This window comes from Agelaius tricolor, unplaced genomic scaffold (assembly GCF_023055355.1).
Source record: "Agelaius tricolor isolate 1412-34295 unplaced genomic scaffold, bAgeTri1.0.p SCAF_6, whole genome shotgun sequence".
NCBI classification, from domain to species: domain Eukaryota; kingdom Metazoa; phylum Chordata; class Aves; order Passeriformes; family Icteridae; genus Agelaius; species Agelaius tricolor.
In genome coordinates this window covers 45080186-45133578 of record NW_027269266.1, presented here as the reverse complement: position 1 = coordinate 45133578, position 53393 = coordinate 45080186, and the positions used below count along the sequence as shown (strand labels likewise).

General features: G+C 37.4%; 1 protein-coding gene across 1 annotated transcript; it reads left to right on the top strand.

The window, feature by feature from the left end:
* Window positions 1-7069: 7069 nt before the first annotated feature.
* DPY19L1 (dpy-19 like C-mannosyltransferase 1) lies at window positions 7070-51835 on the top strand. The gene is made up of 23 exons (XM_071429640.1): window positions 7070-7641; window positions 8541-8609; window positions 13682-13706; window positions 14223-14310; window positions 14948-15085; window positions 19958-20078; window positions 21623-21716; window positions 23926-23983; window positions 27489-27580; window positions 29019-29118; window positions 30158-30235; window positions 31761-31847; window positions 33286-33345; window positions 35765-35845; window positions 36631-36732; window positions 37433-37504; window positions 38951-39000; window positions 39628-39652; window positions 41262-41381; window positions 46655-46829; window positions 47591-47690; window positions 49094-49219; window positions 50247-51835. Exons 1-23 carry the CDS (start codon window positions 7356-7358, stop codon window positions 50401-50403), a joined length of 2304 nt encoding a protein of 767 aa, XP_071285741.1. The 5' UTR covers window positions 7070-7355; the 3' UTR covers window positions 50404-51835.
* The last annotated feature ends 1558 nt before the right edge of the window (window positions 51836-53393 follow it).

The window sequence follows — 53393 nt, the reverse complement described above, 5'->3', positions numbered from 1 at the left end:
GGCTTATGGGGTGAGGGAGGGAGTGCCACCAAGGGTCTGTGGTTACTTGTGAGCAATGGTCACAGGACAGTCTGTGGTGCTCCAGGCTGCCCTCACAGGGAAGTGAAACTACCTATGTTGCCACACAGCACTCATGGAGAGAGTGAAAGCAAACACAAATTGAAGAGGAGATTGTAAAGAACACCTCTGTATGAAACAGGTAATTTGTATCTGCAGAGCTGGAATGATCACCTGGAGCAATACAAATCTGCGGCAGAGACATTTACAATTTGTACTTGAAACACAGGCCTGATTCTTCTTACTTTGCATGCATCTCCAAGTGCTTCCTTATGTAGACTTACTCAACATTTACAAGTCAGGTGTGATTCAAGATCTGCATTGATCAGTTGTTTAATTTAAATTACCAGCAACTCTGACAAAGCAGCATTAGTCAGCAAGAAATGACAATGGCCCGGCCAATCTGTTTTCTTTTCAATCAATGAAACAGCCCCAGACTTGGCCTGCTAGCCTAGATGAAAGAGTATATTGAGACATAAATGAATGTGTTATTTCACCTGCTGTTGTTTGTAATTGTGATGATGCAGCAGCAGAGAGGATGCATTGGACAGTAGAGGGCACTGTGACCTCAAAAATAAGCTTCGGACTGGGCTGTAATTGAGCCTTTTTGTGAACACAGCTGATCAGGCACAGACAAATGCCCTATTCCAACAGAAAAAAAGCTCTGTTTGTTTCTTAGTAGATCAAGAGACTAGAGAAATAATGTCAAAAACAAGGAGGGTTTGGACTTAGACATACTGTAAGGGCATGATCACTACAAATTTCCACAGGAACAAATTGAAAAAAGGGGATGAATTCCATCAAGATGCTTAACACTGTGGCACATCTTAATGTTATGTGAACACAGACTTTAAAGCCTGAGTTGGGTGCTACTCTTAACGAAGTTTAAGAATGTATAATGAAGTATTTAGGATCATGCTCTGAGACAGATTGTCAAAAAGTTGAAAAGGTGAGGAAGGAGATGAGAAGATGCAACTACTATTTTTAGTCACCAACAGGGACTCCAAGCACCATTTAAAAAAATTTTCTGTGTAAAATTTGTATCACATTTTTAGTCTTGTATGGGTATAGATTAAAGGGTTTGTAGCCTCAGGATCTTTTTTCCCCCTCCTCTTTATAAGGTATCTAGCAAAAAGACCACATTTACCAAGAAAGGATGCCCTGCAGTGCTCAAAGTAACTATGTTAGTCACCTCAGTTTCTCATAAAGAGTTCACCCTTTCTCAGTCATATACAGGAAGCAAACAGCATTCCCAAGCCACGACTTTGTTTGTCATTTAAGGGGTTTAGGATTATCTTGCCTTCAGTCTTGTCTGCCATGTTGCTCAGTTTGCCAGAGGTACTTTCTATCACTGTCTTAATGTGCCTCTTCTCGACCTCCAGTAACCAGGGCAGCAAAGTACATTCTGGATTCCTGACCGAAATGAAAATCAGATCAAGCAAAGAGTGAAACAGAAATCAACTTGCTAACATCTGAACAGGCGAGCTTAGACCCTGCTGCTGTTCCTGATACAGCTGTTTGTATTTCACAGTGGTCCACAAGCTTCTCTTGCCAAAACAGATTTGCCAGTAAATCTCCAACAATGCAGAGATACTGACTTCAATATGGCAACATATTTCAAGAGCCCCACCATCTCTCACATCTGGCTGCTCTGCCAGCTGTTCACTGAAAAGCTCTTCTGTGAGCACTTCCAGATCATTGCTTTCCTCCTGTTGCTAAGTCCACCGCTGACCTTCCTGTATTTCCACCCTAAGTGGTGTCTATATTCTCAATCTCACACAGCGAGCATCTGCCATGAGATACAGTAGTAGCTCAACCCATGTTCATATGGTCCTGTTCTGCTGTTACCACTTAGCTTCTGCTTGTCGCTGCAAGCTGTTTCCTCCGTGTTCTCTGATGCATCTTTTGGCAGCTGCTACTTAGAGACACAGCAGATAAACACCGACTCCATAAAAAATTAAGTAAAACCACCGTGGCTAGTAAATCAGGTTAGGGGAAGCCGGATCCATCACTTCTGCTTGTAAATATTGAGTTTTGTGGTCCTCGGATAACTTACTCTGTAATTTGCTCCTCCAAATAGAAGCATAATGAGATGCAGTTGCTGTGGCTGTGAATCATGGCATCTATTCCAAATTAGCATGACTACTCACAGTGGCCAAATGCCACGCAATGAGAATGTGGCATGTACAGCAAGAGATCTTCATTTTGAAATCTGTAAGGAGATTATGTCATGCAGAGGAGTTAAAAGTCCTCAGAACTGTGAAGAATTACAGAAACATTCCAGGCCTCAGCTGGGAGGAGATGATCACACTCCATGACTTAGGAAGGGGCATTGCCAAATCTTCCCAGCTGCTCAATAGGGCAAATGAACGCCTCTGCCGCGTTCTGCATTGCTCTGTCTGCAGCAAGGAAAGAAGGGTAACTGGAAATATGTTAGAACTACCTAAAAGGTTCTCAGAATTTCTTTCCTGAGATTATAGTGTTTAGTAGCCCTTCTTTTTTTCTTCAGAGCTGCAGGGAAGCACTTAAGGTAGCATGAATATATGGTACTGGAAACTGAAAGCAAAGAAATAAGGAAAACTCTAGGTGGAGACTAATTAGGTTTTCTGAGTCACTAATGTTCTTCAGTGTTATTCTGACAGCAGGAAGTTTGAGGCTTATAATCAACATTACAAAAACAAAGGAAGTAATTTCCATGTCAAAGATAGAAGGGCTTTTAGGACCTCTAATTCAAAATACGTGATTTTTTGTTTCCTTTGTTGTTGTTGCCAGGGTTGGCAAGCTAGGTAAATTGTTCTTATTCATTTCTAGTAGAAACAAGGTTTTGGTTGTATGAGCAGTTAGCCACACAGACACAGATAATCCACTTCTACATAGTGTTTTATATATAAAAAAAGTTAAAGTTAATGCAACTGCAACTTGAAAAGTGAGAGAAGACATGTATGAGCAGACATGTGCAAGCAGAGATCAGATTACTAACCTACCAGGAGCATACTTTCCCCTCCTCAGAATACAGGTGATGTATGTTTAAAGGGGTTAGCTCAAGGGGGAATATTTGTATCCTGCAGAAAGTGAACTGGTCCCACAAAGCTGTTAAATAGGACAAGGTACACACTATAATAGTTTGCCACTGCATTCTGCTGGTTTTGTTTTTCCCTAGCAAATTCCTCCGTGTACAAACTCCGATGGCAATCCTGCATCTTTACTTCTACCTTACGAGACTCCTTTGTCTTCTGCACTTATATTCAGCCTGGTCTTCACAAGAAGAGGTCCCAAATATTAATGTTTTCCTTAAGATCTTCCTGTAAGTAAGAATTTTTCTGCTCCGTGACTGAAGCTCAAGTAGTATAAATAATGAGTTAAGTCAGATATGGCCATATGGCATGGAGCTCAAAACACTCTAACATCCTGGTTAGTTACCTGAGGCTCTGAGCTCCACATTGCTGTAGCTCTCTTGCTGTCAGCACTAAAAATGGCTCATTTAATGCTAGGTTGAGTACATCTAACCATGCAGCAGTCACACAGTGGTTTTCTGAAGAGACATACTTTCTAGAACATGCCTTCATTGCATGCTAACCTTGGATTAAATGAACCAAGGAAAGGGAGCCTGAAGTTCCCTAACTTGCTACAATGCAGTCCTGCTATTATTAAGTCTGCTGCTGAACGTGTGAAAGTGTGGGGGATCAACAGAAACTTCACAGAAGCAAAGCCCTGTGGTAGGTGGGAACGACAGCCTTGTCACAAAATCTACAGAATTCACTCTGAGGCAGCTCCACTGGAACAAAGCAGAGCAGTACACGAAACATCATTACAGACTGAAAAAGGGAGTCTCTACAAGCACCCTTATTCAGATCACCTTGAAGGTGACTGGAGAGAGAAAGGGTTGGTATTGGTAACAAGCTAGAAAGCAAAGGTCTCACTAGAGGCAAGAGAAAAAGAGAGAATTGGTGTAATGAAACAACACAGAAGATGAGGATGAGTAGGAAGAGGAATGCCAGCTCTGGACTGTTTGGTAATGAGGTGTGCCCATCCAGCGTCCCGAGTTACAAATGCTGTTAGAGAACTAGGAACTGCCAAGGCCAATGTGCTTCACTAGCAGGGGTTTATTCCTGAGGACTGTGCATTATTTCTGCTGACAGTGTGTCACAATCACTATCCAGCTGAGATTGCTGATATCTGTCACAGTGATTTGGAAATATGAAGGGACAGTCCAGTGATCATAGAAAATGTCTGAGCAAAGAGATAGAGAAGACCTAGCAGAAACAGAAATATCATGTTCCAGAATATGCCTTGTCCTGGGACAGCAGAAAACTGTGGAACAAACTCTTAGGGATTTTGCTTTCCCTGGACAGAAGAAGTCAGGACAATCTGATTAATATGATGTCTCTCCTATGTACTTGTATAGGTCTGTCAGCACCCTTGAGAGTTGAGAAAAATCTAATTTATTTTCAGAGATATATTTCTTTCCTTCCCTTCCTTTTTTGTTATAAACAGAAAGATTTATTGGAATCACTCCTTTCACTGTAGTGTGCAGGATTAGTAATGAGCTACACTGTCTGAAACGTGATGCTGGATATTAAACATAGCACTTCTCAAAAAAATATGCAATTCCTGTGATGATATAAACCCAAGCTTTATTTCTTACTGCTTGTATCTTATAGATTGAAATAAATGTCATTTTATTTTTAGAGGTGTACTTCTCTACTGCAGCTCTTCTGAAGTAGTGTTGGAGGTTTTCTATAGCAATTCATGCTTGCTGAATATGGGCACCTTTACATTTAAGAATGTGGTGTTCTGTTTTTACACACTTATAGTAACTTTTAAAACCTTTAGAATTGTTTAGTAGTATAGGTAGCCAGGTTCTGTGGGTGGCACCTGTTGAAATAAATTGCCTGAAGAGTTTTATTAAGAGAAAACAGCCTGAAGGTAATTGATCTGCTGCAGGCTGGAGCAGGCCCAGTTAATCTCAACGGCTGAGCCATCCCACAGCAATTTTATGAACCTTAATAATATCAACCTTCAAGTTTCTAAGTGTTCCATGACTCTATTGATTTTGGCAAAAATTGAAATATATGTTACAGGAGTTAAAAATCAGCAGAACATATCATATTGCTCTTTTTCTATGCTGGTTATGTACAAAACTCTATCTGGAGCCTGTACCCTTCAATCACTCAGACAGCAACAACAGAGTCCTCTGGTTACTGAATTTATAACAAGGCTACTCAATTAAAATCAAATACAAAGAAGAGCAGATTGTGGGACTTTTTCTCCTGAAAAGCAGGTGGGGAAAATAGTATGTAGTCCTCAAACACTTGAAAGGTGTTCCTTTTATGCCTTCATTTATATTTAGTATGTAATAAGGACAGATAAATGTTTCTTGCAATATGAAACTGCCACACATAATTCATGTTGGAAGAAGAGCCTGGGTACTCAGGAGACCGGCTGTCTTATATGAAAAATAGTATTTCTTCCTTGCTTGCTCTTTTGAGATCAGTGTAATACATGTCCTTTGCAGTTATCTCCCCAAAACAGCTAGTGGCAGAAGGGTGATTCTTCCCCAGCAAGAAACAAAATATGGGCCAGGAGGACTTGGACACACAGGATTTCTGCCAGTCCCACAGGCTGCTTTGTTTAGTACCAGGTTTATCTTCACAACCTTATTGGGGTGTCAACGGCCTTACTACTACCACAAAGACAACAAAAGCCATCCTGTTCTTACACTTCCATTCCCTCAGTAGCTGAATCTGAACCAAAATTACTTTCCTGGGCTAACAATGTAACAGTTACCTATCTGTTAAATATTTTTTTTTTAAATACCTAGTATGGTACTTGCCACATTAGACTCAAACCCTGTGTTTCACAGGATAGGATTCGTAAAAATAATTAGGAAAAGGAGATGGACATAGGTTGTAAACGTTTTAGGAGAAACCTACATTTGTCAGAGGAAAAAAGTGCAAAGGCTAGAGAAAGTAAACAGAGTGGAATGGAAAACTCAGACACTGAAAACTGCTCTGAGCAAGAACATAAAATGAAGAGTGCAGAGGGATAAAGAAAGCCTGAAGACAGCAGTGAGGAGCACCAGGGAGGCAAGGAATAGGTACAGTCAAGAAAGATAAAAATAAGAAGAGGTCAGGGAGGAAAGAGTAAAATGGATCTGTTTGGAGAGGCTGCACTTACTGAAGAGGTTATACCCTGCTATATTTAATCAACACTACCAAAAAGTGGTATTTAAATTATTAATATATCCCTATTGGATGAGCCACTGCTTGAGCACTGTTCTGTTTTGAGTAGGAGAGCACAAGGAGGAGAAACAGCGGCTTTGCTGTAGCTGGGTCTTGTTCCAGAGTTGTGCTGTATATTCACAGCTCTTCAGAGGAGTAATTAGAGTAGGAGCTTCAGGGATTGCGACTGGGAGCTCCTGAAGATAAGTGCTCTGGAAAAGTCACGAAACACCTCATGTCCCAAGGGGCCATGTAACAGAGTTTATGTGCAACGGGGCCTTTTAACCCCTGAACCCCAAGCAAGGGTTTGGCTCGATCTGCAGGGCGCTCATGGGTGAAAAGGCCGCTTTGCAAAGGCAAATCCACAACAGAACTCTAGAAGAAGGAGGAGGGGTGTTCTCTGTGGTGCGGAAGCTCTATAGGACGTAGCAACGACACACACAAGTTACCTTCTGCGTGTTAAAATTTTGGGCATTTGGGCGGGGGGAGGAGTGCCGCGCACTTCTGGAGCGGACTCAGTTTAAGCAGACGGTATCACAAAGCGGAACGGCCCGGAACGGGAAAGGCAAGTGACAAAAACACCGAGAGGTGTCGAAGGACGAGGCCGCAGCAGCGCGGGGGGCAGGCCCACCCGCACGGGACCGACGGCAGAACCGCGGCCAGCCCTCGGGAAGGAGAGGGAAGGAGTGAGCGGGAAGAGCCCCGCTCCCGCCTCCTCTTTCCCCTCCTCCTCCTCCTCCTCCCCCTGCTCGCCGGGCTCCGGGGCGGCGCGTCCGTGAGCAGCGGGGCGGAGCGGGGCCCGCGGAGCCGCTCCCCGCCCCGCCGGCAGCGCCGCCCCCGCCCCCACGTGTCCAGCCGGGCGGAGCGGGCGGCGGTGGCGGTGGCGGCGGCGGCGGCGGAGCGAAGACCGGCCGCCCCCTCGCCCCGTTACTACGAGCCCGCCGGCTGCGGCTCCGCCCCGTGGCCTCCGGGCCCTGCCAGGGGGTGGGGGAAGCTCCTCGCTGAGCACCGCCCCCCTCGGCTCGGCTTCCCTCCCCTCCGGCGCGGCGCCCTGGCCCCGGCGGGGACTATGCGGAGATGGTCGTCCCGAGCCGAGGCAGGAACAAAGAGTCGCCGCCGCTCAAGCCCGGGCAGCAGCAGCAGTCGCCGGGCGCCAGCCCCAGCCGCGGCCGCCGGCCGCACTCGCCCGGCAGGCAGGGCTCCGGCGGGGCCCGCGCCATGCGGAAGGGAGGCGGCGGCCGGCGGGGAGCCAGGGGCGACCCCCGGGGACCCTACCGGGAGGGGCCCGCGGCGGACGGGGAGCGGGACGTGCTGGGCCGCGGCCCCCTGAGTCTCCTGCGCCTCTGCGGAGAGCGGCTCCGAGGTAAGGTTGCTGCCCCGAACCCTGCCCCCTTTCCGCTCCCTCTGCCCCCGCAGGGATGGGAGCCGGCCCTTCCGCCCGGGGGAAGTGCGGCGGGGCTGAGCGCCGCTTCCCGTCCCTCTTTCCGGCAAGTGGCGGTTCCCTTGCCCCGTGGCACGGGGCGGCTTTTGCCGGGGAAGGGAGCGCCGGGACGTTTTTCCCCGGGAAGCAGCGGTCGGGGTCCGGCGGGCGGGAAGGTGCCTCCCGCGGCGGGGAAGGAGGAAGGAGGGGGCGGGCGGTGCCTGGCACTGCCCGGGGCAGCGGCGGCGAGGTCGCGCTCCCGCTCTGCCCGGGCCCCTGCTCGCCCTGTCACTGCGCGGGGACGGTAAAGAGAGAGAAAAAGGACGAAACCCACACAGGGGTCGGCGAGAAACGGGGACGAGGGAAGGGGAAAGGGCTTTTTACCACTTCAGCATCCTTTGGGGGAGAAGTGGGGAAGCGTGCTGTTTGTGTAAGTAACTCTTGCTAAAAGAGTCTGTCTGGTGGTGTTGACTATCGCAGCTTGCGGTGCTGGCATGACCAGCTTATTTCTGCTGGAAAGCACGGAGGGTTCAGTATTCTTTAAAAGTCTGACTTTCTGCTTGAGCGAATTTGTCAGTAACATAGCTGTGTAGAAATTCCCTTTTGGCAAGTTATTGTGTAAAAGTTATTTCAGAAATTAAAAACCTGATGATTTATATAGTCACCTTAGTAGTATATCTGTGATGTTTAAAGCTTTTATGTGTAGTTATGAACTTGGTGTATGAAGTTGCAGCATTTTTGGGGTCAAGATTTTTACATAAAACTAATGTTGCAGAGCTCAGGTTTCCTTTTATAGACTCCGTGCTTAAGTGATGCTTAAGGTGCTTGTATTCTTTTGGCAGTATTTGTTGTCGACAGAAAGGCCTTCATAACAAAAGCTGATAGCAACATCTGGCTCACGTTCTTTCTGGGTAAGTAGAAGGAATACATCGAGGGGGGAAATACTGATCTCTTTACCTTTCTTTCTCTGTAATTGTAAATTGTGTCAAAATGTATTTGGAAATACAAATTTGAAAAGGAAGAAAACATAGCTGATGTTGAAAAGGGACAGGAAATAACTTCCTACCTGGTAACTTTTGGAAAGCTGTTACTGTAGCAGTTGATGGAGGAAAAAAGGGTTTTTAGGAAAAAAATTTCCAGGTATTTACATATTTCTTCTATCTAGTCATTAATTTATAGGGAAAAAAAAAAGGCAGCAACTCTTATTAAGTAATGTAAGAACAACAGCTTGTTGAGTGGAAGAACATACAGTTGTAGAGGGATGTAAATTTGGATGTTGTTATCTTTGACAATATTGTTGAGTAAATAATGGCATGATTAATGACCAAAGTCTTGAAAAAAACACCTGAAGTATTTGCAAAGAGATGCATTCCTAAATTTAACAAATGTTAGGTAATAGCATATTTGTCAGCTGCACCATTAGATACACCTTAAAAGGTATTCTAATAAAGACTTCCAGGGTATTCCAAAGATGCTGGTACTGTTAATCACATCACCAGGAGTCCTGGCTGCCGGAGGGAGTTTCTTCAGTTTGATGAATTACATTGCAAAGCAGTAGCAGGGAAAAAGCCCTTAGCTTACAAACTAGTTAATGAATAAAGTGTTCCTGAATTGCTTTACTTGCATCTGTTTATTCAGCAGTTCCTGGACTCATAGTTACTTAAATGACTTAGAAATGTTTAAATGATGGTCGGAATTGAGAAATGCTTTCCTCTGATTGAAATTTGAGAGCAGATTAGGGAGAGAGCTTTATAATTTCTGGAATTTGAATTTGTCCATGAAACCCAGATAACACATTAAATATTTCAGGGAGTTTTTTTTTCAGTTGGAGTAATAGCAAAGTCTGTACTAGCATACAGTATTTGCAGTAGCAAAGAATGTACATTTACTAAGTATGAAATAGTGAGTTTTGATTAAGTTTAGTGGAATTTGAATTTTTGTTGTCGCTTTGCTTAAGATTTAAGGCCCATATTTTAAAAATAGAGGCTCCCACAGCTGGAGCTAGTTTAATTATAGAGTGTGAATTTTTTTCTCTTACAAATTATCTCCCAGTTTATGTGCAGCAGTAAAGTTGTCAGACTTTCAAGGATGCTCTTATACAACACTTCACCCTATTATGTTGTTTGGGTTTTTTTCATCATGACCATTGACTTGAGGCCTTATTCCTAAAGACATCCTTATTATATTGCACAGAATCTCAGAATGTAACAACTTGACTAAGCTGCAGAAGTAGTCAATGCTTGCAGGTTCCTCATTGCTTCCAGTTCTGCTGTATTCCTACTTGGTCATTTTGTGGATATTTACAAAATATGAATCAGTTTATTGTACCCTTCACACCCTGTTGGATTATAGTGTCTCAGCATTTGTTGTTCTCTTGGTAAATAAAGCCAAAGAGTGGCTGTATTCTTCAGTATTTAATTTCCAGAATTAGAATCCTTTTTATATGCCATTCAAATTGCTTTTCTTAGAATAACACGCAGACAAAACCAGGAAATCTATCAGATTTTACATAATAACCCTAGTCTGCAAAAATCTTATCATATGCTTTGGTTTTAGGGCTTCTTAGGCTGGGTGAGAAAATGGCATCTGCAAGTTCAAGTACATGGTAGCTGTGTAAGTGTCTGTAGCATTAGGACTGTAGTGTTCCCTTCCTGTCCCCTCCTTCATTCCCTCTCCAGTAAGGACATTAATGAGATCAAAGGGTGGTAATTTGACAGAGCTGAGCTGCATGTTTTCCATCAGAAACTGGCTTAATGCAGTCTGTTGAAAAATGCTGATTTGGACTTAGAGTGGAAGTCTATGAATTAAGCCCATTGTCTCTTGAAATATGAGTAATTAACATTAATTGCTGTGTGATTATGAGAGGTCTTCGCTTTGTACTTATAATAGAACGATACTGTGAAAATGTATATGAAATTCTCCAAAATAACTGTGAATGTATTTACATTTACTGCATTGACTTTCAATAAAGCATTTACTGAAGGGAAGAATCAGATTTAAAGACATTGTTTCTTCTATGAAATAAGTGGTATGTCTGGATGTGAAATGTAATTTCCATAATAATAGTTAATTTATTTGCATCAATAAAATACTGCATATTTGCCTTATTTGGAACATGTGAATTTGAGTTAATGAACAATACTGGTGGCTAAGATGCATTGGACTTTACTGTATATTCTTAACATGTGATCTGTCTTAATTTTTTTTGTTGTTTTTTATAGCTGGTGTGTGTGTATATGCAAATGTATTTCAGTATCTAATCTTACTGGGAATCTTGTGAATGTTGCTGAGAAATAAAATAATGCCTTGTGCACATGTGTAACTATTAGTCAATAAGCAGTAACTAAGAAAGGTATGGGCTGCTCTCTTTCTTTCCATACAATTGCTGCAGAACATGGGGGTTTTTTTGTATGGAATATGGTTTGCTGCATTGCTGATAGAGCTAATGTGCTTACCTGGAAATCCGTGTCATATCAATGCCTGCTCTTCTGAAAGACATTTGCAGCTTTCCGTGAAAACTAATTTAAATGTCCTTAGTATAAAAATACCCCTGCATCTCCTGAACCTTTCCTAAAACATTAAGTTCTGCTTACGCCAAGCAATTTTGGTGATTTTTTTTTTTTTTAGAAAGTATATAAAAAAGGTGAAGTTCTAAGTGAAAGATTGAGGTCTTCATTTTCTAACTGGAACCCAATTGTCTGGGTCCAGTCTTGTCTTTGAAAAACCTACTTCAAGTGATAGAAGTGGAGCTGTAAAACTCTGAGGGAAGTTTCAGTGTAGTATAGTGCCACCTCACCTGCTGTGCGAAGTGTTTAACATGAGGTCAGTGTTGTTAAATTGTACCAGCACCTCGTTTAGAAATTTTTTTAGGTAATTTTTTGTGTCTTTTTTTGTTTTGTGGTGGTAATTTTTTGTCTTACCCAGTTTCATCTTGGATCTCTTCACTTACAAAACTTAAATTTTAAAATCATAATGCAACACACTACAGTTAGGAACCTTGTTGTGACCAGGATAACAAGTACTGGCAGTACACTTCCAGCCTCTGTGTTGGAGGATTATGTGAAATATATATATATATATATATATATATGGAATATATGTTGGGTTTATATAGCAGGGCATGAAGTGTACATTAAGTACACTCCACATAAATTTAGTGGATTTGCAAAGGGTTTTTCTTTCTCTTATCCCTGCTGCTTTTCAAAAACAGACAAGTCGAGTCTTGTAACATGCAGCCTGAACAGATGTACATTCTCTAACTCTCAGAGTATATTCTGCATCAGCATGCAGGCATTGCTGTGTGCTTTACCAATGTCCAAGCCCCTTGATTCCTTCCACGTCTTCAGAGAGGCAGCAGCAGTGTCTGGGTGCCAGAAGGAGGGAACGTGTGTGCTAGTCAGCACCCTGGAGAGGGACACTCTGCTCAGCACCTTTCTGGCCACAGCTGGGTCTAGGCAGGGAGGGTGATTGTCCTCTCCATTTTCTCTCTGCTCCATACAGCCTATGTGAATAAGAGGACTCTTCATTAACAATAAAGGTTTTTGTGGGTTAAAGACAACTAGACTGCCAGATCTTTCTCTGGCAGAAAGCCTAGAGGGCAACTGAGACACCTTCAGTCCAGGAGGAGCACTGTGGTCCCTCAAAATGCCTTCCCATTATCCCTCACTCAGGCAGGTTTGCTGCCGTGGTAGGCTGCATTTGTTGCCAGCATTGTCCAAGCTAAATGGAGTGGTTCCTTCTCTCTCTGGGTCTTGTCATGCTCAAGGGGTCAGAGACCTAGGCTGTTAACTCACTGCTTTATCAGCATTTGTCTCTTCCCTTTGTCCCTCAGACTACCCCCCTTGTTCTGTATCTACATGGTAGCAGTGCAGATAGTCTTCAAATGGACAAATGGAACCTAATTGTGCGCAGTCTATCATTTTTTAGCAATTACAGTTTCAATTAGATTTGTGTTGGTTGTCATGGTCCATTTGGATTTCTCATCTTTACAGCACATGTGCTCTATAAATTAAAATTTATTTTATGAGTCCATTAGGGAAGAAAACAAACAAACATGACGAACAAGGGCCAGTCCACTTTGTACAGGCTAGTCTAACATAGGAATTCACTGAATCATCATTTAAGGCATGAGGTTTTGAACTTAAAAGTTCTCTAGTTCATAGCTCAACTTGAAGCTTCTAACTTGTGCACCTCTAAGCAAAATAATTACCTAGATGATGGCGAGATTGTTCATCCTTCCTTTTTCATCATGATGCTGTATCACCTGGGAAGCACAAAAGCCTCAGGAGTCCAGCTGCTGCTGGATCTGCTTCAGAAACTTTTTTGCTAAGCTTGTTTTCACCTTAAAGTTTCAAAGTTTGGTCTGTAGCATTTCCATGACTTAGCAGATTCTGAAGAAGCTGCCAGACAATCAGTACACCAGGAAGTGCAGGGAGATGGCTGCAGGAGACAGCAGGCTGCAGGTGATAATGGCTGCAGAGTGACCTTAAGCCCTTTCAGGCCACCAGGTTCTGCCTGTTGGTTGCCCTTGCTCTGACCTAGCAGTCAGTGCTGCTCGTAGTGTGCTCCAGGCCTTAGCATGAGTTAGTGAAAATCTGAGCAGGAATTGAGTGAACAGTCACAGTAGGTGTGATAAAAATTATAAAAATATTTATGCTTATTAAAAAAAATGTGTTTAATTCAGTTTTGTTGTCAATAACTGAAATGTGTGCATTAAATGCTGGTGGGTCAGCTTGAATGATGCACGATGTAGGTGGAAACGTTGCCTAGTGCTGAATACCACAGAAAATTTTCAAAGACCTGGCTGTGGAGGTGTAATTCAGATGTTCCTATTCTTCTGTTTGCTGGGGTCTTGAGTACCTTCTGTGCATATCTGAAGTAGTACTGCAATTACTGCAGTGAACACTGTTTTTCCTGTTCAGTTATTTTCCTGTTCAGTTATTTAAATATTTGAGTAACTTTGCACCTTATGTTTCCTTTACAGCTGTTTTCGCAGGAGTCCTACATTGGTAAGGTTAAATTTATTACTTCAGAGTAATATGGTATTTTAAAATAATAAAAATGTAATTTTTAGCTATTTTTAGAGAAGACAGGATAATTTATATTTATAACTTTCCTCTCAAGACTAAATTATCTTTGAACTGAATAATTCTGTTCTTGTGAAGATAACGTGAAAGGTTTCTTTAGCCTGTTCAGAGAAGAGTGAAGCCTGCTTTTCAGGTGAAAAATTGCTGCTTAATCCTTTAATGTCTGCACTTTAATTAAAATACATTACATATATATAATATATAGTGTTATAGTGTTGTTACTAATGCCATAATAGAATTTAATAAATACTCTTTGTTCATTCTTCTTCAGTTTTAAATTATCTGAATAGATGAGGATATTGGTATAATATATGAATAAATTACAATAGCAGTTTGTAAGTAAACTTTGAGTATTCATTGAATGTTCTTTGCTATCTATGACTTAGTACATATTCTAAACCTCTTTATTCCATTTTAATTGTTATTATTTTTTGGCAGGTGTCACATAACAACTCTTTTTGAAAATGACCGTCATTTTTCTCACCTGTCAACATTAGAAAGAGAAATGGCTTTTCGCACAGAAATGGTGAGATTATGTTTCAGTGTTTGGAAAACTTCTGTCTGTAATCTGATCATGGGCTTTCCAAAATGTCTTGATACATTCTGCAATGAGTATGCATATTGATCTCTTACAACTACTGTGCATTACACTTTTAGGTGCAAAGTATTTGTGTGCCTTGCAGCTGATCCCTATGAATTTATCACTTCACAGTTCAATTAAAATATAATGTAAAAGTACGGTTCTAGAGGACCCAAAATACAAAACTGCAAGTATCTTATACCTTGCTTTCAGTTATAATCTTCTTATGCAGCTTTTTTTTTGTCTAAATATTTTTTCAATTAATATATGTTGGCATATATATATACACAGGCACACCTTTTATCTGCTTTTATTTTGAGAATTATGAAACACTATTTAATGCATAGTTACCAGCCCAAATGAGAGATTGACAGGTATGCTATGAAAAAAAGTGGAAGGAAACCCACATCACTTGTTTCAGTGTGAGTAATAGAAGAGATTTGAAAAACTGGATGGTCATCTTCAATAAGCCTGTCCTGTTTGTTATGTTACAAAATTTGTTTAAAAATGAAGCTTGTATGTAGTGGTTCCCGAAGCAGAAGTGACATCTTTAATTGTAAATAATTAATCTGTTCTCTTGTAGGGTCTTTATTATTCCTACTTCAAGACCATTATTGAGGCACCCTCATTTTGGAGTGGAGTATGTGCCATTATGAATGACAAACTAACTGAATATCCTTTAGTGATTAACACCTTAAAAAGGTTCAATCTTTACCCAGAGGTGAGTTATGTTTTTAATATAATCCCTTCTGCAGATCTTTGGTTGTTTTAGCTTTGACTATAAATTTGTAAAAGTTACTTTGGAAAATGTATTTGTAAAGATACAGTGACTAATGAAGTGTTGCTTAAATATTGTATTTCAGTTCCAGATTTCAAATGAGAAAGTTACTTCATCCATTATAATCAATCAAACTTCAAGTATTTTCAATTAACTATGAAAGCTTTCTAGATCTTAGTATTTTGTGCCCAAAAGTTGCACTTCCTGCCTTTTTTTTGTTCTTTTCCCTGAAAGCGAGTAGGTTGCTGACATTATATACTTCAGGAAATCAGATGTATGCAGTATCAGTAGTATGTGACAATAATGACTGAAGTGATGCAGGTTGCAAGAGATTATTTTATTTTCCGTTTTTTGTAGGACACATGAAACTGACAGAACCAAGCACATCACAGTTCACAGTGGCTGTGAAATCCTTGGGTGATAATAGTTAAATGTTGCAGAGGAAATTGCTCTGTGGAGGACTGACTGCTGTTGATTTGTGCATACTTAATGTTAGACTTATTACCTGGTTAGATCACATTCCTACTCTGCTTTTTTGTCAGTAAAAAGAACATGTGTTCAGAATGTATTCAAAAGAACGTGTGTACAGAAATGTTGAGGTTTCTGTCTCTTAGGGTCTTGCCAGTGTGTCTCAAATATTTTGCAAAGGGAAGATTCCTTTGGTTAATGTACATTTCTGTAATTTCATGTGTCAGCAGCAGTTTATTTTTATGAGAGCCAACTAATAATGGCTGTGATTGTTGGGTACTAGCTTTTGTACTCATTCTTCTGCTCTGTTGGAGCAGAGCTGCTGTCAGGAACTGTATGTGTAAGAGTTCTTGGTGTGCATGTATTTGTACAAGTTGCACGTAGTGGTTTCATTTCCTTCTTAAGTCCTTGCTCTGGAAGAACTAAATGCTATGTAGATGAGCACGTTTTTGTTGCCCTCTCACTTATTTAGGGTGTGTTAGGAATTTTTTTCTAATTCCAGATGGATTGCAGTTCAGTTCTAGAAATGCCCTATTGTGAACATCATTTGAATACTAAAGAGTTATTTCCTTTAGCTGAAAAAGATTTATTGACTTCAGCTATAGTCTGACTTTCAAAAATCAAGGATTACTGGTCAAATCGACTTGTTTTTAAAGACTCATCAGTATCATCCTGAAAGATGACTAAATAAATTAGATGGTGGAATCAAATATAGTGGCTGACATTTTATGAATAAGAACGCTGGGTTGATTACAGTGCAAGATGTGTAGGTTTGTCTGTTCATTCAGATTTCTAGGATTATACTGGCTCGTAGAAATTGGTGATAAGGTATGAATTCATTCATCTTTTCTGTGCCTGTGTGGGGATGAAAAGCAGACAAATAGTCTCCTCTACTCCTTTCAGTCATTTACTGCTTAATGTCTAGACTTCCTGTAAATAGTGCTTTGGGTTTTTTTTTAAGTGCATTTCTTGAGTACTCCTGTTTCCACATAACTGTATTTATAAAACTGTCAATAGGTGCAACTTGGCATTTGAAATACGTTGTCTGAATTTATAGAATTTTCTCATGATTATAATGGGGCTGGGTGGTGAGAAGATGCTTGTGGATTCATTTGTTTGCAGTAAAATTTTTCCTTCAGATGCTCAGTATCCAGTCATGCTTCCTGAAAGTGTTTCATTTCCTGTTTGATATTTTGGGATCTTTCCAGCTCTTTAAGCCCATTAGTAGCACTAAGGCTGAATTCTAATAAAATGTTTGTTTGTTTAATGGATATTAAAATTAAATTCATCAAAACCAATCTGGAAATCCCATTGCTAAATAGGACGTTAAATTAATTAAGAAAAGTAAAACAATTCACTTACATGTACAGCCAGTACTAGCCTTAAAAACTTGAAAAAAAAAAGGAAAAAAAGTAAAATGAGTGTGTAGTAATCAATACATCATTTATGTAAATTATACATATAAGCAATAAAAAAAAAGCTATCAAAAGCTACAAGGTTGTCCTTGTAGCTGTACAACATTAAAATTCAAATAAAGTTGATTTTCCAAATATTTGCTCCATAGTCAGGTTGTTCTAGTAATTGTAGTGTTTTCATTTCTGATGAAAAATGGTAGAGAGATAACATGTTAGTTTCTGTGGTGGAGAGATAATGTGTTAAGTTTGCTCTCTGTATGTTCATTGCTATGGAACAATTGATATTTTTGTGTGTGGTGGTGATAATGAAGGTGTGAGTTGAAATGAGGAGTGTGTTACAAAGATCCATGTAGTTTGCTTTAAAGTGCACACTCAAAGGCAACTAGTGAAAGGGCTTAACTTTTCTGCATGTTCTTTTGCAGCAAAGGAGTGGCCTTGTCCACAGAGCACTCCTGGGTCTGAAAGCCAGGCTTTTGTTATCCAGGTTCAGCATTTACTGCCTCATCTGATACAGAACAGTAGAAATTCCAGAAACATCACTGTGCTCCAACTGACCTAGCAATTTTGTGCTGCTTACTGATTTGTTTCCATTTCTATGCCCATGTTAACTGTTTCATGTAAAGCAGCTTTTGGCAAAAAATAGATTCTTTTGCTTGAAGTACTTAGCCTGATACCTTTTTAGGGAGTATTCACATGTAAAATCTGCAGCAGACGCAGGCACTTGTGGCATAAACAGGTTAAATTGATAAATTAAAAACAGGTTAAGTAGATAAATTAGTAATTTGATTTTTTTTCTTTTTTTGCAACATTTGGCAAGAATGGTTTATATGCTTAGCTAATGTCAGCTTCAGAACTGGTGATACAAATATGCCATACAGATGTCCCTAACAAAGGGACATTCAGGTGATAAGAAGAAGGACACTGATTTGGTTCTCCAGGCCTATTAATGTCTGTCTGGATATGGGCAGTGTCTGGTTCATGTAAGCACATGTGCATTGCCAGAAGCACCAGGGCATGGATGTTCAGAAAGCTTCCAGGAATTCAGGATACTGTACTTTCTAAAGCACAATGTTGAGGCACGGAGTCTTGGTCTAGGCAGATGTAGTTATATTTAAAATATACAGGATTTACATTGTGAGGGTGTGAAGGTCACAGATGAAGTGAGCCATGAAGATTGGAGCCTTGATATTAAAAATTAATGAATTTTAGAGTCCCAGAACCGTTGAGATTGGAAGGGTTATCTGAAGGTCCTCTAGTCTCAGCACTGCTCAAACCAGGGTGAAGTGTAGAGCAGGTTGCTCAGGGTCATCTCCAGTTTCAATTTGAATATATCCACCTCTGTGGAGATTGTTCCAGTGTTTGATCACTCCCAAATTAAAAAAGTTTTGTGCTCATTGTCTCATCTCTTGTCAATGAAAAAGAGCCTGTCTCAGTCATCTTTATTCTATGTCCTCGTTGTCTTGGGCAGCCCACAGCTGAGCTCAACACTGCAGATAGAGTGTTAGCAATGCTGAGTGGAGGGGAAGAGTTGCCTTTCTTGTCCTGGTGACATACAGCTGATGATACATTTGTCTTTTTTGCATCAAGGGCTTGTTGCTGGCTTAAGTATAAATTGTCCACCAGGACTCACAGGCCCTTTTCTGCAAAACTGCTTTCTAGGTGGTCAGCTTCCATTTGAACTGGTTCACGGTGGTGTTCATTCCCAGTGCAGGACTTTGCATTTCCCTGTTGGGAAGATTCCTGTTGGCCCATTTCCCCTGCCTTTTGGTGTCCCTCTGAATGGCAGCACAAGGATCAGTCGCTCCTTCCAGTGTTTATCCTGTGGATGTTCCCTTGTGCCATCATCTAGTCTTAAGATGTAGAACAGATTGGCACCAGATTAAAAAAGTATCTGCAGTTGTCTCCTTATCTATCAAGACAGTCATCTCAGAAGGTTATAAAGCTGGACAGGTGTGATTTCACCTTTGTAAATCTGTGCTGATTGCTTCAAATCACTTTTTTGTCCTGTGTATATTTGGAAGTGGTTTCCAGGAGGATTTACTCCATCCCATTCTCACATGCATTGTCTGTTTTTCCTTCTTGCCCTTCTTGAAGACAGAAGTGACATAAAGAGTTTTATTAATTGTATGGGGAACGAGAAGAGAGAATCATCTTTCTTATATATGTTCTCTGTGACACAGGGCAGAGGCAGCTAATACTGCAGTGGTGAAACATATTGTCAGTCTGGGAACCCTTGGGTTATAACTTTCAAAGCAGCTCAACTGGAATGGCCACATTACTCATTTATGAACTCTATAAAGTCAGTTATATCCTGACAGAATAGCTTGGTAATGTTATTAACTAATGACTTTGCTGTGAGATGAGTTCTCATTTTTGCTGTGTGTAAACTGCTGATGTTTTCTGTGTCAGGTGTTGGGATTTAGTTGAGTTGTTGTTATAAGAACATTACAGCATTTGCATGGAAAATGGAAATGCTCTCTTACATTGCATCTGGAAGCCTTTGAATGCATGCTTAAAATTAAGCTGTCAAAATTTAACAGACTAAAAATCCTAAAGATTTATTCCGCTAATATTCTTGTGAGGTGGAAAAAAATTGCCTTGAATGGGTTCAGTTTCATCCACTGTCCTCTGTCAACAACATTGGTGATTTTAATATCTGATAAACAAAAATACTCAAATGAGGAGCCTTCCAGACAATGCAATACATAGTTTTTTTTTTTTCTGAATATTGCAGCTTGATGCATTAAATTATTTTCGTTATAAAGCATCTGAGTATCAATAGGCATAATTTTAGTCTGTTAATGAAGTCTGTTAGATGCCTCTAGGAAAAAGTGCTGAGATAAATCCTGAGTTTGAAAATGACCCTGGATGAGAGCCAGCTGTCATGATTGGTCACTCTGGGCAGAAACTTCTAATCCTGTTTTCACCCTAGGTGGTCCTTGCCAGCTGGTACCGCACATATACCACCATTATGGATTTCCTTGGTGTACCAACAAAGACATGTTGGACTGTAAACAGAGGAAAAGGGCTTAGTCCTGTTGAAAGCTGTGAAGGTAAATTCTGGTTTATCATGGTTTCTCCTTGGAAGCATGCACTTGTGGCTTTATGTATTTCAGAAATAATAAATATTCCTGTGTTACCAAGGGTGAAAAATGTGGGTTTTGCTTATTAGATAATTCTTCTGGCCTAGATTGAATTCCTATCCTGGAGTTCAAAACTTCACAGTTATGGTCTGAGCCTTCATAATGTTGGGTTGCTACAAAGAATAAGATGTCCTAAATGTAATTGGAAGCCTACTGTAGATGTATTAATTTTTGTAACTTCTGAAGGATCCCAAATACATTCCAACTTCCTGCATTTCAAAATTTCCTCCTTCAATTTTTGAGATTTTTTTAGAGTACTCTTACCTAGTGATGCTGCTGAGAAGAATCCTCTTCCTTACATGCATTGCTATTTAGCATAAGAATTTCAACCTTAAACGTTGATTTGACACTGTGCTCCAAAGGACATTGCCACTTTTTTTTTCCCACGTTTGAAATATTGGCTTGTCAAGTAGGTATTAAACACTAAAAGTAGCTTACCGAGAAGTGCTTTTGAGGTGTTCTATAGTCAGTTCAAGCTGAATAATAGATGGTAGTTTGTGAAGTTGTTTCATTTTATCATTTAGAATGCCTTTGTGTGATGACAGGGTAGTATTTTTCCTTTGCACAAAGGCTGTAAGAACTTCAGAGCTTGAATGGGTCACTTTCTCTAGTTTTGTAAGAAGCAATAAACGGTGTACAACCTTTCATTCCTGTTTTTCATGAAAACAAAACCAACAGAAGCACCAGCTATTGAGACTACTGTGTTTTGTGAGCATATCATCATCTTACTTTAGAAAACTGTCTTGCTGTGTTTTCAGCAGTGGGGAATAATCAGTTCTGCATATGAAACTGAAGTTTTGCTGCCATTCACTTTAATGAATAAGGCTTTTTAATGCTGTATTGCTGAAATGATTAGAGCCAGGAGGGTTTAAAGAAATAGTGGGAAAGAGAATAATGGCAGAAGAGTGAGCACAGAAGTGTCTGTTAATGAATAAATTCAAAGACTTGCATTACTGGAAAATATCTTGGCTTATAATGAAACAAAGCAAAGAGTGTTGTGTGTGATATGTTTAAAGATGGGTTTACTCCTGCAAGAGATGGGAAGTGTGAGTCTAGGATTAACAAACCTGTTCTAAAAAGCTCTTTGATATAAAAATGTAGTCTAGAGAATATTCTTAGCAGTATTTCTACCTTCTAAACCTCACAGATTTTTCTCTGCAGTTAGTGCATCCCTCTTGGCTTATTCTGTCACTGACTGCCCCAATGTTGTATCTACCCCTACTCTTCCTGGTTTTTTTTTCAGAGCTGTGGTCTCCTGATTGAATCTTCACAATAGTCTTAATGACATCTACATTTTTTTAAATTGTCTCTTTCTGTAGATACACTGAGATACTATACTGATAGTTTTTATATGATACAGATATATTAAGATAGTATACTGATTGTATGGTGCCTTATAACCAATATGGCCTTCCTTCTATATTTGACAACATATATTAACTGTTTTTTGTTAGGGTTGGGAGACCCTGCTTCCTTTTATGTTGCTGTGATTTTTCTGTTGAATGGATTCATGATGTCACTGTTCTTCATATATGGTACATACCTCAGGTAAGGCAGCTGAGACTGGGCTATTTAGTTGGTATTAGCTGTTAGTTTTTAGACAAAATTTGAGAAAGTGAATGTAAAAATATTTTTATGGGATATTAATGATTTGTTTGTACAGCAGTAGTGCTTTTTTTTACATACACATTGTCAATAAAAATTACTGAAATAGAGAAGCTTTTTTCTTAAAACGATGATGCTGCTGGAGAAAAAAATTGTCAAAAATTTTATTGAGGCTGTATCTCATTGATACCACGGGGTTGTGGATAAAACTAGAAGTTTATATGTGTTTTAAACAGCTTTTGACATATTTCTGCTCTTAAAATTATCATTGTGACTCATTTTTACAACAAGTTGAATGATGGAGTACTTTTAACCAAGACTGGGGTTTTCCCAGTGCTCTGCTTCAAGTTGTATTTGCATGTATTTCCATTTTAATGTAACTGAGAAGGCAAAATATTTTTTGACCTAATGCATTCTTTTGGACAAATTGTATGCACTTCCTTTTTTCTATAAATTTGTGTTTCCAGTATCTGTCCTTACATTTCAGCAGCTGTAATACACTTCCATACAAAAATGGATTCCACATTCAGCAGAAAAGCAGAAGTGGAAATATGTTTTCTGTTTACATCTGTTTTCATGTGTTGGTTTTGCCAAAAAGTGAAAGGCAGCTATATTTTCCTAAGAGATGTGATTGATTCCCCCCCCTGCCCCCCCCAATTCATTTCTGGCTTCATTGTCATGGGTTTTACTTCTTTCCCAAGCATGTGCTGATAAAATAAGGAATAGCTCAGGGCAGATGCTGTCAGTAAAAAGAGGAAGTTGCCTAGTGCATGTTTTGAGGAAGTAGGTAAACTTTGAATATTTGTCTCGTTAACTTGTAAGGGAGTTATACAGAAATTCACATTTTATATATGAATGCCATTGAAAAATCAGTGAGCTCTTTCTTTAGAAAGCATAGACCTTGAGTTTTGTTTCTGGTTTGGCGTGTTTTTTGGCAAATTTTTATTCTGTTTCTAGGGCTAACATTTTTAATGTTAAGCATGTTCTTATTGTCATTTTGCATTTTAGTGTTGAAGCTTTTCAAATTTATGGGATATAAAGTTGAGTTTTAAGTGCACAATACCTGGAGATTGGTTTAGCACTTGGTATCTTTAATCCTCAGATTTTGTACCCAGAACCTACTGATTCTGTTTGACTTGTGTATTAGTGATGGGTGAAGGATCTGAAAGGGTTTTTTGGTTGGTTTTTTTTTGTTGTTGTTTTTTTTTTGGTTTTTTTTGTTTTTTGGGGGGGGGGGTTTTGTTTTTTTTTTTTTTTTTGTGTGTGTGGTTGATTTTTGGTTGTTGTTGTTTGGTTTGGGTTTTTTTTTCCAAGAATCTTAACAGCTGGCTGCTGCTTTGGTTTAGTAGCAAAAATGGTATAATCTGTCATTCAGAATAGTAGTGAACTTGTGTGCACAAAAAAATGTTCTTTGCTTTATATCACATAACTTGAGCAATTACAAATCTGTTCAAACAAATAGGAACATTTTCTATTGCTCTTTGGAAATGGGAAAAATCTAATTAATATCTTTGGGTTTACTTTTGCTATTTATTCAATAGGTGAATTTGATTGGTATGGAAATGTAAAAAATACATTTAAGTCAAGTGGCTTAAAAAGCTTCCTCATGTTAACATTGCAGTATTTCACCTAAAAATTAAATTGTATCTCGCATTGACCCATATAATGAATTAATTTTTAAGTATGCTTTTTGAATGTGCTTGATTTGATTACCCTAAATTAATCTTTAGATCCACACCAAAATTTCCTGTTGGGTGATTGAGCATGCAAATTCTGAAATTTACTGCTCAACATATTAGGCAAGAAGTACTGCGTTTATATTGTCTGGTTTTTAAAAGCACCAGATGTAATGATCTGCACCAAAATTTGTGAGCAGTGGAATAACTGTTTTCCAAGTTATTAACATTAAAATTGGTGTTCTGCGAAAAAGAGTTGATGTATGAAGGACTGATTTGCTCTGAAATAAACCCTGTCTGACTAACTAGTATTTTAATATTGTATGTACTTTATTGATTGCCTTCCCTTGATGTTTGAAAGCTTTCCTCCCTTCCCCCCCTAATAAAATTGGCTGTACACAAGTGCAGCTTCACATTTTTTAAGCAACATTGGCCATGATAAGATTCTGTTGTACCTATTTTTTTTCTTTTCACAGTGGGAGTCGCCTAGGAGGCCTTGTTACTGTGTTGTGCTTCTTTTTCAATCATGGAGAGGTAGGTTTCCCTCTCCCACCATTCCTTTTTTTTTCAGTTATTACTGAAGTTTAAGCTAATCCTCATTTCATTAAATGTAGTCATGTTGCTTATTTATTTGAGATTGAATTTAAATAACTTAAATTCAATTAAAATAAATTAATAAGACAATTGAAAGCAAAATAGACTAGGACTGAAAAATACATAGCACAGTCCACTGTCCCTTTAGTGCTTAAAATAAAAAATCAGAACGGAAATATATTGTAAATTGGTCCTGAGATTGAAACTCAGTAGCACAACGACTTCAAGTTTCAAAACATCAGAATACTCTATTTTCGTGCCCATACCACACATAATCAGGCTACATTTACTATATGAGTAAGCTTCAGAAGCTTCTTTAAATTGCTCTATATTTTACTGGAAATACAAAGAAAAGTGCAAAGTATTATTTATATACTATACCCAGGGTACACACAATTTAGAAATAGTGTATGTATGTAAAGGATTCCAGTGCTAAACTTTAGTAAGCTGCATTGCAGGAAAGAAAAAATAAAGGAACTGTCACTTGCATCTCCTGTGTAAGTTAATGCTGTTCATGTCATTGTTTCATATTTTGGAAGAAAAATCATAGCTTTCATTCTTATTCCCTTGGGATGTTTGTTTTTTTTTTTTTCTTAATGCTCATTTTATAATGGAAATTTGTAAATAACTTCTAAATGGAAACTACTTAGAAAGTAGTTTAGGGTTGAATTTATGTTTTGTTTTCTTACTTTACTGAGCTGAACTTGGTAGAGAACACTGAGTTGTAAGAATATGTATTGTACATAACAGAATTAGAGATGCTTCCACTCACAGTAAGCCTTGACAGTTTTTTAATGAAACAAAAATGTGTGTGATAAAGTGGCTATTTTATTTTCAAGTTTCATTGGAAATGTCTTTTCTTTAAATATCCCCCATGTGTGCATGGGGGATATTCAAGAATTTAAGCATATTAAAGCATTGTCACCCATGGATGTTGAACTGCCTGGTTGAGAACACGTAAACATTAGAGTTCCTAAACTTATTTTTTGTGCTCTGTGAGTATAAATATGGCATTTTATGTGGATTTCTATTCTAAATGGGATCCTGAAGTGAAATGATGTTTCATCCTTTGCTAGTGAATACTAAAAGAATAGGCAGTGTTTTCCAAGTCTGTGAAGGTGGTAAGTGTAACTTCAGAAAGAAATGTGTTGAAAACTTCAAGGTAGTGGTAGCAAAAAACCATTTATTTCACTGTGGTACAGTGCAGTTGTTTCCATAGGTGACTGTAGGAAAGCCTCTTTCTTTGTGAATGACTTGACTTGGGGAAAAGGCACAGTAAATGTATTTTGGAGAAATGTGTGAAAGCAGATCTGCATAATTCTACACAGATGTAGTCTGGGCTTAGATGGGGCTTAAGGAAGACAACCATGATTCAAGCTCAACTGCATGGATTGCTGGAGGACCATAGGAAATACTTGCAGAGGTGCAGTGTTGGATCTCAGCTGGCACTTTTGTGTTTGAACTGTAGCTGAATGGAACAACTCAGACTTACTTGATATTGTTGTGTATATAGTTAGAGGTGCACGGGGGCTCTCTCCTCGTGGGGTGCTCTGTTGAATGCCATGCTGTGGGAGTGCCTGTGTGTGTGGAAGAAAAGCCCAGCTCTTTGACAGGCTTGTGATTGTGTGCAAATCATTTTGTGTGGGTCAACAGTGCGTGCAGTCCGACTAGACCAGCTGCCAAAAATTTCCTTTCCTATTTGGGAAGGATAGGACTGAGCTACACAAGTAAGCCTGATCTGCAACCCTTGGTATCTCAGCTCTAATGCTGAGATGTAAAAGCAGTATGTAAAAATGCTCTCTGGCTTTGAGCTAGTGGCCCTAAGGCTGTATGTTTTCGTTTGTGCCGTGCTTGTGCTACTGTGTTTTAATGATTTCAAACTTAGACTAATCTGATATATTTCTACCTGCAGCAGAGTGAATTTACAGCCTTGATAAATCATCCACAGATGATTGAGTTTAGCATTACTTTACAAATATAGAAAAGTAGTGTAGCTCAGGTTAGTCAGTCCACTTCTAAGGTAATGCTTCCTTTTTATGGTTGTATATGTTCATCATTTTTTTCCTGTCTTATCTTCTCCAGTATCATAAGATTTGGTAAACCAAATGTTGCTATAGTCTTGAAAAATATGCAAAATGACTACACTGCTTTGGAATAATCATGATTATATTTAATGCTTATTAAAAAAAAATTAACTCATCACATCTGTGCAGTCAGCTGAGGACAGCATATTAATACATATATTTATGAAAGTTTTTAATGATAATTGTTGCAGCTTTTACAAAGATTGCTTCTAGATGTCAGGAACTGTGATTAATGTGATGCGTTTCTGTTCTTTGCTTTTATTTTACACTGTTAATTTAGCATACTTGGGAAATGGCAAGACAATAAGCAAGGAATTATATCATGTTGATTTTAGTGACTTGCTTGGTAAAACAGTATTTTATAAAATGGTTTAAAGATTCTAGGAAGCAAAGGAGAAGGAACATTCTGGCAACAGTATCCTACATTATTTTCATAGATTCATTATAGTCTATGTTAAGATTAATTACATTTTTTCTCTTGTAGCTGTAAAGAACTTCTAATTTTTAATGCAAATCTCTTGATAGCAAATTTAAACCTGTTTTTTGTATGTCAAAGTACTCTTGTAAAGTTGTATTTGTTGTTTTTTTTAAGGTCAGTGTAAGCACTTTATAAAGAGCTGAATATAAACATTGGAGACAGTTGTAGCTGAGCCGTTTCCATGAGGCCCATTATTTATTTGTCATTAACCCCATTAATTAAGAAATTAATGAAACAACTAGTTTAGTTGACTTCAGTGTATTATGCTTTGCTTTATAAGGGTTAAAGAATGGAATAAATAAGTTATGTATAAGTAGTATAGGGTCTGTATGAATTTAATTTCATGATTTTAGTGTACTGGCATGTTTTGTAAGGCAGCTTCAGATTTTATACTTAATGTGCTGTTACTGATAAAAATTTGAAATGTTTATAACCTAAAGAACTCTAGCATAATGAGGAATATATGGCTTTATCCTTCAGATCATCTCCCAACATACTGTCTCTGTCTAAATGTGGCAAGTCACTGCATGAATTTGAGAATTATTTACCTAGAAGAGTTGATTATTTCAGCAAAACCAGGGACAAGTAGCTGCTGTCTTGCTTTTTTTCTTGGATATTCTCTAGCTGCCACATTTCATTTTGGAAAAGCAGTGCTCTATTTTAATTAAACAGTGTATATTAGGCCCCAAGGGTGGAAGCCACTTCCTTTTCCTTCCTCTTTTCTGCTTCCTGGCTTGTCTTTTTAACATTCTGACTAAAACCTCATGTAGCTTGGTTTTTGCTTTATTGGAGTATCTGTAGTCATTCATTTTGAAACACAAATGCATGGTTTTATAGAAATATATCAGTGAATGTCACCATCTAACCCAATTCTTATTTTCAGTGCACTCGTGTCATGTGGACTCCACCTCTTCGTGAAAGTTTCTCATACCCATTCCTTGTGATGCAGATGTTGCTTTTGACCTATATTCTCAGGTACCTCTCAGTTTATACTGGGTCTTTACAATGCTTTAAAGAAACTGATTGTCACAGGACATTTATTTAAGTGCCTTTATTTAAATATTTATTTAAATGCCTCCCTGTGCTGTAACAATGGTATCATTAACAGAGAAACTTTCCTGTGGCTGTTACATTACAGACGCTGCACCAGTAGAACTGCAGTCGTATTACTCACTTATTAGAAGGAAAAACTTTGCAACTTGAAGACATGATTAACATAAAAATCAGAATTACTGTGTTGGCAAATACGTGTCTAAAGTAAAAATCAGAGTTTTTTGGTTGATGTCCCTTCCTTCCCATGAGAAACAAGCTGATACTTCATCAATTGGTTTTGTCCCTCTTGGAGAGTGGTATGTTGGCTGCACATAGAGTAAGCCTATGCTTTGCAACAAAGGATGCTATAGGCACCCATAAGCTAGTATGTTCTTGCAGTTTTCTATGACTAATTAACTAGTCTCATTAACTAGTTCAATGATTTGGAGCAGTCTAATTACGTTAATGCAGGGATGCTCTTGAGTTCATTAGCCGTGCTTTTCCGTGATTATTTCTGGCTTGCAACATGATTATTACTGTCGTGCCTCTGTTTTAGAAAATAAGCATGACCATTCATACTTAAGGGCTTCTCCACCAAGTCCATTGCATCAGATTTCCAATGTATTTATGATTTAGTTGAACTTAGTACTTATAACCACCAATTTTCCTTTATTAGGTCATACTGATTTGTAGTTATTGATGTTTAAAGCAAAAGTATTTCATGCTTGTCACTAATTTGTGGATTTTATATGAGGAAAAGATATGTGCTCTCTAGAATTTAGTGAAATTTGAAACATGACATGTCTCAGAATTGAACTTGAATCAACACAGGATTAAATATTTTAAATAGCATTTATTTCCAGACATGAAGAATAGACTGGGGTTTCAGTTACAGATGAGTTTCATGTACTTGTCATTGTCTCCTTCCCTGAAACATCACTCAGGATTCCTAGCAGAAAGTAAATATGGAAGAAATGTGAGAGAGAGGAGTTAAATCACTTTCAAATGCAGACCACTCTGAAACAGTTGTGATTTCAGCTGAAATGGAAATGGTTGTGACCTGACTATAGAGTCGTCACAAGAAGGTGAAGCACTTGCAAATGACATGCTTTGGCCTGCTCTACTGCATACTGCCAGGAGAAGACTTGTTTGGTAACCAGTGAGTCATCAAACAGTTAAGGAATCAGAGCTGTTGTCATGGAAACTCAAGAAAAAAAGATATTAAATTTACTTGGGCAGTGTTGTTTGTAGTTGATCAATATTGCTAGCTATCTTCCAAGGTAGCTGTGTTTTTATTGCATTTTCTATTGTACTTTTCAATTATATGCAAACACCTGTGTAATTGTACTTACTGATGCCTATTCTGTCTCTTTTTCCCAAGGATTCCGAGTATTAATACAGGAAGCTTGATTGCACTGTGTGTTTCTAATATCTTTTTCATGCTTCCCTGGCAGTTTGCTCAGTTTGTTCTTCTAACTCAGGTAAGCCCATATTCACCTCTAAATAGCCTCTTTGTCTAACCTGGACAAATTGACTGCTTTGTATAGACAGCCATTGAATTCACAACTAGACTTTCTTTTTTAGCCAGATTTCATTCTCGCTGTCAGGAAAGATTCTTACCCTTTACCACATCAATCTTGCTAGTCTTTAGTTTAAAAGTTGACTGTTTACACCTCTTATCATTCTGTCTCCAGATCTAAAAATATTTACTTTTCCCACATAAACAGCCTCTAGCCTGAGATCAGTACCTTAGAACAAGAAAAAAAACTTTGTCTTTTGAAGCACAAAAATAAAAAAAAAAAAGGCATTGATCAGGCTGTTAAAAAGTTTTAAAACCAGTGTTTGCATGGCATGTAATAGCTGGCATGATTGTGCATGAGAGAAACTTGTCACTGTAACCTGTTCAAGAAACTGAGCCTGAAATTTGAAAATTCAGGTTCACTTCATAATTTCATTAATTTCCCATATGACTTTTAAGAGGCTGTCTAATCCATAAGTCAACAGGCCTTATTTTCCTCAGCAGCAAATTGTGGATGTTTCCATACTTTGCTGAAAACTTAGAATTAATGAGTAATTCTTTTGTGGTTTTGACTGGTATATTTTGGGTTTTTTGGTTTTGGTTCATTTGGGGTTTTTTGTTTGTTGGGGTTTTTTTCCATTTTTGTTTGATTTGGTTTATTTGGTTTGGCTTTTTGTTTGTTTGGTTTGGGTTTTTTTGTGTTTGGGTTTTTTTTTAATGTTGCTCTAAATTTAAAGTTGAAAGGTAATGTGTTAGTGCTGTATTTTGGTGATTTGGATTTTTATAAAGTTGAATACTTATTTCGTAAATATTCAACTGTATTTGATAATTCTTATTTAGAGCACCAGAACAGGATTTTTGAAAGAGATAATTATAAAAGACCTAAGTACTTAGCAAAAGCTAGCAATAAAAGTTAATGATTGTTAGAATAATCTTTTCTTTTGCATGAAGGAGTACACCAGAGGAAATTGTTTTAACTTCCCTTTCACTTTTGATTTTAGATAGCTTCATTATTTGCGGTGTGTATTATGGGTTATATTGACTCCAGCAAATTACAGAAGATACTGTCTGCTCATATGGTAATGCTTTTTAAAATAAACCTTAAGTCCCCTCAAACAGGTCAAAGCATGAAAAGAGACCATTTGTCTCAAGTGTTTTAATTGCACAAAGGTTGAAAACATGCAGTGATAGGGGAGGGAGGGGTCTGGATTGGAACTAAAATTGGGTTTTGAAAACTGCTGTAGTCTTGACCATGCAGAGATCTTGTGGTTTAACTGTCTGGGGAGACACTTAAAAAGGAGGACAAGAAAATAAATTTTTAAGTTGAAAACCATTTTTTTTTTCAAAACTGTGCGAGAAAGTCAAGAATGAAGGGAAATGATAAGTAAAAGATGTGTAAGTTTCTGCATAATACCTGATTTTAATTTTTAAAGTTGAGATAATGATCAAGTTTTGCTTTTTGAAGTGAGATTACAGTTTGAAATACAAAGGAAGATGTAGACAAGTTTTTTTAAGAAATGTGATGGTGCTTAAAAATATTTTATGCTAAAATTGTGCTTTGCTAACTCAGTGGATGAAAAGAGACTATTTCCCCAGAAAAGAAACTAAATTATATTTCATATGTTTTAAAACATTTTTTTGAAATACTGTAAATGATAAACTAAAGGCAATGTTAAGTTCTATGTGATTTATTTCTCATGTAAATCCAGGACAAAATAAGCAGATTTCTTTGGTAGATTTTTGACAGAAGCAGGATGACATACTTAAGCTTTCTGGCTTATGTCAATAACTATATCATCATTTAGGTGCTGAAGTGCCATAAATAGCCTATTTTCAGATAGATAAACAGTCATGTTACAGAGACAGCTTATTGAGTCTGGGTAAACTGCCAGTCTGTTTTGTGGTGTTTTCAATTTTTGCCTCCCTCCTACCCTCCTCCTTCTGTGGAAAATGAAAGTCTGAAGAGGGGAGTAGAAAAGTCTGCAAATTACTGTGTTATTTTTCCTTATTCCTGTGTATAAAAGGAGACAAAGTTTGCTTATTGATTTTTGGCCTCCAAGTTGGAAAATGTAATTCAGATTGCTTTCTGTTAAAAAAGAGAGCACAGTAGATCAGGATGGTGGATAAAAGTTGTATTTCAGCCTTGAATTAGGTGCATATGTTCAGACAGAGTTCTGCTTCCTTGACTTTGATGGTGATTGTGTTTTAAATAAATGTTTGTCAGTTAGGAAGAAAGAAGACATCAAACATTCTATTAATTTTTACGTTTGTCCAGAATTCTAAAATGTAACAAACAGGATGAAGAGAACTAATACAGTAATTTAGAAAAAAATTAATATGTTAGAAATAGCTTCAGAAATTTATCTGTTGTATTACATAAATTTATCCTATGACCAGGATTTGTTCTTGCATACTTTTAATGAATAAATTAAAACAATTATCTACACTTGGCTACCTAATCAGTGTTTTCAGAACAAATCTGCAAGTGTATCAGGATTGCACTTTACTGTAAAGTAGGTGTTTTTAAATTTAAAGCTGTTAGCACATTAGGTAATCCTTACCTTTTCTATTTTAAATTGAATAATTTTTATTTTCTTCTTTCAGGTATCTCTTCTGGTGTGTTTTATTCTGATGTTTGGTAATTCAATGTTACTGACATCGTATTATGCTGCATCTTTAGTAGTTATCTCGGTAAGTTGCTTAAGAAGGATCATATGCTGTGCTGAGACTGCAGTGCTGTACTGTTATATATGTATTTATGTGAAATGTGCAGCTGCTGCACTACCAGACAGATGAAGAACCTCTCATGTGAAAAACAGAATTAGACCATAAAGATATCTGGTGAAGGGGTAAATACTAATTCAAGAAATTATGGATTTACACCAAAACCTCTTCATAAGAGAAATTCAGTTAAGACTCAGCTCTTCTACTTTTATAGTTCTCTTCTTTTTATTAAAATATAAAATATACCCTGTATGTAATTTTGACCAGAGTAACTGTAAAACAAGAACCATGAGCAAGAAGGAGCTTCATTTAAATGCGTCTTATTGATAGTAAATCCTCTAGTGCAGAACAAATGACTAAGCCATATATAACAGTGGTTTAACAATGTTTGAAACTGCTGCATCATACCACTGTGTTAGCAAAATTACTCACTGAAGATTCATCATCTCACTATTCATTATCTTAATTTTTCTTTAAATAGGAAAAAAAACCCACAAGCTCTTTCAGTTTTGTATAGTTCCTCATAAAGGATTTATGTAAGAAATAGGAGAGAAAGTGTTATTTAGCTTGCTGCAAATCGTCTTAATTTCTGATTCTTTTTGTCTGTTCATATTTTGTCAGCAAGAGTGTGACAGTTTCTCACTAGACTGTTTCTATGCTAGTAGTAGACTGCATTGGCTGCATATTTGCTGTGGTACAGTTTGCTTGTTATGAATCTGTTCTAGTTTCTTGTAGCAGCTTTTGTAATTATATATTAAGAACGGGTTGAGGTGAGTTGAGTTCCTTGCCTGTTTTCTACTTTGATAAAAGTATTTGTTGATTTTGTGTTATTTGGATACTTGTATTGGCCTCAATCTCACATATGGACTGGATTTCTAGAAGCTTTTAATTACATTGTTCATCAAATTAGCCTAAAATGGGTCTTCCTTGTGTCATAAAATGAACATGTTGTGCAACAGAAAGGAGTGACTCCTACCACCTTCCATGCTCTGTTGCCTGACTTGAAAATTGTTTGTATTAATGCTGCCAGTAATTTATTTTATTCTTGCTTCAGTCTCTTGTCATTCACAGAAGCAGACAGAACTCAGTTTCCCATTGGTTTTGATTTAAAGAAGCTTAGAACTGAATAATACAGAATCTCCTTACTTGTTTAGGAGAAAAGTAGTCTTCCATAATTGTACTCGAACTGCAGTAAGAGTTATTTTGTTGGCAAGTTTTGCCAGTGGAGGGTGAAATCATACTATATATATTCATATGTCAGGTTGTATTAATTATGGAAGATTTTTTAATAACTAAGCATATGGTGTGATAGGCTTACCAAAAGGAAAAGCCTCTCATTCAGGGTAGGGGAATAGCTTGTTGTTATTACGTTACCTGAAAATGTGCATTAATTTTTTTCTATTAGGGAATTCTTGAATGGAGTCCAAAAGTCTTGAAAAGGCGCAAAAGAGAAGTCTATGTATGGGTAAGGAATTTCGAATATTTTGAAATTTCAGGGAAAAACTATGACTTTTTTTTGTTTGTTTTTGTCAAATACAGAAACAACTTCTGGTTTTGTTTCTAATAATTAAAAATCAAGGGATGTAGCTGCAGTACTGTCTTTAATAAATTGTCAGTGTTTCCAGCAATTAGTGTTAAATTCCTGAAGAAATAAAGAGAGCATAAACACACATTTATATCAGAAAGCTGAAATAACCTTTAAATGGCAACACATTTAATTTCACATTGACAACTTTACGTGTTTACAAAACCTAAGATCTGTATGGAAATCCTTTTAAAGTAAAGGTCAATTTAGAAAAGGCAAGTTAAAGGGTAACAGTGCTTGCAGAAATGGAGATTAAGGTACTGCACTTGATATTCACTAAAATGTGGTTATCTATAGAATTTTTTAAGGATATTTTTATGACAACAGCAAACATCTTAAAATTGCATAGGGAAGCAAGTCAGAGTAAAACACTGTAGAGTGTGTAGTTGAGGTTGGAGAGTAGAAGTCATGTCCAAACAGGGAGAACACTCCCAAAACTATTATGAATAAAATGTAACACTGGAGAAAACATGAGAATTGACTTGCTGCATAAGACATAATGTTAACATGTAAAAACACCTGAAATGGGAGCCTACCAAGACTATGCCTGACTTAAGACAGGCATTCTTATTAGGTGAAGGGTAAGCTGTTAGCAAAACTGGATGAAATTCATACAGTTATTATAAAGGAATTAGAATAGGAAGGAATTAAATATTTATAGGAAACTGCAGTGCATGGCTACATACCTAGCTGTAGTACCAGGGGAAATCAGAGTGCAGGCAAATTTCATGTCAGTTTTCTGTAATAGAGATCCAAGGCACTTGTGGAACGGCAAACTAAAAAATCTGGGTTTGTAAAAGAATAAAAACTTGTACGATGAGGAAGGTGTTAAGCTGTATGTACTTGCAGAGAGACATCCAATGCAGCCTTTGTCAAAGGAAGTCGTGCCTTGCAAAAGTGTTTGACTCCTCTGAAGGATGTAGATAAGGGTGTGTGGGTGAATGTACTGTACATAAATTTCAGGAACTTTTTGGAGAAGCTGTCTAACTGGAACTATAAAAGAAACTAAACTCCATGAGATAAGGTATGAACATTAGAAGGTCAGAAACAAAAGGGTGGGATTAAATGGCAAGTTTTCAAAAGACCATCACCACCCTAAAAATGTATATGAAATAATTGATCCTGAATAAGGTGCTACCATTCAGCAGGGAAATCTCACTATTCTTACAAAAAGTTCTCTGAACTTACCAATTCATTACTGAGCAGGCACCAAAAAGGAGAATACTTGATGGAAATCACAGAGAAGGACCTGTAGAGAAAGCAGAGTTTCTTTTTTTTATTTTGTAAATTCATATGTAGCATTGTAAATATTGCCTATAGTCTCAGTCAATGTGTCTTACATTAAAAAAAAAAAATAAAAACTATAATGCCTTCCCCCAAATTCTATTGACTTTGAGTATGAAGATAATTATTAATGTAGATTTACCAAATAGCTGATATTTTAAAATATGCTAGAATTCTACATCTTGTAAAATAAAGGTAAATACGACAAAGCCAGTGAAGAAAAGTAAAATATAATTATAACTTTTTTAGTGCCCCTTATGGTAGCAGCAATAAGCTTATAAGGAATAAGAAAGTTGCTGTGGAAGAAAAATACCCAGAGGCATTCAATAAAGGATTAGGATACCTCCTAGATATTTAGGTTTCTCAGCAGCCATGAAATGAGATGATTGAATGCAGCCCATTGTCACATAAAACCCTGGTTACATTAGGGCAAAGATCAGTTTTTTGTTGCATTGTCTCTGAAAGCATCTGGTGTGAGAAATACAAGATACTGGGGGCAGGTTGTCCTGTTCACTTGATCCAGTTTTATAAAGAATTTGCTAGATTAAGCTACACTGCCAAGAATTTAACCTTCTTGGTACAGGAATAAACTTGATACATAACTAAAAGTAGTAACTGGACATGCTTTGTTTATATTCCCTTCAACTTCTAACCTTAGATAATCTTGAGATGGTGCTATAAATCAGCAAATTCCTCCAAAGATTTGAATTACCAGGCTAGCACAACCTGATAATATGGAGCAGCTCTTGTCCAGGAAAAATTCTTACACACTGATATGTGCAAAACAGATGGAATAGACAGCGAGGCTGCCCCTGTTTCAAGATAACTTTTCTACCCCCTCTGCTGCACTGTTGTATGCAGTAGTACAGCTGTAGTTTAAAGCAGTGGCACAAAATTATTTCAGCTATAACATAGAAGAGTTTATAAGTAGTAGCTAAATTTAAGAAGCCTTCAAAAAAAGAAAAAATTTGTAAAAGTTAAAGACATCAATTTAACTCTAAATATATTTTTCAAGGTCATTGAAGGATGTGCCTGGTTATTTGGGACAGTCACCTTGAAATACCTGACTTCTCTTGTGTTTGGAATAGCTGATGATGTAAGTTCTATTATCAGAATATCTGGTTGGTATCTTTCAAAAATCTTGTCACTCCTAATATTTGATTTTGACATCTTACTGATATACTTTCCTGAATTTCCAGAATTTGTTTTACAGAGGTGAGAGAGAGATTGTATATTTGCTTTTTCTTTCATTATGTATTATCACTTTGAGATGTTATTACCAAAATTTGCAAAAACACAAATATCTTTACTTTTGTCTTAGTGAATGCTCTATGTGTTTGTTTTGAAATGTGGATTTATAGGGCTTTGTTTGTCTTGGGTATCTTCTACCTACACCTTTGTTTACTCAGTTTGTCAATTCACTTTTCTCTGAAACTAATTTTCAGGATAGTTTTGAAATTATTATTGTAACAGGTACAGCCTTTGTTATATTTCACCCCCTTTATTCTATTGTTAAAAACTTGTCTGCAGATGTGTATCAAGGGGTAAAAGATAACGAAGATCACATCTTAAATATGACTATGCAAAACTATAGCCTTGTTGAATACAATCACAGTGATAACACCCTTTTTTTGCTGTTTTCTGCTTTTTATTTAGCACCATACTATCTGTGTTAGACTCAAAGATGTTATTTAATACACTGGAAGTAGATTTTTGGTGCTCTTGTAACAATACTGTACTGTAAGTGATATAAACTTCTGTTCTAATTAAAAATATTTCTCAATACAGTGTAATTTCTCATATTTATACTACTTGGTTATGGAAAACAGGACAGTTTTTGCTTACTACAGTTTGGTATTTGTTTCCTGTGTATCCTCCCAGGCTCATATAGGAAATATATTGAAATCTAAATTTATTGGCTACAAGGATTTTGATACATTAATGTATACCTGCGCTGCTGAGTTTGACTTCATGGAAAAAGAGGTAATTTGGTCAAAATATGTGATTTTGGTAGAGGGAACTTATTGCTTTATTTTTATTTGTAACTTAAAACATTTCAGAACCACACCTCCTACTGCCATCATAAGTTCAAATACATACTTGAAAAGATAAATTAATGAACTAAAGCTAAATTTAATTGGGTTTGTTGCATTTAAGTGAACTTAAACCGAGGCAGTGTTTTGATTTTAGATCTAAGATATATGCTAGCTTCAATGACAGAAATGCTTCCTCAGGAATAAATGAAAGGTTACAGTTCTGCAAACAAGATTTTATGGGGCTCTCAGTACCTGGTTTTGAGTGTATGGAAAGCATACTGAGAGCTGCAAGGGCCTTATGTGATAAGTTTAGACCAGAGAACAGCATTGAAGGTTCATGTGGCATTAATAGACTTCTTTTAATTTATCACTGCCTAGATATGCATTTAGAATGTTTATAGATTAGTCAACCTATAGTACTCAAATTCAGATGAGATACAATCTATTTCTCATCTTTGAATGGCTTGCCAAAGAACTGGAAATAATTTACTGATGACCCTAGTATTATGTCTTTAGTATGATTGCTGAGTAGAGTTTACATTTACATTTTACTCCAGAAAGGTCTCATTATATTAATTTATTTTAAATGGTGATTGAAATAATTACAGATGAAGGGAAGCAATTAATGAACTTGATTTCCATTTTAGACTCCAGTAAGATACACAAAGACTCTGCTATTACCAGTTGTTCTGGTGGTTTTTGGGGTAATCGTCAAAAGGGTAAGTGATTGATTTTGTGAGTCACCTTTACCTTGAACTTACATTTCAGTTTTGTTTTTTTTTTTGAAGGGATTGCTATTTATTTATTTATTTATTTATTTATTTATTTTATATGGGAAGACATTTATATGGGAAGAAATTGATATGATGACTGCTAGGTGCCTGCCAAGCCATGCTGCCATTCCTTACCCTCACTATGATGGGGGAAGAAGAGTAGAAAAATATCATGGGTCAAGATAAGTACGGGGGCCTCACTCTCTGATTCACTGTCATGAATTGAGGAAGATCAGATTAAATATTTTGTGAATTAAAAATAAAATGCAAGAAGAAAACAAAAACTAAAACCATCTTCTCCTCATCCCCAGGCTCAATAGGCCCCTTCCATAGGCCGCAGTTGTTTTAAGAATGGGATCGGCATAGGTCCTTTCCGTGGGGTACGGTTCTTCAGAAACAGACTGCTCCAGCATGAGTCCCCCACAGGTTGCAGCTCCTGCCAGAAAACCTGCTCCTTTGTGGGCTCTTGTCCACAAGCTGCAGTTCCTGCCAGGAGCTGTTTCCTTTGTGGGCTTTCTGTGGGTTGCAGCATCCTTCAAGGCATGCGCACCTGCTCTGGCATGGGGTCCTGCACAGGTCTCAGGTGAATTTCTGTCTGCTCCACCATAACCCTTCAGTGCCCTCCAGAGGAAAAAAAAAAACAAAAAACTTACATCACTGTGGTGATGTTCTCCAAAAGCTGCAATCTCATCGTTCTCATGGAGCATCTCCTCCCTCTCCTTCACCCTTGGTGACTTGAGTCTCGTTTCACGCCCAGTTTTCTTGCTGCTCTCTCGTAAACATGCTGCAGAGTTACCTTTTGTAAACATGTTATCAATAGGGGCCCCACCAGTGTTGCTGATGAGTTCAGCTTTGCCCAGTGGTAGATCTGATTTGAAGCTGTCTAGAACTGGCTCTCTCTGACATGGGAGCAGCTCCTGGTCTCTTCCTACAGAAGCCACCCCTGCAATGCTCCTGCTGCTGAAACCTTGACATGTAAACCCAATACAGTCAGAAAAACACAGGTTTTCAAGAACATGTATTTAAAATTCTGTATTCTCATTACAAAGCTTTTTGCAAAGGTCCAGTCCTGTGTCAGTTAGAAGAAATTTCTGTTATTTAGCTGATGAATACTAAACTGGAGTTTATAACTGTTTTTGTAAATTTGATTATGTATAATTTGTGTAAAAACAACTTACAGTTTGCACAGGAACAGATGGGATAACTGCTAACTGCCTGGCTAATTAAACATCCTCTAAAAGAAGTTCTGGCTAAAACATTGCATGTCTTTTATCTTAGCATTATCTCAAAAAGAGATTACCCAGGTGTAGTTTAATTTAGCAAATGCTGAAAATGCTTCAAAATGATTTTGAAAGTACGTTCATACTTTTTGTTGTCTCTTGTTTTCTTCAGGCAATTAAATATATTCTGTACTCCTTATCTCACACAGGCCGATATGAAAAGTAAGTATTATCTTCTTTTTTTAATGTAGAACTGAATTTTGATTTGCTATATGCTACAAAGTTCAGAATTCTACATTATGTAAGTTCTTTTTGAAAGGTTAGTTGTGTGCAGTTCAGTATTGGATGTATTGCAAATGTATGGATGTATTGCAAATGGTGTTTTTATATTATAGCTAAAATGAAAGTTATCTAACATGTTTTAGACATCTTAATCCATTAATGCATAGATTTTATATCTAATGATTTACTTTTCTGCTCTTTTCCTAAAGCAGTATTTATGTACTTTTTTTTTGCTTTTTTACTATATATAGTAAATACAAATTCTTTTTTCCCCATTAATTTCTTCCTGGTTATAAAGGTACCAGAGTTTCATCTCATGGAATTAATTAAACAAAACTTGCTAAAATCAATACTCGAGATTTCCAAATAGATACAGGGATTGAAGAAGATAGTTATGATTTGCAATTTATTTCAAAAATTGCGTAGAGGGGTGAAAAAAAATTCTGACACTCAATTCATGCCTACTGGATTAGTTGCATTGTCTGATGCCATTAGAGATTATCTTAATATAAAGCCATTTCTTCTGTACATAAATAATGATGGATTTTGGGTTGTTATTTTTTTCAGAGAAGAACGTTTTAACCATGGTGAGGTAAGATTCTTTTTCTGCACAATTTTATTCCTGTGTTAATGTAAATACTCAGTATTGAAATGCAGGTTGCAATGGGCTGATGCTGATTCATATGGATTTACATCAACATTTCCCTCATCTTAAGCTGGGTCTGGTATGCCACCAGAATAACTCTGAAATGTTGAACAAAGGAATATACTGGCTAATGGGGGTGATTGTGCAAAAGAGGAATCTTGGGCTTTTACTGTAGCTGTTCCAAAAGACACTGAAGCTAGGCTGGACCTTCTGTTTTCCACATGGAGACTGAGAAGGAGATTGGTTCCTTTACTGGCTTTTCACATGACATGTAATGTTCAATTTCTGTTTTGAGATAGGCCATAATGAAGGCCATAATGAATGTTGTACTACACATATGGTTCTTTTTAGTAAAACTCTGCAAAGCAACATAGTGTGTCCCCCTCTGGAGCCCTTGGCACAGGAAGAATGTGGACCTGTTAGAGCAGGTCCAGAAGAGGTCCACAAAAACAGAGGGATAGAACACCTCTCCTATGAAGACAGGCTGAGAGAGTTGGGGATGTTCAGCCTGGAGAAGAGAAGGCTGCAGGAAGACTAGTGGGGCCTTTCATTGCTTAAAGGGGGCCTATAAGAAAGACAAGGACAACTTTTTAGCAGGGCCTGTTCCATTAGGACAAGGGATAATGACTTAAAACTGGAATCAGATAGATTTAGGCAAGCTATAGGGAAGAAATCTTACTACAGTGAGTGGTGAAACGCTGGGATCAAGTGGCCCAGAGAGTTGGTAGATGTCTGTCATGGTTTAAGCTCAAGTTGCCTTAGAGAAGATTTAGATTGGATATTAGGAAAAATACCCAAAAGAACTATCAAGCAGTGGGATAGGCTGCCCAGGGAAGGAGTTGAGTCACCACCCCTGAAGGCATTTAAAGACATGTAGATATGGCATTGAGGTCATGGTTTAGCAGTGAGCTTGGCAGTGTTAGATTAATGAGTGGACATGACCTTAGAGGCCTTTTCAAACCTGAATGATTCTATGATAATCAATCAGATAAAAGCACTGATTGCAAAAATGCCTCTATTTAGCACAGCACTTTGACAAGTGACATAGATTAATGTTAGAAGTAATGAGTGATGTATCTGATGCTTTTTAGAATACTAAAGCAAACTGCCTCTGATTGTGTCATTATCAAGGATGATCTTGTTTTCTTCTCTTACTCCATACTTGTGTATTTTGGGCACTAAAAAGCAGGGTCTCTTAACTTCTATAAAGAGGTTAGACAAGAAGTTTTACATATTCTGTTGTTGTCTAAGTGAAGCCTGTTAATGGCTAAGGTTTTTTTTAATAGCTAGCTGTTTCTCTAGCTCCTTTTTCTTTTATTGATAATGTTTTTCCTTCCTGTTATTCCATTCGTCAACATACTACAAGCATTCTAGATAAAAGATTACAGAAAGTCATTTTCACCATCTGAAATATGAATGTCTTTATTTTGACTTGGACTCTTTCAGACAAGCTCGTCATTTAAGCTATACTGAAAATGAAGTTGTGTGTTTAAGGCAGAAATGAAAAGTATGCAAATTTGCTTCTGTGTCTTGTGGTTTCTTTTTTTCTTTTCAGCTGGTATTCCATGCATTGCAGCTGTTGGCATACAGTGTCCTAGCGATTTTAATCATGAGACTAAAGCTGTTTTTAACACCACATCTGTGCATTATGGCTTCCTTGGTGTGTTCAAAACAGGTAAGGTCTTTTTTATCCTGTAGCTATCTCAGTACTTAGAGTATTACACAGATATTTGTCCTAAAGCAGATTTCTCTGTGTGTAATTGCTGAATCTGAGGGTACCAGATAAAAATAAACCAGATTATATTGCCTGTCAAAAATGGTTCCATTCTCCCCTCTTCCCAAATAAAGCAAAAGTCTTGCTTTATGCAACTTGTCCAACTGCATTATTATACGAGTTATTATTATTATACGAGTTAGCATGCTGTGTATCAACCTTGAGCACAGGGAGACATCTCTTAGATTTTACTGTGTTTGCACACCTCTCTGCCACTGCAAGTTTTTATTGACTATTAATTTTATCCCGTGTTTCTCTTTGTTTACACTGTGTTTTCACAGCTCTTCAGAGCTTACTGCCTTGCATATTTCCTGCCTATTAATTCTTTCTAGAAGTCTCGTTTGCAGTCTTGCTTGTTGAAAACATTTCAGTCATAAAAATCAAAACTCATATACCTAACTCAGACTTAATCTTACTACTTTGAATAATCTGTAACATCAAATGTTAACTAGATTTCCTCCAGATATAAAAAGTCTTATAATAGGCTTTCCATGTTTCGTTATCTGTGTTTCTGAGAAGTGAACGTGATTAAATCTCTATTTAAATAGCTATTTTAGAAGCTTTGAACATGCAGCAAAAGTAGGGTAAGTAGTCCTTTGTCTGGGAAGCAGGCAGGAAAGGTAGATTGAAAAATGTCTGAACAGCTGGGCCTGAAATCAGTGGTGCCAAATCTGGTTGAAGGCCAGTAACCTGAGGGGCCAGTGCTGGGTCCAGGGCTGCTCAATGTCTTTGTTAAGGGACTGAATGGTGGGGCAGAGGGTACCCTCAGCAACTTTGCTGATGGTGCAAAGCTGGGAGAAATAGCAGAGTCTTTCACGTGGTGCCCAATGACAGGACCAGAGGCGATGGGCACACCCTGGAATGCTGGCAGTTCCCTCTGAACATGGGGAAACTTTTTCACTGGGAGGGTGAAAAGCATTGGCACAGATTGCCCAGGGACGTGGTGGAGTGTCCAAAGAGTCAGGTCCATCCTTGGAGGTATTTGGAAGCTGGACATGGACCAGGGGCACTTGGCTCTGGGTGACCATGCTCAAACCAGCCTTCAGAGGTTCCTGTCACCCTGCACTGCACTGTGGTGTGGTAGAAAGTGTCTAAAGGAGAATTAGGGTGCTATGGTGAAGGCAGTTCTGTCTGTGGAGCAGCTGATACCCATGTCAAACAACTGGAAGATGAGTGAATGAGACAGATTTATGCAAAGAGGAGAAAGCTATATCATGTTAGGCTAGCTGAACAAATAATTGTTTCCCAGAAAACTGAACTGCTTCCTAAATGATATTTAGAGAAGAGTAGTTCTTTATAACACTGGACAGATTACACAGTATCAGTCTGCTTAAATGTGCTCATCCGTTTCTTGATGCCTGATGTACTTGGCGTAGGTGAAAGTGCCGCATGTTTGCCAAAATCAAAGGTGGCTTTCTTTAGCCACCTTGTATTGAGTATTGGGACTTAGGAATTTCCTCTACATGCTTGCTATTCTGGAAGATTCATAGATGTTCAGTTTTGCAGCTCTTAGTTGTTCTTGAAATGCTGGCATCCTCTTAGGTGGTCTGGTTGTTCAAGCAAAAGCAGTTGCATTGGTTATTTTTCTAAGTGAACTTTCATAAGATATTTCTGAGTAATTTGAAATGAAGCTGCTTTTCAAAAGTCAGAGGAACAAAATGAAAAAATGTTCTTTTAACATCCAATTTCTAGATAACAATTATGATTTAGATTAATGCTGTCCAAAGTTGATTTGTTCTTAGTTCTTTTTTAACTGTATATTTCTTGATGGACTTTTCTGCCCTGTTGGTTGTGGTGGTGGTAGTAGTAGTAGTAGAGTTTTGTAGTGAAGTTCAGGACTAAAAGTATTTATGTATTTTGAGCCACAGTAAAATCTGTGCTGATTTTTTTAGCTGCATGGTGACTTTTTTTTTGAAGCATCAGAGTAATAACATTTCAATAATTTTTCCTGGATTGTTGTGTGTTTTTAGTACTGCAGCTGAGGTCATCAGGCCAGTTTGTGAATGCTGGTGCTTTTCATAATTGTTGCATGTTGGATCTTAGAGAATGCCACATGTCATAAATGTGTAACTATTGGAAGGGAGGACAGTGGACAGTATTTTGTCAATATTTTTTTTATCTGCTGCTTCCAACTGCATTTTGGCCCTTTGATTGTTCTGCTGTTTCGTATTGTAGAGTGAGAGTAAGCTTCTCAGGGAGCTGCAATTGCAGATTCTGTTCTGGGAGCTGCCCCTGTTGGATCAGGTGACTATGGAGGCATAGTTGGCTTGAAGGAAACAGGTCATGAGTGCTAGGGAAGGGCTTTAGATTGCTGCAGGTCAGACATTTATTTTGTGCAGAAAGGGATAGATGACCAGCAGCACTACATAATACAGCTTGGGAATACCCTGGCCCTGGCTTGGACCTGAGGAGAAGTGTTCAGGTGAATCCAACTTTAGGTGAACAGCATAAGGGAAAATAAAATTGATTTCCTTGTCCTGTTATTAATGAAGGTTCTTTTGCCTGTTCAGCTGTTCCCAGGTTGGTGCTGATTGATAGTTGTAGAAGACAAGCTGGATTTTTTTCCTGGTCTGACAGATGTGTGCTTGCTTTAGTAGAGAGAGGCTGATAATCTTCCAGGCAGTACAGGACTGTCTTCAGCATGGTAGACAAACACTGGCCCATAAGGCTGTTGAGCCACCATTGAGCAGATCACTCCTAAGACTTAAACAAACAATAAGAAAACTTTTTTGTTGTTCTTGTTTTGGTTGGTTTGCTTGTTTTTGTAGGGCCAGGAAAATATGAAGTGTTTTTTAATGAGCTTTTTCTATCTTACTGGCAGCTGAGGAGAAGTGGTTTTTTGAGGCTGAAAAATGTAATTGTATGTGCAATACTGATGCAGAATTTCTTGGATGGAGGAAGATGAGATTTGTGACAAAATGATTTATTAACACTCAGTACAGTATATCATTGGATAAAGTTTTAGATGTTTGAATGAGCATAAGTTAATAAGTGACAGTTCAGTTTTACAGATGCAAGAAAAATTTAAGCAAATTTAAGATAAGCATTTATCTTACTGCAATTGAGGTCAACACTATCCTTTCATCTAGCAGACCATGAAAGCTTATCTGCAGTGGTATGTTAGTATATCTAATTTCTTTTGAGGCTAAAAATTACTGTTTGCACATGGAAAAGAAATTTTGTATGTTGTGTTGTTTCAGCCCATTGCGTGAATCTCTGCACTTTCCATTTTCCCATTACCAGCAGCTTGTGGCAGCTGATGGGCAATAAAAATGATAATCTTCTTTTTCTAATAAAGAGTATTTTTATTGTCTGGAATGCTTTCTGATGAAAAAAAGTGACCTAATGTTGATTTTCATTGGAAAGTAATTCACTTCATAACACATTATCAAGAAAGGATTTTTAATAAAATAAAAATATAAAGTAGCTGCATCTTTGCAAAGGGAGTAACTCCCTTCTTCTGTACAACTGCATTTAAAGTATGAGAAACCTGTGATTAGAACCTTTACTTCTCTTAACTTCAACAAAGAGGAGTAATTAAATTAGGGATTGGTTCAGTTTTGTCATTAAACTTACTGTTTGTGCTTCAAGTTAGGCCCATATCTCTTGTTGTTACTGTTCAGATTTTGACTATTGGCAGCCTCTTTTGACATTTCCTCTTTCTGTTAGGGAAATGATACTATCCTGAGTGGCAATTTTGATAACAAAATAAAATAGCTGGAGAAATACTTAAAATATTCATTTGGGGAAAATAACCAAAAAACTAAAAAACAACCCAAAACCTTGAATTGATAAAAAAACCCCAAAAAACATAAGGAACAGCATCCAATGAAAGAAATGCTTTTTTTGAATTGCATGTATATTCAATTATTCTAGGCTCCTTGTGTAAACAAAATAGTGCTAAATTCAGAGACTTTGAACATCAATGAGGCTCTGTAAAAGTGTGACAGTAATGTAATTTTCTTTGATTTTAAAAGTTGTGGAACTGTCAAAGTTCTAAGATGTCAATGAAGTGACATTTTTGCAGCTGTTGGTGAAAGGGAGATTTGCACATGTAGAGCAGCCTACAAATGAATTAATTTCACTTCATCCTTCCAGATCCACACAGTGGTCAGGCCTGTTTGGGAAATTAACTTTCCCTGGATAGTATTGCTGTTCTTCTCTGAGTGTTTAGTGAGTCTTTAGGGATGCGAGTAGAGTATACTGTATTTTTTGAGAGGTGGCTGAAGAATTTTAATAATCTGAGGTAGTTTGTGGTTAGTTCATAAGAAAGATAAAACACACTACTTAATTGGTGTAGTCAGCCTTGTGGGAGCTTCTGCTGAGAGACTTTCTTTCATTGTTTCATGCTTTAATTGAAAAAACCCAAGTAACAGTACTATGAATGAAATGTATTTATTTAGTGTGGGTTTGATATTTTTGATGTGTGGAGCCTTCGAATTGGGAAAAAAAATATAGTTTCCACTTTCTTATTTAATGGTTCAGGTATGGATGTGGTAAAGTGTTACTGCTCAAATTAAGCTTCCACACAGCAAATTTAGTACTACTTTTTTAACTACCCCTTTTTATGTATTTATGAATATTTGCTTAGTGCCTCCACAGATTGTTTTTAGGAAACAATGCAAGCCCCAGTTCAAGAAAGGAAAGAGTGGGGTATAAAGCAGCATTAAGCTTACTGTCCTCCAAGTCTGTCTTTCTAATATGTTTCAAAAGTTTGCCGTACAATCTCTAATCTGTATACACAGATAAAAACTCTAGATAGAAACAGGAGATAAAATACTGTTTAAGTCCTGTTAGCTTTATTGAATCATCTTTCCTTGCAGATTTTGATATCTGAGATTTGACATTCAACTTTAAAAGTTTACATTAATATGAATTTTTTAAATTCTTTTTTTATTTATATAGAATTGCAAATGTAATGTGAAATATTTGTTAAACATGAGTAATTCTTAGGAATTGCATTCTGAAATACAGTATCTATTGTATATAATATTATGTTCTGAACTATATTATAATACTATGAATTATAATCTGGAGTTTAGTGGAGAAGAAATAGCAGAGATGTTTTATAGTGCAATATATGTTAGATTCCTCATAGAGAAATAAAAATTAATTGTTCTGCATACAACATTACAGAATTGTTGTCTAGGAATTAATTGATTCTTGCATTTCAGTTGTTTGGATGGCTCTTCTATAAAGTCCAGCCCAAAACATTGGTCTTTGCTATTTTAGCATTGATGACAATAGAGGGATCTGCAAACCTTCGAACTCAGTGGAACATCATGGGAGAATTTAGCAATTTGCCACAGGAAGAACTTCTAGAGTGGATACAAGTCAATACCAGACAAGGTGAACTATTTAATAATGTAGGATGTCCCCATTTATTGTGAGGTTGAACCATGGAACCTGTCACAAATGACTGCAGAGGTTTTGCTACTATCTGCAACTCTGGCATGTCTACTTGTCCACATAAAAGCTATGTCCAGTGAAAAAAAGCACCCGAAGCTGTCTTTGTTAGACTCCTGGCTACTGGTCTGGAGGTTCTAACCACTGGTGGAGTATTTTCAACAAAAGCATCTTTGCCAAGTCCAATTAAAATAGGTTTTTACTTAAATGATGCTGGTCTTGTATGTGGGTACATGATCAGCATTTTTCTAGAGGAGAATTAAAAATGTCTATGTGTGTTGTGGTTGCACCCCTCCTTTTCCTAAAATCTGTCAGAAAACTGGTTGGAAACAAGGTACTTGCCTTTCTCAAGGGAATATATGTTAAAGCCATAGTGAACTGAGATTTTACTGCCCGTTTAACACTGATGAAAGAGTTGTTATAATAAGTATGTTATTCTACCCGTTCAAGAAAAATGAGTTAATTAAATCTCCATTCTTAGATGCTTAGTTATCTAATTGCTTATATTGAGTTCAAGGTTACAAAAAACCCAAAGTAAACCACTGATTTTGTGCATTTCCTGTTGATGTCACATACGGCCTTTTTAAAAGGCCATACCCTACCCTTTTTATGGTTTTCCTATGGGATTACTGCTCAGATAATTGAATTGCTTCTCTAATTGTTTGATTCCTCATTTCAAAAATGCCCTTGATTGTGTATTTCAGATGCAGTTTTTGCAGGAGCAATGCCTACAATGGCGAGTGTCAAATTGTCTACACTTCGTCCTATTGTAAATCATCCTCACTATGAAGATGCAGGATTAAGGTAAATTTTACAGTTGAGGGGTTTTTGTGTCTGCTGTTGATTCTCATAATGTCTGTAATACACAGTAGGAATGGCACTGTGTTATATTGTAAAATTTGTTAAAATCTCATAGAACTGGATTTGTTATTTCAGTCAGAATGGAAACAAATTATTTCTTGAGGATTTGCGTTCATCAGAAAGGATACACTCTAGGGACAGATATGGCTTCAAACTTCAAAGTCAGAATTAGGTTAAGGAATTTTATTTCATCAGTTCAATTATATCCTTTCTTCATTCTGGTTACTCCTGACATTATAGACAGATATAATTTTTTTTCCAAGATAGCCAGTGTATTTATTTCTATTAGCTTTCTGTGGTGGGCTGTCATTTTTTGTGATAATTGGTTAATTATTGAAGCTGAAATTTTGGGATGGAGTTACTAAGATTTGTACTCTTGTTATTTTCAAAATCAGGATATTTGCCTAAATTGAAATTGATTTATCTGAAAAGGTCATGCATTTCTTTTATTAAATTTAATAGTGTAGCATCTTTTTTTTTTTGTTAATTTGGTGAAACTGCTTAAAATAAATCCAACACCACAAGAAGGCAGCAAGATAGAGGGGGATAAAAGAGAAAGGGCAGGGATTTATTTTACATGCCTTATGTCCTTAGTTCTCTGCCTGGCATTAACTAGCTTTAACTTTTGGTCAGACAGTGGGACTTGAATGATCACTGTAGGTCCCTTTCAACTGAAATATTCTGTCCTAGTTACAAAATCATGGGAAAAATAAGGTACAGGCAATACCTGTATTAAGTGTCAGAAGATGGATAGGCTTTAAGAGCGTCATGCTTTGCACATTCAGAGGAGGATATTGCTGGATATGATATGAACTGGCCTGGTTTGGAGGGACCTAAAGGTCATCTGCTTCCAAAACAGGATCATGGTGTCCAAGGGCTGATTTTGCTTGATGACTGTAGGTGGACTCCAGGTCTTGTGCTCTTCATTTCAAAATGTCCCAGCAAGGGCAGTGTGACCGTAGTGACCCACAGTGATGGGGATCTTTTGTGGAGAGACTTGGCACAGGATTGATTCCTCCTGATTACCCCACTCCAAGCAAGCTCATTTCTAGTCTTGAGTATTCCATGGTGAATGCATTGCTTTGACATCTTTACACTTGCAGTTCACAGTAACCATGGATCTTGTTACACAGTTGTCTCCTGCTACAGAAAAACTGCACAACTTGTTCTTGGAATCCTTATATTTCTGAAGACGTGATCATACTTCAGCAAATGGCACTATTAATGTAAACTTTGCTTTGGCATAGTTACCTTGTGAAATAAAAAAGCCTTCCTCTCCAGTCTAAGGTTAAAGCTTACATTTTCATGCTCTATTGCAGCTAACACTTAGATTTTTCTTTTTGAAGGGCCAGAACTAAAGTAGTGTATTCCATGTACAGTCGAAAACCTGCAAGTCAAGTAAAAAGAGATTTGATAAAACTAGGAGTGAATTACTACATCCTTGAAGAGTCATTGTGTGTAAGCAGAAAAAAGTAAGTAATCTCCCTCTTTCTCACAAGAATGATACACTCCTGAAATACGTAGTCTAAAATTCATATCAAATTTTGATTTGTGGTTTATTTATTTATTAAAATACATTTTTGTCCAGCATCTGTAGATAGTAACTGATGTAATTGACTTTACCCTCATTAGCAGCCCTGTGTTCTTTGTGTGAACCTGGGAAGCTCTGTGGTATGAGTTTTTAAACTTCACTGTAAAACCCTGAAGGAAAGAAACAGTTATTCTCTGATGGCAAGAACAGATGTGTATGTATAATGAAAGCCTAGTATGAATAAAAGGTGCAGAGTAAAAGATAGTTGGAGCACCAAAATGTTATGGCCACTAACAGTCAATAAAAATTTTGTTACATTTAAGATGTTCTCCAGAAAGAGCTATGCTTTTACTTCCCCCCTCACCCCGCCCCTTGGTTTTTGGCCCCCCTTCTCTTTCTGGCCTCCAGAGCAGAATTAGTTTGGATTTTTGATTTCATTTTCTTTTCATTTAGAATAAAATTAAATGTATGTGTTCAATTTCTTTTCTGTTATCTTTGATAAAATTAGAATATTCACAGTTATTATAACTTTGAAAGGCAGTTTTACAGGGAATTGATGTTGGCTGTGATCTTTTATAAAAAAACAAGGAATTACTACTTTTTTAAGGTGTTTTATTTCCTGAATTTTCTTTAGAAATGTTAGCAATATGTATATCACCTTCCATTTTATAGGAAGATTTAAGGGTCCCTGGTAATGTATAATGTGTTGCATAATATGCGTTGTTTTATGTGCTTCCTCTTCCAAATTAATTCTTTATTAATTGCATAACCACAAAAGCCATTCTCAATGCTATTTTTAAATTACTGCTATATTTATTGATTTTGTGATCTGATAATTTTTCTAGTATAGAGACAAACTTTAAAAAATACAGATGGCACAATCAAGTATTCATGGGGCACTATGAATGAAGCTTCATGAGGCTTTTATAGCATTTCTTCATTTCCCTTTTCATATTCCTGTTTTTTAGGCCTGGCTGCAGTATGCCTGAAATTTGGGATGTCGAAGATCCTGCTAATAGAGGAAAAATTCCTTTATGTACCCTTATGAGCAAGGATTCCAGGCCATATTTCATCACAGTATTTGAAAATAGCAATTACAGAGTCTTGAAGATTCCAAAGGAATAACATTTCAATGCAATGAAGCATCAGTCTTTCAAATCTTTAAACTAGTAACTGTAAGAATTCTAAATCAGAAATACCTTTTTTACTAGACTTAAAATGGAAAAATGTGTATTTTATTTTTTACCATTTTAAGTGAATTCTGATTATAGAAATATCTTAAACCTAACAGTTTGGATTTCTATTTCAGGGTCAGTCCCTTGAGATTTGCTATGCAAATGATTATATGTTTGCACATTTTATTTAACACTGATCCAAAAAGAGCTAAAAGTAGCTATGGAAAAGTTCGTAGGTGGACTTGAAACTTCATTTTTTTGGTGCATGTTATTGGAATCCTATTGATATTAAAAAAGAAGACTAATAAGGGTAATATTTGCAGTAAGCAATAGTTTAGCTTCTCAGTGTCCAAGGGTTTTTAGCATTCTTATGCATTCAGAATAAGCTGGCATAATATACATGAAATTTTTAAGGGAAAATGCTTTATTCAGGAAAAATCTGTCATAGCCTTAGAAAGTTACTAAAATAAATCCTTCACTGCCTTAACTAGACCTTCAGCGCCTAACTTGATAAGAAATTACTTTCAAAATTTAATGCCCTTTTTCCTTTCCCCATATATTAGATCCTGCCTGGACTTTTTCATCAGCATTAAAGAAAAACAAAATTTATCCCAGTTGTGCTATGGGTGTAGTCAGTTATGTGGGTATAATTGGTCCAGCATCATTAGACTGGTTCTGCTGTTTTTCTGTCATCTTGTTGTCACACCAGTGTTATAATTAGATACTAGAGAGCTCACTTTCCGAGATACCCAGTGCAAGGACACCCTTTAGTCGTTTATCTGACTTGGTAGAATTTTTGTATGTTTATTGCCATTGGGAGCTATCACAGTAATTGTGATTCTACTGCATCATAAGAGTGCTAAGGTCTAAGATGTTTCGCCGTGTGTTGTTCATGGTTTGGATTTGTTTCAACTAGTTTTTTTTGTTCACATCAGTCTATTGGTGTGACTGGTCTTTCCAGCCCTAATAGCATCTGGTGATCCTGGATGTTATAGGGACACCATCCATCACGCCTGTAACAGTGTCAATTAAATGGGAACCTGTGATAAAGTAGTAGTATAACAACTGATCAGTATTCTAAAACATCTTATTTTTTTATAATCTGTTTTATTGAGAGGGTGAGGGAGAATGGCTGAAAATGCATTAGCTTTTTAACTTTTACAGAATAGATTTTGGAAAAATTTCTATAAGGAAACTCACAAAAAAAGGGCTTTTGGGAAGTCACTTTTTAAAATGTTAATTGAATTCAAGGAAGCATGAAAAAGTCTTTATATAAACATTGTGACTAGTGTTTCGGCACAAAAAGGTACTGTATTTTTATGAAGTTTATGCCAACTGTTGACATGTACTTATGTGGTTAAATAAAAAAGAGAAAGATGGAAGTTGTGCTCATGTTTCTGGTAGGTGTTACACTTCTCTTATGTCTGTTAAACTGAAGTTTAACACAGTTACCACAGCAGATATGATTGGAGCCAAACTTTCAACTAAAAAATGCACAGAAGGGCTGCAGATGATTAAACCAAAATCACACACCTCTTTCTGGCTTCCTTTTTATTCAAAATATCAGTGCAGGAATATGTGGAAAGACTGGTGGAATGTAGAAACATTTGAAAGGTAAGGTTCAAAGATGTGCTTTAATAAAAATGTTCTTTTTTATTAAATAAACATTTGTTGAGGAGGTGACTGTTACTCAGTACATGGCCAGACACTGCAAATTTGCATCTCTAGGGATATTATTTCCAGCTGTTCCTCTATTTAAGCTGCTCTTAAACCCAAATAATTATTTTCATCTGTTGGATATTAATGTGATAAAATTTAATAATGAAAAAATATGGAGTAAAAAAAGCAACATAGGATTGTGAGGAAGAAACCTGTGAATTCTTGAATCAGTGTCCTATGTTATGAATTTCCTGTCATCTCAGTAATTTGCTCTCCGTTTCAAAGGAAAGAATTTTTATTTAAACAACACAACATTTAACACATAGGAGCACCATGTTAACATTATGCTTATCACTGCAACCTCAGCCAGAAAACACAAGTTGGAGGCTTCTTAGCTTTCATTGAAGTTGCTTCTCTCTTTGCAAGATCCAAATCGATAAATGTGTAACACAAGTAAGTTTGGCTTTAAATACATGCAGGCCTTAAAGTAATTTAGGCACAAAGCTGGAATACTTCCATACTTGAAGACCGTTTCCATTACATTTTAGTAATATTGTATCATCGTGCTGGTTTTGGCTGCAAGCTGTATTTTGGTAGAGCCAAGGCGTACTGCCACACTGGCCGGGAAGTTGGGGGTGCGTGGGAGGTGGGGATGAGACACAGCCAGAACAGATGACCCAAAATGACCAAAGGGACATTGCAGACCATGGCATCATGTTCAGTGTATAACAAAGTGGCGAGAGGGAGGAAGAAGGAAGGGATGTTTGGAGTGATGGTGTTTGTATTCCCAAGTCACTGCTGTGGGTGGTGGGGCCCTGCTCTCCCAGAGATGGATGAGCACTTGCCTGCCCCTGGGAAGCACTAAATCAATTCCTTGGTTTTTGCTTGTGTGTGCAGTTTTTGCTTTCTCTCTTGAAGTGTCTGTATCTCAGCCCACGACTTTTCTGGCTTTTGCTCTCCTGATTCTCTCCCTGATCCTGCTTGTGAAGGAGTTGAGCAAGTGCCTGTGTGGGGCTTGGCTGCTTGCTTAGGTTAAACGATGACAATCTGCCTGAAATGTCTGTTGGAATCCGAAATACTGCTTGCTTTGTGTGAAATTTCTTCAGTACAATGGGCAGAATTTAGTACCAGACTTCTGATAATTGTGCAAGCTTAATATTCAGTATGGAATCCAAATGAAGCACCTTTGTGAAATGAAGGTGCTAAGTCCTATTCAGTATTGCCCTGCACTTCATTCTATTCATATACCATTTAAAAAAATGCTCTTTTGACTTTTTTTGC

Coding starts and splice junctions, on each gene's coding strand:
- DPY19L1 (XM_071429640.1), top strand. CDS start 7,356: ATGGTCGTCCCGAGCCGAGGCAGGAACAAAGAGTCGCCGCCGCTCAAG. Junction 14,311..14,947: donor TGGCTTTTCGCACAGAAATG/GTGAGATTATGT, acceptor GTTCTCTTGTAG/GGTCTTTATTATTCCTACTT. Junction 49,220..50,246: donor TTGTGTGTAAGCAGAAAAAA/GTAAGTAATCTC, acceptor CCTGTTTTTTAG/GCCTGGCTGCAGTATGCCTG.